A 72089-nucleotide genomic window follows, 5' to 3' on the forward strand; every position below is an offset into this window, starting at 1 on the left:
GAGAAGTACAAGCACATATACCTATAAGAAATGAGAAAAAAGTGACAGAGTTGGAAAGACATGAGCTTTAAAAAGTAATTGTGACAAAGGGAAAGAAAGTAACTGTAAATATAGGAAATGGTTGAAGAAATCTAAACTCAGTTGAGAAAGAGGACAGGATATTGGGATCACGCGTGGGCCAACCAGGTCTCTGTGGGGTCAAGTATCGACAGTGGTATTAAGTTCCTGCTTAGAAGATAAAGCCACACCTGGTATGTGTGCTGGCCCTGGAGAAATGGGGAAAGTTCATGTTCTTAGTACATGGGTCAGGCTAGACCTGGGTCATTTAGTTCAGTGACTGGATGTAATTTAACCAGGAAGAAACATCAGGTTCTTTTTTAAAAAATGTTAAAGCCAGAATTGCACTTGGGAGTCGTGACCACGCATCGAATATGCAAGATGGGAGGAGCCTGGGAAACATGAGAAAGCAGAGTCTCCGGACAGAGTCCTGGAAATGGGAAAGAATTGAATGAAAGGAAAGCCTTCCCACAAGTGGTTTTCTTTATTTGTCTGTTTGTTTGCTTTTTGGTTTGTTTATTTTAAACAATGAGTGTACTAAGGATCACACTAGTGCTATGTGGGCTTATGTAAAGGGGCGAAAAAGGTCAAGAATAGAAGGAAAACTCAACACTCGGAGCAAAGGTAGGACTGGAGAGAAAGACGCTTATAAAGGAAAATAAAACTGCATATTGTGGAGGCTCAAAATTAATTAAATATCTGTGGTTTATATGTGCACCAGAACAAACAAAAGGTCAGCATTCTGTGGCCTGATTGACTTTAGAAGCCTCGGATCTAAAGCGGGCAAACGTTATACACTCTGCATTCAATTAGTGCTTAGAACACTCTCTGACCTTCCGAACAAACAGGGCTTTTTACAGAGGTCCAGAAAATAGAGAGGAACGCCCCTGTGTTCCATTTGACATTACACTAGATGTTCAGCCATATGAGTCCCTCTATCAAACGAAAGAGCCAGCTGCATCTGTGTCATCCAAAACCTGGAGTCCTTTTCAGTTAGAAGCCTCAGGAAAATCACACCCAAAATCAGTTTATTGTCAATGAAAACAGAATTCAGGCTAGAAGAAAAAGCCTCTCGCTTTTCATTTGCTTAGAGACACATGTAGATTAAAAGGGAAACCATTTTCCAGAGGAATTCATACAAGGAACCACCTCAAAGGAATTTATTTCAGGGGTGGGACATGACAATAAATATGGCGGGGCGGGGGGGAGTGAGAAGAAGAGGAAGAAGAGAAGGAACAGGAGGTAGAACAGTGAGCAACGGGAGAGGAGGTGGAAAACAGAGGACAGATTATAAAGAAATTTCCTTCCCATGCCAAGATTTAAAAAAAATATATATTATCAAGTTTTGCCTCACAACTCCTTTGGGAGATAGGTTTGTAATTATATGCATTGCACAGAAGAGGAGCACAAGGCTTCGGAAAGTTATATAAGTTGCCCACAGTCTCATATTTAGCAAAATTACAGCCGGACCTCCCACCCAAGTCAATCTGTCACCAAGCCGCACGCATGCAAGACAAGACCAGGGGGGAATTTTTAAGTGATTTCATCTATGTCCCAACTACCAAAGATAGGTGTGTGGGTGCCAAAAGCTGAGCGTACACAAGTGGACCCAAAGAGGAGGTTTTCTTCCTGAGAGAAAGTTTGGAAGGTAAATTTAAATGAACTATTTCATATACCAAATCTGAATAAAGTAGATTATTATTATTTTTTAAACGCCCCCTTTTCTCCCAATCTCACTCAATTGTCTCCTTAGTTGATGCAGTCATTTGAATTCTAACACAGAGATGAGAACTGTGCATGCCCTTGAGGAAGCAAGAAGAGGAAGGAAGGAATTTCTAGGCAGGGAAATATCACCTACTAGCTTGAAACTGAAAACAGAAAGGACTGGATTTCCAGGGGCTTCCAAGACAGGAGTCTCTGCCTCCCACTGTTTGAGCATGATTAATGAATTGACGTCCTGTGTGCCACTTTGAAAACACACCAAATGTGCTTAGTTTGGCAGACTAGTAAAGGAAGAACTGTTCATACAGAACAAAAAAGCCTGCTGTTCGCCAGCAGCTATTAACTCGTGGCTATATCAACACTTGGGCTGTTAACAATAATCTCATCCAAGAGTCTATTCTTGTAGAACCTCAGGGGTCGAAGAAATATTTTATTGGCAGCATCTCTAAGCCTATAAGCAGCAATATGTCTTGACAGAAGGAAGCCACGCAATTCTCACCTAGTCTTGGGTTTACTTTCTTATGAGATAATGTGACGCTGGAAATGAAAAGCGTTCCCCCTTCCCTTCTCCAAACTAATAGGTTTTACATTGAAACCCTGGGTGTCTTAAATGTTTCAGTACTCACAGACTCTCTCAACTTGTATGTCCTAGGCTTCTGATCCTAACCTCCCACACAGAGGCATTTTGATCCTATGCTCACAAGAGCACTTGACAATATTGAGGTGGTCTCAAGATCAGATCTATTTCATGACCAAATACTGTTGAAATACCTCGTCTTGTTGTGCAATACTGGCTCTTAGTTTTGGGAGAAACTACAAACGTCCACTTAAAGTAAAAGTTTTCTTGTCTTGAAAAGATGCTTAGTGCTAGAAAAGGGAAAATTAGAAGTGGTGGCAAACTAAGTTTCTAATGGAAAGCAGCAAACACAGCTTAGGGCACAGGTAGAAAAGTTCTACAGGAAAGTAATAATTTCTGTCTACTGGGTGCAGAAGGGAGTGTAAAGAGAAGAAGGTAAGTGTATTAAACAGGCAACAGTGGGTCCTTCGCAATAAGGAGCTACCTGCGTCTGGAAATTTGTTGCTTTACCTTATCATTTATCTTTATAGTTCCAACTTCTTGGGACATTTCTGTCTTTTGTCCCACACATTTGTGCAACAAAATTATATTCACTGAGTGTTTATAATTTGCTAACACTTCTTAGGTCCTGAGACCATAAAACATAGTGGGACAGTTCTCTGCCACCAAGGAGCACATGTCTTGTGAGTGGAGATAATAGCAGGAAGTGACGTAAGAAGGGTATGCAGATAGGCTGGTTGTGGAACCAAAGACACGGGCACTAAAAGACAGGGTGCTAGAAGGTCAGATCGTTCAGCTGTGTTTTAAAACATGAATAGAAATCACAGAAAAATGAAAAACAAATCTTCCAGGAATGAAAGAAGAGCATGTAAAATCCGAATTTTAAGAGATGCTTAACAAAACTTAACTGGCTCCGTAGAATTGAAGCAAACCTGTGTTCATTAGTAATGAGAAGCCATCCAATCATGAAGTGTGCTCAGTGGATGCCAAGAAGAAAACTCAGGAGGTGCTACCTTCAAATAGCATTTCTATGTGGCTATTCAACCTTATACATATGACTTGTACTTGATTATTCATTGGGCAATTATTTATTGCATGCATACCGACTCAGATGATGCAATGATAAGGAGGAAAAAGGAAATAATGGGATAATATAAGAAAGATGACTTACCAAGTCCCCCACACCAAAGATGTGCTGGAGACCCCAATAATGTGGCTGTCACCACCATCTTCTCCCTCCCATGTGGTTTGGTGGCAGTGGCTTCACGTGCACAGCATAACAGCCCAGATGATTACCTTCTGGGAGCCCTGCCTTTGTGACAGCACTGTCATTTGAAAGTAGTCACTCCTCACAAATATATGTGTATAAAACAGAAAAGGAAGCACAGGCTCAGAGCCACCACATCGGCAGCCTGGTCCGTGCTCTGGCACATTAATTGTCCTTAGAGAAATTATTTAATTTTCACAATAGTTTGTCTTGTTTACTTTTCCAGCAAGTAGGTTGTGCATGATGCTCTTTAAGATTAATTCAACTCATAATTATTTGGTTCATCAAAGAATTCATTTCCCTTTAAGTCATAATCTTTTTCTAAACATCGAGTATTTGTACAGCACTCAGCTAGATGCTTGATACTCAAAAGATAAAATGAATGATGAGTAAAATGGTTGGTGTAAAATTAACAACTGCTAAAATTTGCTAAACACCATGAAGTGTTTAAAGCTTCATATACGTTAACTCTTTTAAGTCCTCATTAGGATCACATGAGGTAGGCACGATTATCTCCACTTTACAAATGAAAAACCTAAGGCAGGGAGAGAGATTAGGTGATTTGTCCAAAATAACAGAGCTGTCTGGGTCTAGCCTTTACTCTAAATCCCTGGTCCATGCGTGTTCTGGGCTCAGAAAGCAATTTGATATGGCTTAAGCACAAGGCGGCCAATAGAGAAAGATCAAATGAAAAGAGGAGGATGAAGCCAGCTTGAAAGTGTCTGGAATACTGTGCTAAGAGAGACATGGACATTAGCATACAGTGGGGGAAGTAGGTTGAATATAAGAGAACTCAGTAAAACAGTTAAGATAAACAATAGCTGAATGATACTTTCATTGCTCAGGAGACACCGAGACAAAAGGGAGAGGTGGGGATTGTAGTGACATGGATAGACCTTGCATTTTGGCAAAGGGTTACAGTGGGAGCCATGTGGAGACAGCCAATTAGCCCAGCAGGAGAAATGTCAATGCAGTTTTGCCAGTTGCTCTTTTTTTTTTAGGAAAAGCAGTAAATATCAGCTGACAATTCTCCAAATGATGAAATGTTGGCCAATCTATTCTTTTATACATCATGGACCAAACAACACATGCTTGCTGACCAGATGTAACCAGTGGGTGCCAGATTGTAATTGGGTGACATAAGTGCTTTTAAAAATAGTTCATTTGAAATGTTTTCACCTGCAAAGCAATGTAAGTGCATCAGTGTTTTGGAAAGATAAACCCAGTGGTTTTATAAAAGACAGAGTTAAGGGGGAAGGCCAGTTAGAAGATTACTGCAGGAGAAAAGAATATGACAAAGACTGGGGCCAGTGACAGTCAGAAAGGCCAGCCAGGAAAGAGTTTTCAGAGTATGACTGATCCGCTGGATGTGGCTGGTGCTGAGAAAGAAGGCATCAAAGATAATCCGGGACTGTCTAGCTTCAGTGATTAGGAGAACGGTAATGTATTGATGGGGACGAGAACCATAAAAGAAGAGGACACGTCTGAAGCAAAAAAGTGAGTTCAATTTGAGACGTGTTGAAATAGGGTTTAGGAAGCATTCAAATAGTATCAAGCTCTTCTTGGCTTTCTATTGTGAAGAGTAATCATGCCTTAGATTAAGTCACATCCGATCCACTAATCCCAGTGACTTCCTTGAAAACACTGAGAATTTCAAGAATTGCTGAAAGAAACGTTTTATTTGTGAGAGTTTTGAGCACAAAATCAATTATCGACAAGATTTAGTAACAACGGGGTTGTAAAATAGAATTCTTTTAAAAGGTTTCCCTCATCCTTTCTTTCTGGTAAGTTTTTATTTTTGTCTCTTGCATATAGGTGCCATTGTTGCAGGCAGCAAATCCATCAAAGGGAAACAGTGTTCAACGTGGCCGATTTTGTTGAAAAAAAAAAAAACAACTTGGAAATTTTACTTTTAGTTCAGTATTACGTTTCCTATAGGTAGGCAATCCAGTTCCAGGGAAGTTTTCTCCCTTTATTTTTATTGTTGACACTCTTTAGAGGTCCCCATCGCCCCCACTTTGATCCTCCTCTAGGCCCTGCTCCCCTTCCCTCTGTCCATCAGCACGCTGTTTTCCGTGTCCGTGGTTTGTACATGCCTTTGGCTAATCTCTTCGCCTTCTTTCATCCAGTGCCCCCCCTTCCCTCCCCTCTAGTAGCTGTCCATCTGTTCCATGTATCCATGCCTCTGTTCTTATTTTGTTCATCAGTTTATTTTGTTCATTAGATTCCACACATAAGTGAGATCATATAGTATTTTCCTTTCTCTGACTGGATTATTTCACCTGGCACAGGAGTCTCCAGGTCTATATGTGCTGTCACAAAAGGTAAGATTTCCAAGCAGCCCAAGTACCTATCAGGAGAGGAGTAGGTGTACATTGTTACTGTCCATGATGCTTTACTTGTGGCTGTTAATACATTTTAAAGGACCTTATAATCAAATACAACAATAGATTTATGAATAGTAATTAGAGATTGAAATTAAATAAAATTTTAGTTCCTTTGGTCACTGTGAACTTTTATTTGATTAATTCCATGGAGAGAAAGGTGTGAGTCTGAGTGTGTGTTGCTGTGTGTGTGTTAACACCTCCCCTCCATTTGAGCCCTTTTAAACAGGGCTCAATATGTCCTGGCTGGTGTGGCTCAGTGGACTGAGTGCCGGCCTGTGAACCAAAGGGTGGCCCATTCAATTTCCAGTCTAGAGTTGCAGACTGGTCCCCCAACATGTCTGAGTTGCAGGCCAGGTTCCCCAGTAGGGGTGTGTGAGAGGCAACCACCCATTGAGGTTTCTCTCCTTTCTCTCTCCATTCCCTTCCCTAAAAATAAACAAATAAAACCTTTAAATAAATAAATAAGTGAAAAAAAGTCAGGGCTGAATCTATTCTAAGAGAAAAGTGGAATCATATAAACTGAAATATATATTGACATCCATGGCAATTAAGTAGGTAATATCTTGGAGTGAATATAAACATACATATGTATAAGGATACTTTCATTCATTCAGTAAACATTCATTTTTATGTCACAGAAAAAGACCTGTGCTAGCTAGTGCTGAGAAACTCGGGAAGAAACACATAATTTCTGGCAAGAAGCAGCTTGGAATCTGATGACAGATATGTAAATAATTATAATGTGAAGCAAAAATTACCAAAAGAGAAGGTAAAGGCCATTGGAGGACTCTGAAAGTTACGAAGTCGATGAGCGACAAATGAAGGTCGTGTTCACAAAGCGTGGTCTTCGTGCTGCCCTGCTGAGATATTCCCCGTTGACCTGGCTCACCCAAACCCAGAAGATTTCTCTCCTTCTCTAACCTTGTATACTTCAGCACAGTTCCTATCTAAGAAGCAGTTTCAGCTTTTGATCAATAAACCTAGAAGTTATTCTAAGATTAATTTTAAACTGTGTCCTATGCACAATCATGCCGTTGTCTAAGGTATACATATGTTAGAGAAATACTTGTTTTTTCCAGATCTTTAATGTCAAGAGCAAGTTCTGACTCACAAAATTTGCTCTTTAAAGCCTACCGCGTCTCTCCCCGGATTGGTGCGTGGGAGTTCTAATACACCCACAGATGTTAATAAGGGATCTTTTCTCTCTATACTTAAAATAGTACTGCACATTAATTAATACTTGGCCAGGACCACTTTAGTCTCCTTTATAGCCACATCATCGATAGAAGTCGGTGTGCTGGGACCTCTATAGGAGCTCATGTCCTTTGTGACTTCCCATTGCTTTACTTAGACCATAGATACCAACCGTGAAGATGGCCACGGGTGAGAGAGGGTCAGTGGTGGGGCGGGATCCCGTAACTTTGTCTTGCCTTTTGATTGCCTGCAGGGTGGTCACCCTTTTACTGCGCAGAACACCAAGTTCAGGAGTTGACATTGTTCTAATAAAATGAAAATGTGGGTTATTTTGCTTCCTCAAAGACATTTAGGTGACTCTCCCACAGTCTCAGAGTTAGTGGGGAACAAACTTCAATTCAAACATCATGGCATATCAGTGAGAGAGCCCATTATAAATAAAATTTAACTTCTTGCTCCTAGCCAGTCAGTAGCTATTTTATGACGTCTGAAAGGTATTAAACAGTTCTATGTCTCAGTTTTCCCAGATGTAAGTTAGAATTGATAGTAATCTATTTTAAAGTTTTTTTAAAGCAAATTAGCTTTACCTATAACCAAAAGATACATGCTGGGAAAAACACAAAATGTATCAAAAGAGCAATGAGGTTAATTGCCTTTATATGCTTTTCATTTAGGCTGATTAGAAGGGTAGCTCAGGTTTTGCTGGAAACATGGGTCAAGATATCATCTACATATAATGGCCACTTGGGAAAGTTGTTTTACATCTACATAATAGTATCCAGAAGTGCCAATTAAAAGAAACAAAACATCAGAAACACAGGTGACCTCTTTCATATTATGATGGTAAAATAATGAAGTAATCATGGGTTGAATTTTCTGTTTTAAGTATTTTGAAAAGGACATCCCCCCTTAAACTGTTTTGTTGCATAAATAAATAATTGTATAAAATGAAGAGATTGTCTTAGGAAACCAATCCTGGCATGCTGGTTAAAATGTAGATTCTGACTCAGTCGGTCTGGGACAGGACCTACAATTCTGCATTTATAACAAGTACCCAAGTGATAATGCTACTGTTGATCTGCAGACCATTCTCTGAGTAACAAAGTTTTAAGATTCAGCCTTTTCCTTACAAAATTCATAGCTGAGAAAAACTTTTGTACATAGACACCAGGAGACAGTCACCCAAATATTCTTAGCAATATTGTACACATAAAATGTAGAAATAAATCATTAAATAATCATCATTTAATAATTATTAAAACAGTAATAGTTTAAAACAGTTTTTGGCCTATTCACACAGTGGAATAGTATGCAGCAGTGAAAACTAATGTTCTATTGATAACATAAATGTACCTATAGAGTAAAATAAACAATGCAGAGCTCTACATAAAGAATAACAGTTTTTATATGTAAGGCACAAACAGTAATAAAACTAGGCAATAAAAACAGCAATAAAATTAAATATTAGAAACATTTAAAAGTAGCTTTAAATAACTAAGAAATAATATGTAAAAATTCAATATTTGGTATACAGTACATTCAGTGTGTGTTAGGGAAGCATGAATGGGAGCATGCTATACAGGTAGCTTAAATAGTTTTTTGTAAAATTCTACCACTTAAATTAGCACGTGAGTTCACAGTTGTAGCGACTCTGTTTCTAACCTTAGGTATTGCCTATAATCTTTTATTTATATCACATACTAAAAGAAAGTTAACAAAAGTTCTGGAAAAGAATCTAAGCTTGAAGAAAGGGTAGAAGAGGGGAGCAGATGGGAAGAACAGTGATATCTTTTGCTGTGCATGTAGTTAAATAGTTCGATTACTTTCACCAACGTGTACCGTGAACTCACAAGATGGGAGAGCAGTACCGGAACAGGTGCCAGTCTCTCTCTGTTTGCTGGTCAGACTGTGCTCTCCCAGGACGGCACCTCCTCTTCCGTGAGAAGATTCCCATAGAGATCCACACGTTGTATCATGCATATGGATGTCTTGGTTTGCTGGCGCCGCATTTAGTTATTTTTTAAACATTACATGTAACTTTTCTAGTGGGAAATTTGACACTCCAGACCTTCAGATTTCTAGCTCTCTTGGATTATCAGAAACTCTGACAAACACTGAGCCCCTCCCGGTAAACATGCACGGCTCCCAGCTGAGGCAGAGGGGCGGCTGCATGTTGCCAAATTCTCCACCCGAATGCTCCCCACTAGACTCTCATGTCATGCCTTGCCCCACACCATAGTGGTGCCTAACAGAAGTTTATACAGGGGGGAACTTTTGCTCCTGTGGGGTTTTAAAGCCTGGTTAGTTTGAATCCTAGTTCAGTCTGTTACTCATGTATGACCGTCAACAAACTAGATCCTAACTTGCCCAGTTTCACCTGAAAAACTCAGTTTTTTCCTTTATAACTTGAAGGGCTAATAGTATGCGCTTCATGGAATTTTGTCCAGTAAAACACTTTGCAGAAGGACTTGCATAGAAGTAAGCGCTCAATAAATATTAGTCAACAGTAAAATTAGTAAGCATTCAATAAATATTAGCTGCTGCTGCTCTTTTCATACCTTCCAGTCTTTGTGATGAAAGATTATTTTTGCAGATCTAGGCAAATCTCAAAGAAGCACATCATAATAAAAGGGAGGTATATACAGTTATAATAATCTCAGTTTTAGACTTCAACGGACTGACAAATCATTCAGGAATTCTTAGACGGAGAAGAGGCAAGTAACTTCAGGTAAGATGAAGAGAATATTAAAAGACAATAATTGCAAGCTGTAGTGGTGAAAGAAAAAAGAAAAACAAAGCAGAAGAAATATGCAGTGATGAAAAATTGGTATAGAAAAAAAATGAAAAAGAAAAAGCAGAGCTCCTGTCAAGGGAAGCCGAATGTTATGTCATATCAGAGACATAAATGTGGGGGATGTTTACAGAGAAAGAAAAGAAAGAGAATAAGAGAGAGAACAAAGTTATGACTAAATAAATAAAAGAAAGGAAAACCAAAAACATTTTAAGCCCATAATAAATGAAACTCAAGTCCAAACAAGAAAAAGAAATTAGAAAAAGATATTGTGCTTCGTAAATGTGAGGGATCTCTTGGTTTTAAGGAGTCACACGTGGAAAGGGGGTAAGAGGTTTTGTGTAAAATGTTGAAAGAAAAATAGGATGACTGTCAGCATATCAGAGCCAAACAAATAATGAGAGTAAATAATTAAATGCAGAATTCAGAGTTACAGTTTCGGGGCCCAGAGTAAACAAGGTCGTCTTATTGTGAGTGTAGGAATAGGGCAAGAGATGCCCCCGAAGTAACCACATTTGCAGCCATCGCATTCACTGAACAGGGCAAGCAGATGGTCAGATGATTGTGGATGTGAATTGCTGAAAAGGGAAACCCAGCTTGACTTCCTTTGCTGCGGCCACACTCTCGCTCCTGCCAACAGCACTGAGAAACACAACAGATCAATTACTTAAGGGTATGTCTCCTTTCCTTAAAAAGGAAAAATGGTCTCATTGGGGGGGGGGGGGGGTGGATATAAGAGATTTGTTTTTAAAAAATAATTTGATAAGACTAAAAAATAAAACTAAACAAAGAATGCAAATACATAGAGTCAGGCTGAAATGGACACGGAATTTAAAATGTTTACATGTAGCCCTGGCTGGTGTAGCTCAGTGGATTCAGCACGGGCTGTGAACCAAAGGGTCGCCAGTTCGATTCCCAGTCAGGGCACATGCCTGGGTTGCAGGCCAGGTCCCTAGCGGGGGCCATGTGAAAGGCAGCCACACATGATGTTTCTCTTCCTCTCATTCTCCTTCCCTTCCCTTCTTTCTAAAAAAAATTTTTTTTTAAATAAAATGTTTACATGTATACACATGCTTAAAAACTGGAAAAATACCTGTAGAGGGTCGGTCACAGGATGGTTAGGTTTATACGTAAGAAAAAATAAAAGAGTTTGCCTCCTCAAATCATTACTCTAATAATAGCTTCCCTGAGAGCTAGATACATTGGAAATGCCATTTGGAAGATGATGGCATTGTCAGAGAATAGAGAGGTCTAACACCAGGGGAAAAGTCAAGGTGAGAACACATTTCCTCCTTTGTGAGGGTATCAGACTGTAACGGAGAAGCGGGTGCTGGAGGAAGCACTCTGAGGAGAAGGAGTGAAGCTCAAAGAAAGAATAGCAGCCAAGACATTCCCAGTTTCGAATCGATTTAAGGAGAGCAGTGGAGAGAACACAAGGATGGAAGATTGGAGCACAAATCAGAGAGCAAAGTGAGGGCCATTTGTATTGACAGGGTCAAAGAGAAGAAAAAAGAAAAGAAAGTCAAGGCTAAAATAACGACTCCCTGCACAGACATCTCATGTTGTTCATGAAGAGAGGAGAGTGTATTGGATTTAGAGATCAAAGTGGACAGGGGAAAAAAAAAACATGGTAAGAGAAATCGGATAAACTGTTTCAACTTTAAAGAAAGATGTATTTAAAGTATGTGGATTTCCACCAGGAAAGAGATCAAAGGTACAGAACTCAGTGATTCTGTGCGAGACCTCATTCCACAACCTGGACACATGGAAATCAGTGAGCTGATGGAGAGATGTGCCGAGGCTCAGCGGCCTGACCTTAAACTGGATGTCTTGGTTCAGTTTAAAAACCATACGAGTAAAAGTGAAACAGCTAACATAACAAAGGAAAGAGTCCTAAGATGATATTTTCAAATACATTTGAGAAGTTACCATAAGCTGGAAATGGCAAGCGTGGCTGTGATGATGAAAACGGTTTTGTCGGAAAAGAACCGAGTCTAGCAGAAGACGTGATGCAGCCCCTGCATTCCTGGGTCGTAAGGTACTTGGGGGATTGCAGTCTGGTTCATAGCAAAGGACGGCACTGCTGAGGTTATTTCACACCGTTTAGGTTAAGAAAACCTTGCAGGAAGGTGACGTCCGTTAAGTTGAAAATGCATAAGAACATAATATACATCAGGTCTATTACCATTACCCGGGAGGGTGGAAAATAAATTCAATTGATCAGGTGCTGAGGTGGAACTATTTTTTACCCATTTCTATTGTGAAGTCTTCAGAATTTTTCCAAAGGAAAAAAAACATGTTTGATTTGAAAGAAAATAAATGTAAAGATGGAAAAAAAAAGGCAAGGATAAGCTGGATGGGCCCTGTCATATCTTATGCAGCTGAGATTGTTCTGGAAATAATGAAAGCAAAAGAGATGAGTAAATTTAAAATATGTGACAAGTATACAGCAAAACATGGAGAAAAGTACAACGCCATAAAAGAAAAGGCAAGCAAGATATATTGAAACTGCAGAGAGTGACAGATGATCTTTGTATCTGCTATTATTCAAATTTCACGACCAAATTATTTTTAAAAAATCTTCATGTCTATTTTACAAATTAGAACATTGAGAATTAAGAAGGTTAAGTAACTTGTCCAAGGTCACACAGTGAACAAATTTAGAGCTAAAATTTAATTCACTGTCGTTCTTCCTCCTCAGCTTTTATCTACACACCATTGCCTTTCAAAACAAAGACATAAAACTGAGAAATAAAGGGAAATACAATTATATTGAAGCTGTATAGTTGAAGGATGAGTGTATTGTCTGCAGAGCATGAGACAGCAACAAATTTAGAAAAAAAGAAAAAGAAAGAAATGTTGGCACAATTTTCCCCTCACTTGTCAGTTAAAAAAGGATCTTTTACAGTATTGTGCTAAAGTATATCTGGTCACCTGAACATTTGGGAGCTGAGCTGTGGGTTAAGCAGCCATGCTAATGGCACGGAGCTGCAATTTGGAGCTAGAGTTCTAGTTAGGGAAATAATTCTTCCTGAATAATACATAATTAAAGTAGATGAAGTGTTACTTGACTTCTCTTTTGCTGCTCTTCAAATATATCATTGCCACTATGCATAATTAAAGAAGCAGTTATCCTTAACGTACGCCATCAGGCAGCTCCAGGTAACACTTACTCACTGTCCTCACGCAGAGATCACTGGGAGAATGGTGAACGTGGAATCTTTTAATTCCTTGAGAAATCCTGGAAGGTCACATTGGAGGATTTACATTAAGGCCAGTCCTTTTTTCCCCTTGATGAAATGGTGCCTATACTTTGGTTGGAAAGACACATGATCATTTCAAGTTCCAAGGGGCACATAGTTAAGCAGTCAAACGGATGCTATGAAAAGTAACATAAAATTTTTAAATATATTGTATTAGAAATAAATTAACAAATAATATGTAAAGTATGATGCTACTTTTGTTGAGGTCCACTTTCATAAAGTTTTTTATGAAATAAAATGAAATCTTTAATGAAAAAATTAATGAGACACATCATAATATTTATAGGCAATGTTTTCCCTTATTCATTATCTGATATTTCTAGAGTAAAAAATCCATGAAAACATGTAAATATTTATAAATATATATTTACGTATAAGCAGCTTGAATTCAAAAGTAAATACCAATTGCAAGTCATTCTTAGACATAGAAATTAACATGATTATCACACTGACTGTAGCTGACTTTAAGTGATTTGTATGATATAGAGTGTTTTTGTATCAATTAACCCAGAAGTTGTGGAAATTTAAACATCAGTTTCATACCCACAGCAATAACTAATATAAGCAAATTAAGAATGTAAATAATCATGAGCAAAACTCTAAATGTTATCTAAAGTATTATTTATATTAATATTATATTCATTATAACCCTATTAACATTTATAATTATATCACTGTATCAATAATGCTAATCCCTAATGTTTACTGAGGTTACTATAGACAATATACTCTTCTAAAGTGTTTTATATCACTTTTTAATTGTTGGTATAACCCTGTGGCACAGATGCTGTAATTGTTCCGTTTTCATGAGCAGAGAGGCAGAGGCAATGCTGCCGCCACATCCATGTAGCTGAGCAGTAAGCTCATCAACACGGTGCCTCGTGAACACACAGATAATCAGGCAGGACTGATGTTTCCCACACCTTATTGTTCACTAATCGCTAATCCTGAGGGTCTTAAAAATAATTTTTAGTTGTGCATCTACTGAAATGAAATAGAGAATTCCTTGCTCTCTCTCACCATTCTTCAAAGTATGTCCCCTTGATTGGAATCCTCTGGAACTGGGGGAAAAAAGCAAAACAATAAAAAACAGAGCAGGGCAGGAATTTTCCCGGGACTTTTACTACTGCTAAAACATGATCACTTATCTTAGTTCAGGCTGCTATGAGGATGTACCATACGTTATGGCTTATCAATAAAAGAGATTCATGACTCAGCGTTCTGGAGGCTGGACGTCCAAGACCAAAGTGCTCTGGCGAGGGCCCGGTTCCAGGCTGCAGGTGGTCCACTTCTCCTGGTTTCCTCCCGTGGTGGAAAGACAGACAGCCCGCTCGCTGACCTTTGATGAGGGCACTGATTCCATCCATGAGGGCGCATCCTCGTGACCTGGTCATCTCCCAAAGGCTCCACCTCCTGAGACAGTCACTTTGGGGGTTCGGATTCAACGTGAGTACTTTAGGTAAACATAAGCACTCAGTGCATTGTAACTACTGAGTGTGTGTCAAATCATAAAGAGATTCCCCATCTTCGCTTTCCAGTTTAATCCAATTGCATTTTTTATGTGCCATTGAAGGTGGAATTCTCATACCTGATTTTTTTTTCATTCATGTATTCTCAAAACTGTCAGCCCCTAGAATACCAATGTTTCAACATTTCTTTCCCTCCGTTTCCCTTTCCCTTCTTTCATCCTTGCAATTTCTGAAGAAAGTGTGACTGAGGCAAGAAGTACATTTGCCCTTTTGGGCCTAGTATTGAGGTATTTAGGTTTAATTCATACTTTCACGCCTGGGATCCGGTGGCCATCTCCATGGCAGTGGAATCAAACATTTCCACATGGGGGGATTTGTTCTTACCAAAAGATTAGAAAGGATACATGGCAAAAAAAGAGACTACTTCCCATTTTACATGGAGCCAACATTCTACTGGTAGAGGCAAAACATAAAATAAAAGAAAAGAAAATAAGTTTCTTAATAAAAGAAAATAAAATAATGAAAAGTAAATACATATAATGCAATGTCAGGTAAACTATAAGAACTATGTAGAAAAATTTAGAAGGGCAATATTATATAGCATGACAGAATGGGAAGGGGGGTTAAATCAGATTTTAAATGGCCTCCCTTAGGAATCGACATTTCAGCTAAAACAGGAAGTAGGAGAGTGAACCATCCCACTTGGGAAAAGCGTTCCAGACAGTAGAAATGGAAACAGGAAAGAGAGAGTGTCCATGAGGATTAGCATTCGTTTGACAGGTGACATTAGTCGGACTCCTTACCTACTGATGAGTCCTGCATAAGGGGCTCCCAGAACCTCGAACACCCAGGTGTTTCTCATCCTAGGACTTTTCTGCCCGTCTGGTAGAAATCCCCAGATCCCAAGAGATCAGGCTTCCTCTGGGTGATCCAGGCAGCAGTGTTTAGGGCCCAGTGCCACTATCCTCTGAGCTGCCCCTGACACTCAGTGTATCCCAGTTCATCCTCTCCCTGCCCCTCTGTCTGGACCTGCACTTACCTCCTCCCATGCACCTAAAGCCACACGGCATAGCCTGTGGTCTCCATCTGTGCCTTGTTTGCCTTCCTGAGAGACCCCACCCTGCACCCAGTAGACCAAGGTAGGAATGGTCAGGGTGCATAGAGCCATGTGAGCCAGGAGGAGAACGGAAGGAGGTGAGCGCAAGGCATAGACAGCGATTGGCTCACATAGGCATTGTAGCACATGGCGCTTGGGTTTTATTCTGAGTGTGATGACAGCCACTGGGAAGTTCTGAGTAAGAGTGTGAAATCATCTACTTTAAAAATATCATCAAAAATTACTATAGCTGGTATTTGGAGAATTGAGTGTAAGCAGGGAAATCCGCCAGTAGCATATTTCAGTCCAGGTGAAAGGTGTTTGTGGCTGAGTCCAGGTGTTAGCAGAGTAGATGTCGAGACATGGTCAGATTCTGTGTGTACATGTTCGTATTGTGAAGGTAGAGCCCGTCGGAGTTACTAATACATTAGATGAGGAGTATGAGCGAGAAAAAAGAGTCCAGGATTCCCCCAAGGTTTGGAGGAATGTAAGTACTAAATGTTGGGGCTGTGGACTGAGGCACGGTGCGGGGACAGGATTCAAGTGGACTCAGGAGTTTTACTTTGGAGGTGCCAAGTGTGAGCAGCCAGTTAGACACTTAAGGAGAGATGGCAGTGCTGTGGGCCCTGGAATTCAGGGGGCGATCTGGGTGGAGACCCAGACGAGGGAGTGATGGGCGCGCAGATGGGATGTCAGTTCATGACTCTGGGTGAGATCACCCGAGGGAGGAGTGCAGACATCAGGAAGCGTAGAAAACTTGCTCAAGCCTGTTTTTCTACGGCAAAGGGTGTGGTTCTTTAACTGCCTGGAAGTTACGGGCCGCGGTCATTTATCTGGCAGCACGACCGTGATTTACAGAAGATGACATGTGAGCTGCTATAAAGAAACTAGGCTGTTAATTCTACCTGTGATTTTCGTACAACCTCCCCCCAAAGGCGATTATTTATTTTTCAATAGAAATTCAAGTGAGAACACATTAATGCCCTCCAGGATATATGATTAATTTTCAAAAGTGACTTCAGAGAGTCCTGAGAGGCTGGCACATTCACTTATAAAAACTGGTGACAACATTGGGAAGAAAAACTGCTCTTTTGAGTAAGTGCTTTATAAAGGCAATTAAGGCAGAAAGATGTGTTTATGGGATTTCACCCTTCAAAATGGCTATAGATCAAATTTATTAAAAATGTAATTTGGAAGAGAAGCTGGCAATAACAATAATAAAAATAAAAATGAAACTAATTTATCTTAGAAGTCTGTGATTTTTTGCTCCTAACCAACCTAAAGGATTTATTATTCAAGTACAAGTAGGAATTGAAAGCTGCCTCTTAACTCCAAAGCATTTTGAATTCTTGGAATTTTTAATTCCAAGCCAATTTGAATTTCATATTTTTTTTGAAAAGAAGGTAGCTAGTTGTGTGTGCATGGTTATACGATCAGTTATTCTAACTGTTTAGGACAGAAAAATATAATTTGTATACATCTGAAACAACATAGGCAGAATTTAATAAGAAAAAACAAACACAATATTAAAACATATGCATACAAGTGATTCAAAGAAGCAGACTGTTCAGATATATTTAAATCAACATTTTTCACCATTTTGTGAAGTGACTTGCTCTTTTTATAGCGAACTGTTTTTGGAAGAAAATTTTAAAATATACTTTATGCTTATAAGACATTAGAGATACCAATGCTGTGAAAATTCAAAGAATACTGTTTTTTAATATTTCTCCTAAAAATTTACTTTTTGTAACATTTAACCTTATTTTTAGGAAGATAAATATATAACCTGTTTTTACTTCAAAAAAAATAGTGCCCGAGCAAGCAGACTGTTCTATACACCAGTAAGTATCATTTTTGACAGCATTTCAAATATTTTTATATTTTGTGACGAAATGATCGAAAGGGCCTATCTAGCGCTGGACAAAGTATTTCACCAGCGAGGTAGCTTGCAGACAAGAGTCATCCTCACTGTATTCACATAAAAAAGCTCTAAAGAGTTTGTAGGTAAAAAGGAAGAGTAGGGAGAGAAACTGCAAGGCGATGAAATGCAGAGAGAGCCTTAGCCCCCAAATGGGATTAGTTGAAGGGACTGTAGGGGAAGAACATTCTAATTCCTGGTGGCAGGTGTGCTCCAGCTGTGTCCTCTGTCTTTGCTTCCGGTTAATCTTCCCAGGATTGGGCAATATTTTGAAATGCAAATCCTCTCATTTCCTTTCTTGCCTCCTCCTAATATTCCTGAAAGATTACACTTAACTCTCACACCTAGAGAGTAGATTTTTATCTCCAAGTCATTTAACACAGAAAATTATATTTAACATACAAACCTAACTCTATGGCAATCTCAGAAGGAGAAATGGGGGTATTTATTTTAGCAGAATTCTAATCTGTACTTTCTTGTCATTTAAACTCTATACCATCATTGTATTTAAAATTATTACATGATAGTACAATGTCTCTACTAATCAGATATTGTTATTGGCCTGAACTATCTAGTAAGACAATTATTTGTGAAAACCAAGTAGGTTTTCTTATTAATTAATATTGAAAAGTACCATCCGGTCACTTTAAATATTTGTAATTACAGGTCTTTAGTAACATTGATTTAGAAATAACCATCAAAATTTGTATCTTCTCACAGTTTAATGTTAGTTCAAACTACTTATAAATTAAGTGATGAAATGTTTCTACTGGATTGTTCTCCAAAAAGTACTTACTAGGCACACAGAGCAGGAACCCAAAAAATCCATTCTCTGTGACATTCTGAGTTCAGAAAAGTGGCTATGGCCATGCAGCAAATAATAGCGGTTCTCTATGCATAAACATTTGCTATTCTGCTGTTAGAAGCAGTGGAAGGGCATTTTAAAAGTAACAAACACCCAACTCACCAGGTAGCTTTGTATTCTCAACTATAAAAATATAAAATCAGAAGGTGTTTATGTGATCAAATAAATTTCCATCTCTGGGCAAAGAAGAGGAATAACTGATTATCTTTGTGAATCTGTATAGAATGTAACAGTCACCTACTGCACAAATTGTATCATTTTAGAAACATAGCAAATTTCAGGTTTTCTAAGAGGCCGTGTGAGTCTGTGTGGTAGCAGGAAAAAAGGCATGCTGAAAGGAGTTTATTTAAGTGTCAGCGTCCGGCCAGAGGTGCAAACCACATCTTCACCGCGGTCTGTCTAGATGAAGACGGGCTAATGATGGGGTCATGTGATTACAGGATGGAGCCTCCTATCTGCTCATTTGTGCATCATTTTTACATGAAATGTAAGTTAGGACAAGAACATTGATCACTGTATGCTTAGTTCTCCATACTAGTATAAAAAGTATCCCTACACAGTTGAGATTAAATGATAGGTATGATGTTTTTATTGAATGATGCATCTCTCTTCTCTCTCTCTCCTATGGATAAATAGATATGAAGTAGATATAAATATATAGGTCATAGAGGTATATAAGTGTGATACATAGATCATGGATATATAGATATAGATAGATCTTTGATGGGTAGATCATAGGTAGATCTACATAGATCTCTGGTACATACAATGATAGATGTATGCCCTATGTGTTCATGTCAATGTATGTATAGGAAAGAGAGAGAGATCAGAGTTGGCACGCTTTTTCTGTTAAGGGCCAGATGGTTCACACCATAGGCTTAGTAGGCCATACATACAGTCTCTGTTGTAATGACTCAGCTTTTTTCGTGTTATGGCACAACAGTCATTAAACAATATGTAAATAAAGGAGTATAACTATGTTCTCATAAAATGTTATTTATGGACACATCCAATTGAATTTCATGCAATGTTTGTCATGAAATATTCTTTTTTCCATCATCTAAAACATAAAAAACTATTCTTAGCTTGAGGTCCATGAAGAAAGAGTTCTCAGGGCATATTTGGCCTATGCAGTGTATTTCATATGCCTTAAACAATATGTATAATTAGCAATCATTACCTTTATCTCAAAGCACCTTCATAGCCCATTGTACGGCTATCATATTTATCTGACCTGCAACCATCTCTAGAGGAAATATGAAGTCTAAACAAGAAAAGGGAAGGCACTTTCAAAGCAGAGACTTTTTTAACAAAAGTAATCTTATTGCCCAAATTCAAACACAGTTAAGAGAGGAAAACTCACACGTCTACTAAAAAAAAAGTGCAAAGCAAGAATATGTCTCAGCTAAATGTTTTATTATAAGTTGAGATACATAATTAGTCAAAATAGGATCCGAGTATTTTCACAGTATTGCAAACACAGTACAATATTAATCTTAACATCGTATTTTATATGCAAACAAATTGGGTTTGTCTGAAAAAAGTGTTGTTTTCCTCCCAAAAGTTGTCTTTGATAATAAATAAGAATTCCGCTGAAAAATGAAGCTTTCCATCTGTGACAAACATCAGAAATACAAATAGAAGAGAAATGTAACACTCTTTGGAAAATGACTTGGTTTTTACAGATGGAGCTTCTTATATTAATGCTCAAAAATACAAATACCCAACCCTATCACTTCCCGACAAAGAGTGGATGGATAAATAAATAAATGTTTCTTTTGTAAATGCCATTTGCCATGCAGGTTATTGATGCAATGCAGACAAAGGGAGCACGAATCTGTTCAATTCAATTAAAATTCCTAATCAGAGAGCTGGATTCATCAAGTGCCTATTTTGAGAGACTATTGCAAATCTTGCTTCCTGTTCTATTTTGATATTCAAAATGTTGCCAATCTTTGTTTGGTTTTGGGGAGTGGTAGGCGTGCAGGTATTTCTGCCAAAGACTGAAAAGGGTGGAGAACTGAGGGCTGGTGCCTTCATCAAAGGCGTTTCTCTCTTTGCCACCAGGAGTTGGCAGCGGGCCAGTAAATGTCCAAGCGCTTCCTGGAACTTAGTTGTCCTGTTACCGTCAGGCACAGAGCAGACATCTCTCTGTCTTTCATGGACCAAAGTATCAGGAGAGTTTCAGAACAGAAAACAGCAACACAAAAAACTGAAGTCTTGCCGCTTCATCTTTATTCTCCTGCTGCTAAAAGAGACAAGCAAAAACAATACCTTTCTCACTGGATGAAGCAGTGAAAGTTTTGTAACAGATCTGTAAAAGAACAGACAGTAAAAATCTACTCCCAAACTAGTATAAAGCAAAATGTATAGCCTGTGCTTTGAAAATAAACAAACTGTGTGTTTAGAACGATCACCTCAGTTTACATTAACAAGTGTTAGCCCTGGCTGATGTAGCTCAGTGGATTGAGTGTGGGCTGTGAATCAAAGTGTTGCAGGTTCAATTCCCAATCAGGGCACATGCCTGGGTTGCAGGCCACGGCCCCCAGCAACCACACATTGATGTTTCTCTCTCTCTCTCTTTCTCCCTCCCTTTCCTCTCTAAAAATAAATAAATAAAATCTTTTTAAAAAAGTGTTATATCTTTCTTGGAATTCATAGGTTAGTATTAATCTATCTTTAAAAAAGAGAAGAAAATAAAGATCACGAAGACAAGCATTGCTTTCTCCTAACATTTTTGAATCCCTAAGTTTGCTATAATAAACTACTCTCAGATCAAGAAACAATTATTTCTTTTTTAAAAAATGATCTGGTATGGTTTTTGAAAATGCTTAAAAACAATATAAACATGAATGAGAAAAAAAACAAGACAAAGGGAAACTGAAATTGTGTCATTATTGAAGGCATCAAACATAATTTCTTTCTGTGACTGGTTCCATTAAAATTTGCCATTGAGATCAGTTAGTTCCTGGGGAAATTCTTGCCTGTTGTGATGAGCCAGAACTCCTCTCTCCATACTGATTTTCCCAAGATTTCTTGGCTAATGCATTGTCTTATTAGCCCTGTAAAATTCATAGCAGTCTTAAATACCACCTCCCAAGTGACTGAAATTTAACATACAACATGGCCTTAAGAAAAAGCTCTGGCCAGAAAATTTCACCACAGCATCACAGAAATTTAAAGAGTCTATTGTGATGAAAGTGCTGTTTATAACATGCCTATAAATCTCCTGAACTCTGGCAGTGAAGTCAAGATACACATTTCCTAGTAAGTCTGCAGGTAAAGGCAGCTTGGCCCAAAGAGTGCATTCATGCTTTCTAGAAGTAAAGTGGCATGTGTTATTCTTCAAGAAAGGTTACTATTTATTCATTTATTCATTTCACAAATACAGATTGAATGTCTATATTCTATTCATCAGCTTGAATCACAAAACTCTGTAATAATTGCATTGTAATTGATGAATTTCTAAGATGGTTATATGAATACTGCTTCTGCTTTTCAAGCGTTGGCCATGATGACGGTGCCTTCCACGGTACTTCACCGTGAGCTTTTATTGGCACCCTTGAACCATCCTGAACTGTGTGTTAAGAGGTGATGGTGGTGGTGTTGCTGTTGATATTGCTGGGAGCCCTGTTTGGAATACAGTGCGCCCTCTCCACAGGGGCAATTGCACTCATTATCACAGTACAAATCAGGATTTAAGAAACTCAGGTCACTTCTGACAGAATGCTGACTGAATGCACGTTGCCAGCAGGTGGAACCAAGGCTGTCTAAGGCAGACCCGTGTGCCCCTGGGTCTCACCATGCTGGTGCCTGCAGGGCTGATCTCCAGCTGCCAGGGCTCTGTGTCTCTCTGAGCCCATTCGGTTCTGCCTGGAGAAGTACCAGGAGAGGAAAGTTCTTGGGAGCATCCCTCGGTAAGGGACTGACCGGAGTTGGTGTGAAAGAGCCCAGCTGCCTCCTCCCCGGGGCGGGTTGACGCTGAGCCTCACAGGCCACACTGCCCCCACCCCAGAGAACCCCGTCAGAACTACACTGCTCTCCATCTCACTGGAAATCGCTTTGTGAGGCACATTTCCTTTGTTTTTCCTGGCCTTCCCTTGCCTGTCCCACTTTCCCCCTTCACTATTCAGTATTTCCAGGGACTCCATCCCAAATAAACAACTTGCACTTGAAATTTTTTGCCTGGATCTGGTTTGTAACTTGTTGAAACCAGACTAAGACCATAGATTTCCCAAAATATTTTCTGAGAACTAAGAGTATGTGGCATTCTTCATCTCTCTACGAATCACACCTTACTTTTAAATAACCCCTTGAATTATATTTTCTCTCTCTCTAAGATAATGAAATGGAAGAAGAGCCTGAGTATCTAACCAGTTTGCTTACATCAGATATACACACCCTGGGATAATGATGAAAGGTGAGAAACTGGGGACACTGGGGTGGGTTCGGACACAACACTCAGAAAGTACTCCGATCCATTCAAACTCTGCCAGCCAACGTTTGCTGTTTTTAACAGATAAGTGGAATGGCCAATGTTTGTTTTGCCTAAACTTTTGGACAGCCATCTATTAAAGTTTGTTTGATGAAGTGGAGGAACTTGGAAGCAGGACGGCAGTATAAATTGGACTCGGTCTTCCCTAGCCCTGAACCCCTGTCCCCCTTACTTCTGTACTTGGAAGCAATTTACTGGACCTCACATAAAAATTTTGATACTATCTACCACTGCCAAAGGGTTCTAGCTAAAAGAGGCACTTCTTATAAAAATATATAGCCTATAGTAGGGGCTTACATTATTCTAATACTGGGATCACCAAATAATCATCACTTCTCTAGCAACATTCTGAGGATTTCCATGATCTCTGTAATTTTCCAGACTTTAAGGAGGCCTTGATTTCTGAAATTCCACTTGTGATACTAGTCATTTGTGTGCTGGTTCAGGCTTTAATACAAGATGCACTGAGAGAGTCAGAAAGTCCTAAAACATGTAGACAGGCAAAATGCTTGAGTGAGTGAGAAAATCATGAAATATAAAAATACATGAATGCTACCTTGGTTCACAGCATCCACAACTGATCTCAGAAGAGGCTCAGCTCTGCACAGTGCACCCACCCAAGTTTAGGACGCCAGCTTCATGGGGACGTCCCGTTTCAACTGCAGTCAGCTGGAGGCTCGAGATCGACTCAGCCACTCCATCAGTTACTGCACAAAGGAAACAAGAGCAAACAACAGAAACAGAGCATCAAAGTTAGAAGGCGTTTTCTAGAATAGCAAGCAGGGAGTCGTTTTCAAATCTGAAGCCATGAACTTATTCACATACATTGAAAACATTTTAATTGCCACTTTTGCTTTGGTTTAATACATTTAATTTATTCTCACACACAGAATCAGACAGGCAGGGCAGAGAGCTCTGAGAAACATGTTGGTCACACACCAACCAATAAACAATAAGAGAAATTACTGAGCATTGAATTGTTGTTATCACAAGTCACAGCATTCCTAAAACCTTTCTATTTGGGTCTTTTCAAAAAAATAATTTATCATGTATCAATTTCTATTGATTCCAAGCCTCTTTAAGCTTGTGTTTTCTTAGGAAAGGGATACATCTTTACCTAAGAAACGAAGAAATCAGGCATACAGCCCTGAAGTCCTTTTGCCTGCATTCAAATTCCAGGTTCTATATATTTGTTTATTCACCAAATTTCCAAAAAGTGATTGCTGACTTTTCAGTAGGCATGCTTATAGTTACTGGGTCTATTCTGCCACCTGAATCATGACTGGTGATTTTTAAAAAGTACAGCAAAGATACTAAACTTAAAGTATAAATAGAAAGTAAGATGTGGTCAGAAAAGAGAGTAATCAATTCTCCTCGAGGACATGGTAGGCTTCACAGAAGAAGTCTTGCGTGTTTATGGACGGCAAGGAAATGGAGATGTTCGTTAGATGAAGAAGAGCCAAGGGGGCAACCCAGTCAAAGGAAAAAGTAGAAACAAAGGGACGAAAAGAGCCGAGTGCATTCAGGGAGCAGACAGTCACGAGGACTCAAGTGAACTTTGAATGGTAATGTTGGCAAAAAGCAAGAGTGAAGGAGCGGAAGAAACCAAAAGGTGGAAGGAAGCCCATGTGTCTGGGATTTTAACTTGTAGGTCGTGGGGAGCCAATGGAGATATTGGCACAAACAGTGGCATGAAAACATTGCGTCTGCTTTTGAGAAAGGTTTCTTCAAGACCAATGGGAACCTTTTTAAAAATGTAAATGTTGTGATTGGTATGTTGCAGGTACAAGAGGTGGAAAATGAAAAACACAACTACCATATTCATTCCATCCCCCATGTACATGCAAGATATCATCATAAATATCTCTATTATTAAAAGCAAAGGCGGGAGGTGAGTGACGGTGACAGGAGAGAACAGAAGATCCACAGAAGAGAAAAAGAATCATGTTTTGTCATCTATGCACCAGTCTGGCAAACGCTGTCTCGGTGTTCCCTTCCCCTCCCTTTACCCACTACTCACCTCTCCGCAACTTCCCACCTTCATCCCTAACCCAGAAACACATTTCAAAAATTAAAACCTTTTGCCCTGGCTGGTGTAGCTCAGTGGATTGAGCACGGGCTGTGAACCAAAGTGTCGCAGGTTTGATTCCCAGTCAGGGTACATGCCTGGGTTGCAGGCCATGACCCCCAGCAATCGCACATTGATGTTTCTCTCTCTCTCTCTTTCTCCCTCCCTTCCTTCTCTAAAAATAAATAAATAAAATCTTTTTTAAAAGATTTAAAAAATTAAAACCTTTTGATCTGTTCAGGAGCACTCATCCATCGGAAACATGAGAGCTTCTTAAAGCTGAAACCCAACTGACATAAAGAGATAACATTGTTATTTGCACAAAATATTCTCAGCATTAAGAGTTGTGTATGATTTGAATTATTAGATGTCAAACAGTTTAGTAAATTAGCCTGTGTGACCAACCACCGGTGTGCTGTGCCTTCACTATGATTCCACCTGGGATAAAAAGTCTTCAAATTCCTAAGCTCTGCATCTGTCACTAACAATTTTAAACAACATAAATGACATTAGAATCTGTATTATGCTTTCAACCTGGGTTTACACCTGAAATGCTTCTTATATAATCTGCTACATAATCCAGTGATCAGAAATTATAGTAAATCAGATTCAGCACCAAACATACTCAGTTCTCTAACTACCAAAGGGAACGTCTTCCCCACCCTGAACATCAAACGTGCCCACAATGACCTGCCTGAAATAATGCTACAAAAATGTACAGATCCCATGAGGGAAAGCATGAAGTAAATTTTAGCCCATGCGATTGCTTTAGGATACAACTATGAAGGAAATAAAAACAGTTGTTCAGTGGATGAAAGAGAGAATACGGAAGAGATACTTATATCCAGGCTCTGTTTCTCCTTCCTTGGTCATTTCTCTGTCTGCCAGCCTCATAGTCAACCTGGCTCTTGAGTTTCATACCTTCCCCAAATGTGTTTTCCCTTTTGCCTTATCTCTTCAAAGCCATCAGTTGCACAGAAGATTTGTAATGAGCCTGCTCTCTGACAAAGCAAGAAAGAAAGTGACATCGTTTTCAAAAGGAGGGCTATCAGCACTTTAATCTCAGCGAGAGAGAAAATAGAACAAAGGAAACATCTGGCAGAACTAACTGGATGGGGTTGGAGCTCACTCTTTCTTTCCCTTCCCGGGCGTTGTGCACCATGTTTCAGAAATTTGGAATGCATTTGTTTCCCATTCGCATGGCATCCTGGGAGCCGTGTGAGGTCTTGCCTGGACATAATTACTGGAAAAGAGGCACAGCCTTCCCTCGGAGTGCTTTTGTGAGTTTGGTGCAATGGGGTGAGGATGGAGTGTTTAAAGGTTTATTACAAAGTTTGAACATGTATGCGGCACTTTAAAACTGGATATATAAAGTAGCTGGCTTGTGCATCTGGTCAGGCAGGTGTAGCCTAGCTGTATCCAAACGAAAACTAAATCTGAATAAAAAGAGATGGTGTGGAAGAAAAGAGGCACAAGCATGTCTTTTAACCACCGAAGAGCCCATCATACTAAATTATAGACGTGGGAATCTAAAGTAATGCAAGAATCAGTACTGACGGCTCAGAGGCTAAGATATTAAAACACCTGCTTACAAAAACTTGTGATATATAATCAGAATTATTTTATGAAAAATAAAACCCTCAGTAAAACCTAGCTGAAAAGAAATGTGGGTTTTCTCCAGTTACCATGCTTTTAGTAACTTCTGGGACCATGTGCAGGAGATTATCAAATATGCACCGTTTGTCAGAGAAATGTGATGAATCACCCTTGATAAAGCGATAGCAAACACTTTCTTTTTAAAGTGAAGCTCATGTAGAATTGGATGTGTGTGTTGGATACGAACCCCCCCAGGTCACATGCTCAGGTGTGGCAAGAATGTAAGTTTCTTTATTTCACTATGAATTTGCTTGAAATCTTTTTCCTTTTTTAAAAAAGATTTTATTTATTTATTTATAGAGAGGGAAAGGAGGGGGAGAGAGAGAGAGAGAGAGAAACATCAATGTGCGGTTGCTGGGGGTCATAGCCTGCAACCCAGGCATGTACCCTGACTGGGAATCGAACCTGCAACACTTTGGTTCACAGCCCATGCTCAATCCACTGAGCTACACCAGCCAGGGCTAAAATCTTTTTCTTATCAGCTACTTTCATATTCCTCCACATGGTGGAAATCCCCAAGAAACCTCTGAATGTTCTTTGGTTCCACTTTGTGGTAAATGGAAACGTGGGGATGAATATAGAAATGTCTGCCTGGATTGAACAGGCCACAATTTCTACTCTACCGCTGCCCCGTCACTCCGGCATGATAGCAGCTGAGGGAAGTGGAGTCTCATGGGCTTCCATCTTCCACATTTCATCCAGGGAGGTGCGGCCCGGGCTCCTGGGTGATCTGCTGGCTCCGGTCCTCACCAGCTCTCTGAGATGTGGTCCCTAGAGGGAAAAGGGAGCAGGGTTCAGAGCCCTTTCTCCACTACCCCACAACTCTCTTCTGTCCTCACTGACTCCTCTCTTCCCTCCCAACCCAAACAGATTTGGCTGCTCTGTGATCACAAAAACAGAGAGAGCACTCTTACCTCCAACCGAATTACTCAAAACCCAAGTGAGCCATGCCCATGGCTTTTGACGCATTGAAAACCCTGAGACTTGCAAACACAAACCAAGATTCTCTTTCCTATATTGTCTCTAAAAAGAAGTTTTTTCTCTTTGAACATAAAAAAAATGAGTTTTGACTTTTTTCGCTAAACATATATATCCTAAATTAAAGGGTATCAGGAAATTTCAAGGAACTATCCTACGATCATACACTAGTATTTCCAAATTCTCGCCATGTTTCTTCCCCTCTATAAATCTTAGTCTACCAACACTTACGTATGATTCTTGCCTCCTTGTCTTGCTCCCCTTCAAGAAAGAGGGAGCTGGTTCTTATCTTTAATCCTCATCTCCAACACAATAATTGCCACACAGGGAAAAAGAGCGTACCTTGTATATATCTAAAGCAGAGTATTCTATATTGAGCTATTCCAAGGCTCAGTAGATTAACCCACATGATGAAGTAAAAGTATGTAACCAGTAAAGAATCCATCCACAGGCTAAACAGTGTCCTGTGGACAGACACCGATGTAGCAGGGCTGTGTGTGTCCAGATAGAGTCCAAATGAAGCTGTCAGAGCCTCTCAGGAATCGTTGCGTACTGAGAGACCCCCGAGTTAACTGTAGTAGGCAGTAGGCACTTGAGTTAAAAGACCACATAGAATAGGGCCAAGTGGAGGCAAGATGAGTATATAGCAGGACACATAGACACAGCTGGATCTGAGGGGAGGGGATGGGGAGAGAAACGCAACAATGCAGAGGGAGGGAAAACAAACGCCAATGGCCACAGAAATCAAGGGAGGGAAATCAACGTGACAGACTGTAACTGATGACTGCCTATTAATAAATGCATCTCCTGGCCCTCCTACTCACCTCCTTGTCTTCCTTTCTCCGTACAACCCATCAGTAACCTCATGTTATATTATAGATGCTTATTTATTCTGTTACTATCTGTTTACACACACAAGAGATTATAGAATCCATAAGAAAAACGATTTTTGTGTTTTGTTCACTGATGTATTCCCAACACCTGGAGCAGTAACTAGGCTTTCAATACAGATTTATTGAAAGAAAGAAGAAAGGAAGGGAAGCAAGAAAGAAGGAAGGAGAAAACAGAGGAGGGAACAAAGGAAGGAGAGCAGGAGAATGATAAAAATTGCTTGGCTGGCCATTCTCCAGACACAAAGAATGCTCTACTGCCTGCTTCTGGATTCTGTGATGTTTCCCTGTTTTCTTTCCATAACGTTCCCCTTTCTTGACTTGAGCTCATTTGAATTGTTTTTCCCCTTGTAACTGAATGAACCCTGACAAACCAGGTATAGTGAGGGACCCAAGTCACTTTCTAGGCACCTTTTCTTTACTTCAGGCAATTAGAGTAGTCAACTTTCTCGTCTTTAAATTGTCTTTAAGCCTCATATTGCAACTGACCACCTGGTGCCATTATCTTTTTGGAAGAGCGTGGCAAAGGGTTCTGATCCGAATCACAGATAATTTTAGAAAAGAGTGGGAAAGAGGGGAAAAGGAAAAAGATAACATATATCCATTACATCCACAGGGGTAGAATAACTGCGGGCCGAAGAAGCAACAGATCTTTTCGAAGCTGCTACCCTGGCTTTAAGGGCAACGGATACTTCTTTATTGGTCCCTGAATGTTAATGAACATATTAGCAGAGTGCTTGTTAAAAACGGAGAGTCCATCACAGATACAGAAAACAGACGTACGGTTGCCAAAGGTGAATGGATTGAGGAGTGCAGATTAGCAGTTATAAAATGGTCATGGGAATGTAAATCATAGCAGTCAATTATACTGTAATAACTATGATGGTGCCAAGTGAGTACTGGTAATATCAGGAGGACCACTTTGTAAAGTATATGGTTATCTAATAATGATGCTGTATACCTGAAACTAATAAAAACAACATTGAGTATAAACTGTAATTGAAAAACTAAAGCTAAAATAAATAAATTTTAAAAACATGGAGACTCAGCCCTGGCTGGAGTAGCTCAGTGGATTGAGCACGGGCTGGGAACCAAAGTGTCCCAGGTTCGATTCCCAGTCAGGGCACATGCCTGGGGTGCAGGCCACAGCCCCCAGCAACTGCACATTGAAGTTTCTCTGTCTGTCTCTCTCTATCTCCCTCCCTTCCCTCTCTAAAAATAAATAAATAAAATCTTAAAGAAAAAAACATGGAGACTCCAAAGTCTAATCCCTAAAATTCAAATTCTGTCAGAATGTCTTTCAGGCCAGGTATCTAAATTATTAAAACCACAGATGATAACTACTCAAGTTTGAATATTGGTGTCTCTCCAAAATTCACCTTGACATTCTAACCCTAAAGATAATGGCATCAGGAGATGAAGCCTTTGGGAGGTACTGAAGTTGCAGTAGAATTTGACCATGCTAAAGACTTGACTTTGAACTTCCCAGCCTCCAGAACTGTGAGAAATAAGTCTCTGTTGTTTACAAGCCACCTAGTCTGTGGTATTTTGTTATAGCAGCGCAAACGGACTAAGACAGTACCAATGCAAGTGGTCGCCTAAATAGACATGGAGAATAAAACAGCTCTAAAGCACCATGTTTCTAAAACTTTAGCAGGGGACCCCACTTCTGATTTCCATCTTCCTCTGAACCCTGCATACCATTAGAAATCCATAATTAAAAGACAGAGTGTAAAACTGGATGACACGGAAAAGGTTGGATTTTTTTTAAATAGCTAGATTTTTGTTTGAATTTTCTTGTATAAAATGTTCTACCTTTACAGCTGCATGGGTAAAAATGTAATTACTTAATTAACCTCTTACCAATACCTGGGATATCAGATTAGTGTATAATATCCTGAGTGACACCAATTTCAACCCAGTTCCACCAAATTGCATTATTTTACTATCTTAACCTCTACTATAAATTATGGCTTTAATATACCTTCTTACAACTACCTAGGCTGATGTTCTTGGATTGAATACCTTTCAGGAGGTTAAGTTAGACTTCTTGAGAGACCGAAGGGCACTCTGAGAACAGAACAATGCAGTAATAAATTTAATGTAAACATTGGGTCTTGAGGGTCACTTTGCCTCAAGGGCAGCAAAGCAGGTCACAGTGTGTAAGCTGGGGATCCATTAGGACCTTCATAGCCCCATCCAATAAGCTCCCCTGAATCTGGGGTCTGGATCTAGGAATAAGTTTCCCTGAATCTGTGTGGTTATACAGATTGCTGGGTCAGTCACATCCCAGGTCCTATGCTTAGACACATTCAAAGTTTGAGTCTTTTCAGCCCTTTCATTCCTGATTCTCTTTCCTAACATACAACCTGCTGAGCAGAAAGAGTTCAATTTGTCCTAAGAATGTTATGTCTGACTCTGAAGACTCCATCACTCATCCTTCCCTGCCTACTTAATGGAAAGTAGTATATTAGGCTTCTGGATAGAGTTGCATACATATGAAGATCAAATAAAGAAAGAAGCACCTCCCACTTGTAAACTTACAAAATATATGACAATTTGCAAAGTGTACGAAGAAGAACTCTTAGACTTAAGAGAGGTTTGGTGCTCCCAACTACAGAATATCACTTCTAGGAACTTGAGAAGATGAAAGATTCAGTTAAGGTCAAGCCATAAAAACAGAGGGCTAACTGAATTCCTTTTGCATTTTTTATCACCTCAGGATTATAGAACGTGGTTCTACCTGACACACAAAATTTTATTTTGTTTGTTTGCTTTTGCTCCTTCTTTTACTTTTCCATTCTGTTTTAAACTTTCAATGACTTGTGATCTTGGAAAATGCTGAATTAAGACGTGGTGAAGTCAAGTCCTATATATTTGGATGGTCCCTATAGTTCTTATCATCCCACAGCTTGGTGTCTCAACGTGTCTGAGAGACTTAAGACCAAAATAGCAGTGATCCACTCTCACAAACACACTCACTGGCACACGAGCCAACACGCCGAGGCATGGACAAACACACAAAAACTATCACCCTTTTGTGCTTTCATGTGATTTAGCCTGGGAAGGCCTGTTTCCATACCTCAGCATTTTTTCCTTGTATCGTAATGTTCATATATCCTAGCAGAATGCAAATCCAAGGTAGGGTTTTTTTTAAAGAAAAACTAGAAATTATCTATCTTGCTTCAGTAACACCCAATAACAGATTTGTCATAATAGTATCTTACTAGAAAATAATATTTTCATAGATCTTTAGACCTCACATTCAGTAACTACAAGCACCCACTATGTCCAGGCACTGTTCTAGACCCCTGTGGTAGAATGAGGGCAAAGATCTCTGCCTCATGGAGACTATATTCTAGAGAATCACCTCATTCAAGACCCTAAATAATTCTGTTATGTCCTTTCTTTTGTGGGAGACATGACTTCAACCCGTTTTAATCCAAAAGAGCTGTGCTTTTACTGGAACATGTTGTTTCTTTGACAAAAATCTAATCAACTCATAAAAAGAATAGGGTAATTACAGGAATCTCAGTGAATGCCCTTATCTATACTAGGGAACACACAAGTACATTGATAAGTTTAACAAATGGGTAAGTGATTTGGTGGGTATCCCATGAATTGAGTAGTAAACTCAAACATTCCATGAAGGTACTCAAGAAGAAGCCAAGTAATAGTCATTCTTTATAATATCCATAGAAAGTACAGAATGTGACTTTGCAGAGTCTGCCAAGGAGTTGTAATTAATTTTGTTTGGCTCTACTCTGACTTAAAACTGGGATATCACATAAGGAAGAATTTCTGTTTCCCATTACAATTATACTTATTTAGTCCCCACTGGAGTGCAAATGTGCTTTTTTTTTAAACCAAAGTAATTGATATTACAGCTTTTATTTCCCTTGATAAACATTGATATTTTCCACAAGATTTAGTTTTAAATATTTTTCAAATACTTATTGATTAGATTCACATCTCAACTGATTACACTACATGGAAATCCCCAGTCTATCCCTAATTTATTTTTAACCATGACACACGAAGAGCGCATTTCCATCCCATAGTTGGCTCCACTTGAAAGATTTGGGTTTTCTGACTAATTCTGTACATAAGCTATTTAAGTATGAACTAACTAGTGCATACCTAGGGTAGTCTTAAACTCTTGTAATATTAGGTTTTATTTGAATTTTGTGAAAAGAGAATCTCATTTGATTTTAAGATCAGTCATTCTTCATGTGGGTAGCTTTTGGCTCACTTTTTCCTCCATAATGTCTTCCAACATTTGCTATGCTTTTATTTGTAATGCTGAAATCATTACTCTTGCTGTAGTTGCCAGATTAACATTAGGTTTTTAGTTTCTAACAACACAAAGACCCATACCAGGAATATAGTTTTTTAAAAAAGAAAAGAATCTATGACTCTAAATTAAACTGGAGTGAGAAGTGGGGAAGTGAGAGAGACAACAATAAACTCCAAACAATGTGCAAATAAACCTAGGAAAACATTCCAGAAAGGACCCTAAGTCTCCAGCACAATCGTTTAGAAACTATACATTAAGCTTTAGTGAAATCATTATAAGGGAAAAAGAAAACTTTCACCTTCATCTTCTCGACAGATTTTAAGTTAGAATATGGCTTGTTCTTACCCCAAGAGTATTTGGGGGCACTATAAACCTGAGAGAGCTTGCCTTACATTGTAAGGTGCTAAGTGGTAGACAACTTAAAGGACCTTGAGATAAGCATTCACACATTCACAATTGTTAGAAAAACAGATGTAACTTTTAAAGACTCTAACATTCTATAAGCCTATAGGGCACCATTTAGAGTTAGCTTGCACATAATACGGGACTTTATCACCCTATGCAATGCTTGCTATAAGGACATCATGCCCTGGGAGGGACATGAGATGGCTTATCAGTCAGGGTGTTGTCAGGGGAAACTCCACTCTTTATCTTAACAGAGGAATTTTATATAAAGAATTGGCAACCAAGGATTGTGGAAATAAAAGACAAAATATGGATGCTGCATTCATAAAAGTAATTACTGAGGCAAGCCACTATTCCCCCTAGGTTCAGTGAGGAAATAGGAGAGGATGGTATCATTGAAATGCAGGAGTTTAGGGGGATTGCTGCAGAGCTTGGACCCAGAGCTCTGCAGAGGGGATCCTGCTTGGCTGGGTTGGTGTATCAGGAGCTTGGAGGAGAGACAACGTGGATTCAGAACCCAGATTAGCTGGTTCTGATACAGCTGAGGGTGCTCAAAGACTGCTTCAAGGACTGCCACTACTGGACCTACTCTCAATGCCAGTGGAAAGAGCTATTTCAAGGACGACTCTTCTGAGACCAACAGATGAGACCATGTTCTTTCCTCCTCCTCCTGCCTTCCAATCCCCCTCTCGGGCCCCATATTGGCAGAGCACAACAGAAACTTATTGGCAAAGAAGTGTGATTCTCCCCAGAAACACAAAGCAAAATAGAGCTGGATGAGTTTCAACCTAAGAGAGACAATAGCTTGAAACCTGGTACAGAAGGAAAACAACCTGCATTAAGTTGTCCGCCATATATCATTACTCTTTACAAAACTATAATTGTAGCTCTAGAACTGAGAAAAAGTTTAGTAATTGCTAGCATTTAATAGCATTTATTATATGTGAGATTCTATGCTAAATGTTACACATATGTTATCTTTTTTGATCATTAAGACCTCATGTGACATGGGGATCATCATGAACCATGAAAAATTACCTAAACTGATTAAAACCATGCATTTCATGATAAAAGTTTCCTTAAGCTATTTTTTGGGGGGGTCCAGTTCTTTCTTTATAAGAACATTACCTTAAAACTAAACCTATTAAGTCAGCATTTCTCCAGGTCACCTGTAATAAGCAGAAACACCAGGAGGGTTTAAGAATCTCTTCATTAGGACTGTAAGCCACAGCTTTAAATAAACTTCATAGCCTTTTCTTTGAGCCACAATTTGAGAAGAGATGGTAATATTTCAGGGGAAATAGTAGCATGCTACTCCATGACTATACAATTAATAAATTCCCCCAACTGGAAATGAAAGAAAAAACATCATTGAACTCATAGACGGGACATTAAGATCCAGACGAGATTGGAAAGTCATATGAAGCAATGAAGTAGTAATTAACAAGCAAATAGTAACTACTGGTATCTGATATAAAACTATTGCATAGTTATGACTAATGTGAGCATATATTTAATGTAACTATTGTTTCATCTCTGCGCCAAGCAATTTCCTTGATAAACAAACACACAGACACAAAGATATACTACTCCCCTCAATGACACTATGAAGTAGACGTTATTATCAAAATGTTATAAATAAGGAAACCAAGACTTAGCTAGAAGATGGCGGAATGGAATTTAAACTCTGCTTTCTCTGCTTCTAAATATTTCATTTGTCATATCTCCAACATCACCAAATGTTCATGGATGGCATGCCAGGTGCCAAGGAGAAGGACCGACTTGGTTTCTCTTTTTAATTCCTTCTCCTTTAGCCCAAGCTCGCACATGTGCTCGTGAGAGCTTGCGAAGAAGACACCGGAGCAAAGCCTCAGCTGTTTCACGCGGTGCTCCCACCTCTAATTCCTTCCTGCCTCCCATCCCAGTCACGATTGCGGTCCTCTAACTTCTTTCACTGATAAGATACCCCAGATCTTCAAGTTTTAGCAACACTCACTAAAACATACAACGGATCATTAGAGTAACTATCTGTGTGTTGTAGAAGTAACACAGGAATGCTTGGAAGTCGTATAATAGTTATAACTGATGGCAGAGCCTAGAGGTAAAGTCACCCCCTGCCCTCCCAGTCCCACATCCTGGCTAAATTCTACTTAGTAGATCAACGGTGTTAGACCAGTTGTTTCCCGACTTCGTGGAAATAAAGGGGATACTAAGAGTCCTATCTCTCAAGGGTGTGAGGCTCTAATAGGGCAACACATTAAAAAACGTTCAGCACAGTGTTTGGAAACAGTAAGTGCTTAAAAAATTTTAGCTTTCATTAGTAGCAATAGATGGGTTTACAGAGTGCCACATCTTATTTTGCATTCTATGAAGACTCTTTATGGAGCAAACCTAATATTTATGCGTTAATGCTGGTATCCTTGGAAACTGATGTCTACAAACTGCTCTTGATATAGCGAATGCAATGGGATTTAGTCTTGCACTACTTCCATCGTGGGAAATGGAAGCCAAAGTCAGTCATATCACGTAATGCCCTCTGAGGACAGCCTGAGGTATACATTCTCATTGACAGAATCTTCGGTTCGTAACACCTCCACCCTGGACCCTTTGCAACTCTGTTTTCCAATACCCGAACTTGGCACTGTGTTGTGAAGTGAACAGTTTTATAACAAGTCCCCTAGCATTTCTGGTAGTAAATCACATTGTATAAATCCATCACAGCCTCCTCATACCTGGGTCCACCTAGAATACGGTCAGCTTAGGTTTATTTTTTGGAAGGTTTAAAAAAAAACTTGTATTTTATTTCTCCCATCGTTGTACTATTTTTATTTCTTTAGTCTAGCAGTTAGAACGTTTTGCTATAAATAAGGGAATTAATTTAAATAAATAATAAAAGCAATTGATTTAAATAAATAACGAAGATGCAATTATTGCATGGCAGGAAGAGTACTCGGGGTCGGGGGTCCCAGGATTGGTGCATGGCTCGGGGCTGGGATCAAAGACCCAATGCACTTCCATTCCTCTCCCTTGATATTGAAAACATGGGTTATTCTCAATTTCAGCCACTGAAGCTGTATGAACGGTACCTAAAATGTGCAAGGTGAACAAGGTTCTCAAATGCAAGAGAACAGTAGTCAAAGTAGGGAGCAGAGCCTAAGTAAAAATTTAATGGAAAATGTACAGACGCTGAATTAAATTTAGTACTTCTTTAGCATAAAACAGCAGTGTGGCTCACAGAAAGCCTTTTAATCTTCCTTGGCCTTTACTTGCTCATCTGCAAATAAGTATAAACATTCCTAACTCATCATCGAGTGCCTCTTTTGGCACCTGTCACACTGCAGGCATTTAATAAATGAATAAAACAAGCACGGATAAATGTATAAAAATATGTAGCTAAAAGAAGTACATTTTAGTTATTTAGTCGTAAATGCTTTTCCTAGGAAATTTAAATGAATGGCATTTCAAAGGGGAAAAAAGCAGGGTTTGCTTGACACAACTGCAGATATTTGCACTTCCTGTGCAATGTTTGGATTTGGCTGATCCAGGCGTGCCTATGTGTGAATAAGCCTCCGTGTTGATCTGTCTCTAGGTCACCCAATTGTGTCTGAAAGGTAGAGCCAGAGGGCTGAGCCCTTCTCTAACAATTGCCAACTGGGGGTGGCTTTCCCGAACCAGACCATCCCCTGCTTAGTCACCCCTCTTTTTGCTTGCTCTCTTTCAAAGATCATGATAAAGCATACACATAATTTTCCATCTATTGTGTCATAAAACAATGATTCCAAATGCTGGGGAGATTGCAGTGATTTCTTGAAAAAATAACCTGGTTATTTTTTCAGAATAAAGACGCTAGAATAAAGACTCAGTTTGCGGGTAGAGGTGCCCAAAGGCACAGGAGACCAGAAAAAGCACCAACAACAACCAAAGAAGTTTACAGTTACTGCAGGGTCTGTTGTCATTTAAACTCGAGTCACAGAGAACTGACTCCGCAGCAAGAGACCAACTGCACTAGGCCAGAATCACACTGGCATTTGCTTGAATTTTCTCACACTCAATTTCTTCTCCCAATGGCCCTACTCATCTTTTCTTGGAGAGAAATGTAGGTTCAGTTTCCCCGGGTCTCTGCCAGAAAACTCAGCTGCTAGAAATGTGCTGGCTGATGGTCCTTCTGGCACTAGTTCTGTGCTACTTACTTGGGTCTGTCAGATCTGGCAGAGGAGGGAAGCAGAGAGGGCCCGTGTTGGGAAAAGCCAGGCCGTAAGCACTGGTGACAATCAGCAATCAATAGTGATGCTCAGGCACTGCATTAGCATTCATTAGGTTCCTGTGTGGTAGCATTTATCTATTATTACCTAGAGCTCCAACTTGGATATCTTTACCTTATAAAGTTGACCAAAACGTGTTCTTTTAATAGAGCTCTTCAGTATTTATGAAAATGCAGTCAGCCAGGGACTTCCTATAGATAACAAGTAATTAATGCTTTGTCTAATTTACCTGCAGGACTAATGGCTGCGAGATACCATTAAGGCCAGTAGATTACTTTTTTTTATAAAGACATAACAGCACTTAAAATAAAAATAAAACCTCTAATCAGACTGATGGTTGCCAGAAGAGCAGAGGTTTGGGAGGATGGGACAAAAGGTAAAAGAGATTAAGAAGGGCAAGTTGGTAGTCACAAGATAGCAAAGGTAAATTATAGCATAGGAAATATAGTCAATATATTGTAATAATTATGTAAGGTGCCAGGTGGGTACTGGGAATATCCATGGGACCGTTTTGTAAAGTATGTGATTGTACGGGCACTATGCTGTACGCCTGAAACTAATGCAAAATAATATTGAGTATAAACTGTAATTGAAAAATAAAAATAAAATCTCTAGTCATAATAGAGAAAATAAAATGATAGTTTCATTTGAGGCTTAACATAAACACAAGCAGATGATGAAAATTATATTGAATACAGACAGACTTGAGAAGGAAAATAGAAGTTTTCTAAAATAGATTACTATAAGGAGTTAACCATAGTTCAGCATTTACTTGCAGACTTTCAGAAAGTCAACTCACTATTCTTTTTATGTGATGAGTTGTTAATATTACATGAAATAACAAATTGCCATCATAACTAAACAGAGACTCTGGGAAGTTATAAAATGAACAATGAGAATCTAAGCATGAGAGTTAGGGTTTCACTGACAAATGGATAATCCTGCACAATGGAAATTAGTCATTATTGCTTCCTGGTCAAAGACGCTTCAATCTCAGTTTTAAAAGTCATCATCACACAAATCTTTTTTATTATAACTGTGTGCAAGACTCAATTTGTAGCATGAGAGCTTATTATATCACTCTGTTATTTTTAAATGCTTAGGAATTTCACACTTACCCAAACGAAGGGCTGGTGTGTGGCCCTCGAGCCGTTCCTGTGTTGGCAAAGCCATTCCAACAGCATTCTCAACATGCTCGGAGCCCGTGGCATGTTCAGACGAACCTCCTGCTGTTCCCCACTCCCTCCAGTTTCTGAATCCCTTACTTCCTGGTATCAAGTAGAAATCACACTCCCTGGCACCAAGCAAAAATGTAATGAAGTCATAGAAAATACCATGGAAATTTCTGTTGAACTGTGCTGGAGGAAGGAAGACATATTCATGACTGGAATTCTAAACAGGAGCTAAAGTCATTTATTTATTTAAAACAGACATCAGAAGACCACTTAGAAACCTCCAGGTACATAACCCAAGCCTCCCAATTTAGATTTTTATTAGTGTCCCCAAATGATGTTTTATCTTATTATGAATTGAATTGTTTCCCCCAACATTCCTATGTTGAAGCCCTAACTCCAAATGTGATGGTATTTGAAGATACTTCCTTTAACGATGTAAGGAAAGTTAAATGAGGTCATAAAAGTGGGGCCCTAATCCCACGGGATTGGTGTCGTTATAAGAAAAGGACGGGACACCGGGAGCGTGGGCACACAGAGGAAAGGTTATGTGAGGACACGGTAAGAAGGGGCTGTCTGCACGGCAGAAGGGAGGTCTTATCAGAAAACAGCCATCTATCGTCGCGGTCTTAGCCTCGCAGCCTTCAAAACTGTGAGCAAATAACTTGCTGCTCTTTAACTCACCTGAGGGCATTCTGCTATGGCAACCTGAGCAGACTAATATATCCTGTAGTCACAGAAGATAACTTGACACATTAAAAAAGATGTTTGTCATTCTTCAAATGCTTGTCTATTTATGAGATCACCTTGCTGGAAGCCAATAATAACAGTAGCAGCAATTTATTTCTTTCTCTTCATGGGTGCTGTTTTAAACATGCTGCTATAAGGTCATATCATTACCCCTGTTTTACAGATAAGAAAAGGAGTCAAGATGTGAAACTGGTCCAAATTTAAATAACTCACTTTGTAATAGTTATAACTAGTAAAGTGAGCTACAGAGACACATTTATGAATCTCGTTAGCACAGGTGTATCACTGCACATTTGTGTTTAAAACTATTGTGTCTAAGAGTATTTTGTGAACAAATGTGAACATTTTAAACTTTCCACCATTTAGAAATGCTTTTTGGTCATAAATATTACAACATAATATGTTGAAGTCTATAAAAGGAAATAAAAACATTTCTTTAAAAATTTCTATAGAGATGCACTGAGTTGTATCCATTAAATACATTTATCTAAATGCAAAGGAAATTGTTTGGATTAAAGATAATTGTAGGATTACATAGTTAAAGGATTATTTTTGTAAATCTTTAGTAAAGAAGAAAATCACTTTTTTGTTTGTTTGCTGACTTTTATATATCTCTGCTTTAAAGTTGAGTGCAAACAATTTCTTTAGAATCCCAGGATGGGCTCTGGGGCCAACATATTTCCAGGAGGTAGTAAAGCTTCTATAAACTTATTTTTAACTTGTCAGCAAGTAAAATTGTAACTAATGTTGATCTTTCAGTGACAGCAGTTGCTTGGAAGGTTCCATGGCTTTGATTAATATTTAATCACTAGGGATTTCCAAGCAAATTTACAAACTCAAATTACTAAAGCTACTACAAATACAGAAACATGTTACTGCTTTATTTTCCACATGAGTGATAAAAAAAGCTATTAGAAATAAGCAAATACAGAAAAGAGAAATTTTGTTTTCAGTGTGCTCTTTAATTGACCACTAGACATTTATACTGTGAAGGGGAACAGTATGGAGGTTCGATTACTTACTCTTGTGCTGGACTGGATGCGAAGGCTGGCTCCACCTTTTACTGCCTGTGTGACCTTGAGCATGTTGCTATTTCTTTCAGTTCTTCCCTTACCTTGCCTATGAAACGGGGTAATAACAGTATCTATGTCATAGGGATTTTTGTGTCTTAAGTGAGGTGCAACAGGTTTGATGCAAAGAACATTGCCTAGCACACAAGTGTTCTCTGTGTGCTAACAATTCATGTTTCCCATAAATGTTGTATTTAAAGTCATAGTTCAATGGTATTCTCCATTTCATTGAACAAATATTTATTAGGTCCATTCCATGGCCAGGAAATGGCTGTAAACAGTTAAATAATTCAAAGGAACTCTTGTCTAGGTTCTAGACACATAAATTGTTAATAGATGCTGTCTCCTGAGTTATCTATTAGGACATGGAACTGGGAAATTCAAACAAGTTCTGAGAAGGGTGTTCTGGAAGGGGTGTTGCTGAGTTTTGCAACTTTGATGACTCAGAGTGAGTTAGAAGAGGATACGGGACAGCCTTTCCTAGCAGGAGAAACAGCATGGCAAAGACATAATGGCCTGAGAAGCTGGAAGGCTAAATATAGTTGTAAACAGCATATGAGCTTACATAAGGACTCTATGAGGAAACCAAGCTGAGAATTCAAAACGGATTCCATAACATCTCACTATTCCTAGTTTTCCTCATCACCATGGTGGTGCCTTTCTCCTGGAATCAATCATTGAATCTGACTATGAGGAAAAGAAAGCATGATAACACTTCCTCCTTGTCTAAACTGGATCCACATGCCAATGAATTATCAGGTCAATATCATCTCAGTTGAAAGGACATGGTTAATTAGACATAATCCAAAGTACACTAATCCTGGAGTAAACTAATTGCACCTGGATTCAAAAATATTGTAACATGCTTCATAGTGATGGCTAAGGTTAGTCCAGAGACCATTATCACATGTTGAAAATAAAACTCAGTATTAAATGGTGCCATGAAGTGCAATAAATTTCACATCTGGTTGAGGAATACACATTGTCTGAAATACGGGGATGAGAAATTGTAAACTGAGCTTCAATTAGTGACAACGATTTACAGCCCTGCCTGCTCTTTGGATGTAGACAAAATTATTGAGCTTGTGGCACACAAAAGCCTGAATAACTGCAGAAAGATTCGGGGTGGAAGAAATCTTTAATCATGCCATTTTTATGGTAGATCAGCAAGGCCATCTCCTCAGGTGGGCCTAAATCAACAATATTAAAATGAATAATTTACCCCACTCTGACTTGAAGCCAACCGACTGTTTTATGCCAGGGGAAGAATAACATGGGGCTTTGTAACTCTTTACCCTGACTGCTTGCAAAGCTCATCGATTCGACAACAAGCAGTGAGTAAATCTGTTCTTCAGCAACAGAAGCAACGAAGATGTCAATTAAAAATGACTGAGCAGAAATTGGTACATGATTACCGAATACATAGTACCCAACACCATCATTGATTCATATGTAATTACTCCATTGAGAAGAATGAACTAAATGAAATACTCATTCAGAAAAATGAACTGTAAGGGACATTTTGTGAGATATCTGTGTGACCTTTTTTTTTCTGAGACAAAAGGGTGAGTTTCTAACTGTCATCCCAAGAATTCAATCCATGCCCCTTCGAATTTTTTCTTTCTTCCCTTAATGAACAAAGAGCAGAGAGTCAATTTCATTTGTCAGTTCTGTTGACAACTTGGACAGTTAACTTCTAATGCTTCTTTAATGATACAAAAGCTCAATTCAAGAGAGCAAGCTTATGTTCCTAGGGGGAAATAAGATACTCTCGTGTGACTATTTCGGACCAAAGGGTAACATAGCAGCAAATGGTATCTGTGAGATGAGTTCTACGGTCCATGGTTTACCGGACACCACTGGAGAAGAATGAATTCTCTCCTGTTATGGAGGAGGAAGGAGAGGCACTGAGCAGCTAAGCAGCTAAGCCATTTGCACAGAGTAAGATGTATCACTAGTAAGTGTGCAAGCCCTCAAACCCCAGTCCAAAGGGCTCTGTGGGTGTCACTGGTACAGTTCACCAAATATTTATGGCTCTCCACCTTGCAGGCACACAGTAGGGTGCCTACTGTAGGGTTGTGCTTCCTGGCTCCTCTGTGGCTGGGAGGTATCACAGGTCTAGTGTTAGTCCATCAGTTGTAAGCACAGTGACATGTGCCCCTTCCTGAATAAGGCATGCCAGTGCTAGTGTAAGAGCTGTTTTGTCCTCTACCCATGCAACTGGAAAGGTTCCAGCTGACGGCTCCACAGTCAGCCAGAGTCCTCGAGTCCCCAGGCTACCTGCAATGCAGCATTAGAGCAAAACAAACTTTTCTAGTTTATAGACTCTGACATGTGGGGTCTTGTCCTTCCCACAGTCCAACCTCACCTACCCTGATGGACGAAGACCACAAACCTTATTCTGCCCCATAACGGAGCCCACCAGTAAGGACAGTATCATAAAGGCAAGTCACAAGGGGCACAGATAAAGCTTCACGATGGAGCTGGGATGAGATTCGGGCCTTAAATAATGGGAACATTGGTTAGAGAAGAGCAATTTGGACGCCCAGGACAAATCGTGTATAGACACTAATGCACTTGCTTTTTTTATTTTATTTTATTTTGTTTGGAGGACCATAAAGAGACTTCCCCCAAAATCCAAAGTGTCAGGTAGCAATTGGAACTTAAGAAGCAATGAGCTACAGAGCAGAAACAGTAAAACGGGAACTTACTTGTAACATCTCTTCTCAGTATTATAAGGCCCACTTATAAATAACTGCACTTTTATGAACATAAGATCATCGCTGGAAATAATATACAAAGCTAGAACCTCCACAAGCATCAAGATGAGGACATATTGTTACAGTCTCTTTTCTAAGTCTTTGCACGTGTTTCTAAAATAACATTTCTGATAGTAAACCAAACACATGTGCTGTCTTAGGAGCCTTCAGTGGGCTATAAACCCTCTGAAGGAACATTGGAATGGGAAAATGTTAACTTCGATTTTTTTTAGAAAAATCATCTCACTCCAGTATGTGTCCAGCAACGGTTTCAAAGGAAGATTTTGGGAAATGCTGACACGCTTTGCGTTGGCCCTCGCATGCACAGAGGCCTCACTGTCTTTGCACCGGTGCCGGGAACTAGTGGAGAGCCACAGCCCTGGAAAGGCAGCTCCTGGAAGGCACACATGGGCTTCTGCAGTTCCGGACTGACCTTGATCCTGCTTTTAAGTGTTATGGAAATGGATCTGGAGAGGGTGACCAGAGGGAGAAAAAAAATAATGGTTAGAGATGGCCCCATCCACTTGCCTGATTAACGGAATATGTTAGCAGAGGGGAAGGATTAGAGTCTTCCTCCTCTAGTAACCAATTCTATTCAGCTTAAACTAAAGTTTTGCCAGTACTTGTTCTGGCAAAATCTGGAGGCATCCCCATTACTATCATTTTTTCCCTTGAAGTTGTAGGTCAGAATAGGCCCCCTTCATTGGGGTTTCCAGAATTCACTATACATTGCAGAGTCAGAATGTTTGACGTATTGTATTATAATTTCTGTTTATGTCTTTCTGGCTCTTTCATGAGACTGAAAGTCCTCTGAGGAAAGGGACCTTTTACTCTTCATCACTTTGTCCCCAGGACCCAGGGTGGTGATACACAAATTAACCTAAAACAAGTTTACAAAAAAAAAGGATCAATGAAGAAATGAATAAATAAACTTGAGGCTAAATGATACACCTGTTGAGAATAGAGCATATACTCCATTGTTTTACAAGTGAATGTCAGTAGAAGTCCCATCAACTTACATTGTGAGACAGTTGCAATCGCCTTACTTTGTAGATTCTGGTTCATAGATTACATTCTCAGTGATGCACATGTCACTAACCCCAAATCATCTCATTTAACACGATATTATCTGACGCGGACTCCATCCAGCAATGTCTACAGTGTTGTGGATGCAACAAACAAATCCACACAGACTGCAGAAGTCCTGTGGAGAAAAAGGGATGGCATGGCCACTCTCTGAGTGAGACAACACCCCAACCCTTGCCTGGACTAGCTTTTATTGCTTTTCTGGGAGCATTACCTCAAGGAAGGTCTTCATTCATCATTGTCAGGTAGTAATGATCAAACAATAGATAACACTGAGAGAACTGTGAGGGCTTACTCTGAGTCAGGATCAGATAGCTAAAGGGCCTTAAAACTTTGGGAAACAAACTCATTTTATGCTTGGACCCTTATCAGAAAATTGAGGACATTCTTAGAAAAGCAGGTTTCTCAGGATTTTATGCATTCTTTCTGAGGCCCGATAGCCCTAGGGAACCTCCTATTCCTGCCCAGGAGGCTGTACCACCCTCTGTCATTGTTTCAGGCTTAAGTCAGGCAGGGGAAGTAAGGCAGCCAAGAGATTAGGAGACTTCTTACTGGCAGAATGAGGACTCAGGCTATGTCAAAGCCAAGGGGCAAGGGTCCTTTTTTTCTATAGCCCCCAAGCTCTTCCCTGAGGGCCCCTCTGTGACTGTGCCTGTCTTAGGTCATCCTTCCCTTGATTAACCTTACCCGTCATTGGCTAAGCATTCATCCCCCTGGGGCCAAGCAGGGTGAAGTAAAAGGGGGCAGATGTGGTGCCCCTGCTAGGGAGATAAGCTTTGTCTCTTTAGTGGCTTATGGTCCCAAGACCTTTTTACTCAGCCTTAGCCAGGGTGCGTTACAGCTTCTGAAACCAAGCAGGGCAGTTCCCAACAATTATCATCTTTGGTGTGTACCTAGATGAAAAATTCATGCTTAATGTGGTTATGTTCCATGAGAGAGATAATCTTTTTAGGAAACCAGGATACATGGTTCATTATAGAATGGCTTGATTATAGTAATAGTAAGCCTGATGATTCTGAAGCATGAGTAATGTTGCTGCAAATGCAAACTATTCAAAACAACCTAATTCATATGAACTCAAAGAGCCAATCTATTCTAATCACAGAGATGTCTTAAGTGGAATTCTGTATCTTGAATATAGTATTACCTGTAAGAGCAAAGATTTGGAAAGTAGACTGCATAGGCTCAAATTCCAGCTCTATAACCTAGGACAAGATTTCTGTCTTAATTTCCTCATTTGCAGTATGAAGATAATACTTACCTCATATGGTTGTTGAGAGGATTAAATTACTGAATAGCTGTAAGTACTGAAGATAGTAGTTGCCACATAGCTAATAGTTGATAAGTATTAGCTATTATTTTCATTCTCATTGGAATAAGTTGAGTCAACTTTTAGACCATTAGCAGTAATGTTATTGAAAACAGCATAGAAAAAGTCTATTTTTCTACATATTACTACAGGATTGTGGTTTTAGCATAGAAGGTGCTTCATGATGGACAAGTCCGTACATGATGTGGTCCTTCCTTGCCTGGTCTCTGAGCTCTGATCACCTTGAGCCTACTTTTCAGCTGTCCTGAAGTGTCTGCATGCCCTAAAAAGAGGGAGGCCTCTAGCGTCTTCAAGTCTTTGCAAAGCTACTCATTCTGCATGGAATACGGTCTCCTCTCCCCTCGATGTCCCTTTGTCTGGAAAATTCTCTCCACATTTAGGGTTCAACTACAATGGTATCTACTCTGAGAAGACCCCTTATACCCCTTGCAATGAAACCTGGCTAAGGGCTTTTTCTAAGTTCTCCCACATCTCTGTACCTACTTCTGTGAACCGCCTTATCTGACCTGAGTTTGCCGCTGTGTTTGCCTGCCTTCCAAAGTGGATAATAAACTATCCAGGGGCAGGAACTGAGTCTTTTCATCTTGTTGTCACATCTGACACCACATCGGGAACATCAGAACCCTTAACAAGGAGAATAAATAAATGAGTGAGAGACACCTTGCAAGTGGATTAACGTGTGTCTGATGGCTTAGAACCTTGCTTCCCAAGCATTTGCACATCAGAGCATAGAGCGCAGTGAAGACAAGGGTGGGCAGTTTGTGCACCTGGGGCTAAGGCTGCGGCTCTCCACCAACTGGGTAACTGAACGAGCACCCATCCGCCACACCCAAGCATGGAGGGATACCCACCCCCCTGACTTAGAAGCTCTGGTTTAGAGCACAGAGTATGACAGATGAAATGTCCTCCTTTTACTTTGCAGCCACGTTCCCTCTGTTTTCCTCAGGCTACTCTCATGAATTAAAGGTGAGATTCCACTTCGATGAATGTGAAGGTGGCGTGTCTGTTTCATGGGTTGGAGTAGTCAGAAGGCACATGGCCTCTGCCCTCTCTACCACCCAGAGATTGACATCAGTATATCCTTGTCAAGTAAAAATTTCCATACTCATAAAAAGGAGCTGAGAATGCTCATGGGGCTACTGCCAGGGTGATAGCATATGCCTTAGATAAACCCAATCTGAGGTAAACAAAATTCTATATGAATATAGCACTGAATTGTAAATATCTACTCCACCTATGTGAAATACTCATAATGTTATTCATTGTTAGTATGTTGACATAATAAGTTATCTTATAAACCAGGACACAGATGACAGTGGAATGAGATGCTGTTAAATATAACAGGATGATGTTCAATCTTCAGAATTTCTTCAGAAACACCATCTCCCAAATTGTAATGAGTATTCTGCAAGAGGCTAGAATTTGAAATGCTTCTTTTAGCAGCATGTTTTCGACTGTGCTGTACTGGAACCCTTTTAAAAATATATTTGGAGCGTATTTTTAATTTTCGGAGGAAGTGGAACAAGATATCCGTGTTACATTCCCCCTCCCTTGCCTGCAGAAGAAGCACAGTCACGGCACCGTGGCCCAGTCAATGAGGCAGCCCTGGGCCAAACCGGGGACAACAGGAGGCAGAGGCTGTCCAGTATCCTTGGAGACAAGTGTGGTGGCAGCTGTCACAGCCACACGCTTTCCAGGGGCAGCAATGGTCATGCAAGGTGGTAGAATTCATGCTGAGAGACAGCAGAATGTTATCTTCAAAGGGGCAGCACCCCAGCCTGATTGTCAATATTGTTTCTGCTTCTGATTTCCAAGGCCAGCTCTGTGGCCATCCCTACGGATTTGTGAACCACCTGTAATCTGTAACCTCTAATGCATTTCTTTTCCGTTTAAATGACCCAGGGTTGGTTTCTGCTGCTTACAGCTTTGATCTGGGGGCACCTTAATAAAATGAATTAATTTTGCAGATGAAGCAATCAAGAAACTGAAAGGTATTTGATGTGCTTACAGTTAGATAACTAGAAAGAGAATCAGAACTAGAAGCCAGATTTAGCGAGCCCAGTTCAGAGAGCTTTGTACTCAATACACAGCCCAGCACAGGGACAACCCCCAATAAGCATCAATCTAGGTCACTATTGACATGTTGTTGTTATGTCTTTTTAAAGACAGAGTCACAATTTTAATTGATGATTGAGAAAATTGTTCTTACATGATATGGTGTAATTTGTCAAACAAAAAATTTGGTAAACTTTGTAATGATGGTTAAAAAGCTCAGAACCACCACCCCCCCCCAAAAAAAATCTGAGGTATTCGTTCTACAACATTTGTGTTTCAGAAAATATGCATTCTATCATACAAAATAAGGGCTAAAACTAAGCAATGTGCTGAAAAGTAATTATACAGCTGTTAAATGGGAAACAGTCTAACTTTGTTTTTCCTACAGAAGGATTTAGAGGTCTCAGAAAAGCAACAATATTTTATGACGTGTTTTAATTGAAAAACTTAATAAGAACTGGGTACTTACCTTGTTGGAAAGAAATGACACTGAAATGAATATGATTTTCCCTCTGTTCCTGAAAAACACACCTTTGTTATGATGTTTTTAGATCATTCATGACGGGTGGATCCATCTCGCTGAACAAGCCCTCCCAAGCCAGCCCAGCAGGACATTCCAGCAGGACAGCGGTACCGTACATGTGTAGTTGTCTGTACGACCACATCTTCCTTTCCTTTTCCTCTTACTCACTGGGTATCCAATGTGCTGTCCTTTCACACATGGTTGCCAAAATAACCCTGACAGGCCAGGCCAGTAAGCATGTGGAAATTCACTTATTGGTGCTGTTCCCATTGCTTTGCCTGGCTTAGCTTTCCCAAGACCCATTAATGATCTGAATCTCCCAGCTTTTAAAACGAAGAAGTCCACTCTCAGGCCAGAACATCTGCCCCAGCTGCATTTCCCATTTTGGCCCCAGACTCCAGGAAGTACTTGAGTTTGCAAAGCTGCCAGGACATATATTCAGAAAGTTGGAACTCCGGTTCCCGTGGAACAGCTTCCATGGCAGTCTCCTTAGACTTCTAAAATCTTCCAGTATCAGCAAAAAAGAGAACGCATGGCCATTAAACGAATTAGCCTGAAATCTGTTTAGAGACCAAGAAGTGGTTGTCACACATCTGGAAAAAGAGTATAGAGTGGGCTGGGTAGGGAGGGGAAGCCGAGGGAAAGGAAAATATTAATTGAGCAGATCAAGAGAAAAGGGATAGAGGAAAATACCAAGCGAACGTAAACACACAGTCATCCGCGGTTACCGCTTTGTTTACAGAAATGGCGAGCACGGTCCTGGCCAGGGACTGGATCCAAGGCACAAAACGTTTGCGCTGTGTTTGCTGAAGTCCTCCCCATGTGCTGCTTCGCTCTCACACTCACCAAAACCTTGTACTGTAGACCGACACCTCGGCTTGTGTAACCAGCAGTGCAGGCAGGGTGACATAGCCTCAGCAGTGCACAAGGCCCCTTCTTTCCTGGTCTGCTTATTTTGGGTCCCAGAACCTTAATTATGGCCCATCAGCTGGCTCTAACTTCTACAGTGTTTACCACTTACTTAGTCACGTTGTGTAACCCAGGCGACACTGATAAGAAATGTAGAGTAGATAGTGACCATGAGCATTTTAAAGTAAGGCTTCCTGATTTTGAATGCAAGTTTCATCCCTTTCTGCTCTGTTTCTTTTTCTGTGTGGGTCTCAGTGCTTTATCTGAGACACCGGGGTGGTCGCGGTGCTACCTTACTGGGTCAGTGTGCGCACTGTGTAAGTGAGCCTACGTTATGTGGTTAGGACAGCGCCCAGTCTGGCGTTAGCACTGTGCAGAAATGAGCTCTCATTTTTATCCTCTGGGAATCCCATGAAGCTTCAGTCCCTCCTATCTTCTGCATGGTTACTTATTAGGGATTAGAAATAATTTTCCATTTCAGTCCCCGCAGTTGCTCTTGATTCACTGTAAGTTTACTGTCCAAGCATTCGTCCTGTCCATTATACACCCCTCAAAGTGGCACTAACGGACTTACCAGAAACACCTTTTGTTTCCTCGTGGCCTTACACTCCCCGGGAGGTTGTTTAGAAATAGACTCCACAGAATTTTGGAATATGATGGATGTACGCTGAACCTCGATTATGGTGATGGTGGTCACGTACTGTGTACATTTATTTGAAATCATTGAATTGTACTCTTACAACGTGTGAATTTTATGGTATGAAAATTATATTTCAATGAAAATGAAAAAAAAAGATAACGATTGTTTTAAAAAGTTCTCATTATATCCTTTAGGGAAAAAGAGTCCCTGGCTGGCGTAGCTCAGTGGTTTGAGCGCGGGCTGGGAACCAAAGTGTCCCAGGTTGGATTCCCAGCCAGGGTACATGCCTGGGTTGCAGGCCATAACCCCCAGCAACTGCACATTGATGTTTCTCTCTTTTTCTCTCTCTTTCTCCCTCCCTTCCCTCTCTAAAAATAAATAAATAAAGTCTTTTAAAAAAAAGAACATGATCTCATTCTTTAAATCTTAAAAAAAAAGAGTCATAGATCTAGCAAGGGTCACTATGGAAATGGGAAGGAAGGAACTACTACATTGTTCTATGTCTCTCCACATTGTTTTTTATTTGTATTTTTTGGATGGCTCAATTATTTGCTTCAGAAATAATAACACCATTCCTTAGCTACCAAAGATCTAGAGTTTAAGAAATCAGACAGGAATTCTGAATCCATTCCATTTTCCAGTTTAAAGAGCAGGGTGAGAGGAAAGGGTAGTTGGGTATCAATTTGAGACATCTTGAACTTGTCACCATTTAGCTGAGTAAGAGTGCCAAGGAAAAACTTTAGCAACAAATGAACAAATAAGACAAACAGACAAACAAACACTCATAGACACTGGCAGAGGTAAGGTGGTTGCCAGAGGGAAGGGGGGGAAGGGGTAGTAAAAGGTGAAGCGGGTCTTATAGGTGGGGTGATGGAAGGAGACTTGACTTTGGGTGGTGAACACACAGTGCAATACACAGATAACGTATTGTAGAATTTTACACTGGAATCTTATACAATTTTATTAACCAATGCTACCGAAACACATTTAATTTAAAAAAAACCATAGGCATATTTAAAAAGTAGAAGGTCTTTTACCTTTTAATGCTAAGATAGAATAAAATTTTATGTAATCCTTTGACTTCTTTGCATTTCATTTAATGAAAAGAGGCTTAGTAAAAGAAACTTTATTACTAGAAGCAAAGCTGATTTGAGCAAAAGCTTTACTTCTTTGAATAGCAGAATTTACTTTTAGCTGTATCCAGATGATTCATGAACTAAAACAGGGGAACAAAAACAGAAGGAAAGGATAACGAGGAGAAAATGTAAATTGCATCACTAAACAAATGACTAATCAGAGCAATGATATGCTTCTAGTTTCAAGAATTTTATTTCAAACACCACTCTCAAGGAAATATTTTAGCAAATCCCTTTTGTAGTTGGTATTTCTATTTACATTTTGAAAAATTCTTAATACAGTCAAAAGATGGCTAATTCTCTGTACTTAAACTTGTACTAGCAGGGTGGGTAGATGCTTATTACTGTGAATGGTAGATTCTGGCAGAAACTACAAGATTATATTAGAATTAAGACAATAATTATAGTGTATTTGACTGCTTATGCAGTAACTACTAAAAAACCTCTGCAGTTGTCTTTTTTTTTTAAGAAATTCCAGAGAGAGAGAGAGAGAGAGAGAGAGATATTTAGGGTGTGTTTTCAAAAATCAATAAATTCATTCATGTTTTCACTTTCATCTTTGAGGTCTTGTTTTATTGAAAAATGAAACATCAATGCATTTAACTCCATGTAAATTGCCTCACCGGAGACATCTAATAAGAAATAGGCTACTTGGTATTTTCCAGGGTTGGAAATTTGTGCTTTGAAAGAGTTGAAAGTTGACCCTAAGTACCTGGGAATCTCCGAGATCTCAGGGAGCAGACAGAGTCAACCCAGTGGTCTGCTTAGGATGGGAGGGGACCCATGGGGAGTGTGCCAGGCTGCTCAGGTGGCTGTTTTTACTTTAATGAGAGCACTGATGAAAACAGGTGCTGTCTTCCCCGGAACAGGATTGGCCTCCTCAGGCCTGCAGGAGTGAAGGTACCTAGATACTGGTTTACTCCAAGTTAATGTTTACCTGGATTATCGATTGCCACGTGAGATGTCAACACCTGGAGACTCAGTTTGTGATGCTGGGCTGTTTTTTGTTTTGTTTTGGTTTGGGGTTTTTTAGCCACTCAAGCTGATGTATAAATCCCAAACTGAGGGGATTTATTTCATCTTTATAAGTGAAATGTACATCTTCAACAGAGCCCCCCACCGTAGGTCACTGTAAATCAATTACTAACACATCTGTGGCCCTTTTCCTTTCTCTCACAGAAAGAGAATGTGCCATCTGAGGAATTAAGTTTTCTCTGGCTTACCTTTGTCTAAGCTGTTCATCTGTGACTTCCCGTATTCATTTCACAAAACGATTGGACGTTAAATGTTTACTGAATGTCAAGATGCCTTGAGGACCACGGATGTTAAACACCACAACGCGTTAAAATGTTTCAAAAGCTCATGCAGATGTTAACGATCGGCATAAAAACTACTGAATGACAAAATGAGATGTTCGGAACAGAGTGACTGTATCTCATTTCTTTTATTATAACTCTTCTCACTACAAAATTGTTTAGAGAAGATAGGCAGTAAAAGGCATATTTCATAAGACAACTCTCATTAGAATAAAAGCAGCAACTTAAAGTCTTAAATTAAAAAGTGGTGTAAATGCTTCAGCCATTAGGGATGACGGAAATAATATCATCCATTTGAATTTTGAATTGGAAATTCCTGGCATCTGGAGGAAAAGAAAATATACAATAGTTTATACACATTTCCTTCCATAGAAATTAATATAGCATTCATTTCAATGAGATGTTCTCTACTGTCATATTCTAACAGGAAGTATGCATCTTACAATATATAAACAAATTTATGTAAATTCCAAATATACATAAAAAAACCTTATCAACTACTGATCCAACTTGCCAGATACACATTTTCTTTCCTAATTTGTAAAATATTTTATTGTATTTTCCCTTACCATTGATGCCCCTTCTGCCCCTTCCACCTCTGCCCACTTCCCTCCCGCCCCAGCCGTCCCCACACTGTTGTTCTGGTCTTGTTTGCTCAGTCTCTCCACTCCCAACTCCTCCAGAGCTGGCAGTCTGTCCTTTACTTTTATTAATTTTTTCGTTATTGCCAGAAATACATTTTCTTAATACCTTGGTTTAAAAAAATGTTGGAAACTATTTCATGACATGTAATCATACGCAGAAGCCATCATTAGCAAGATAAATCTATCACTGATTCTAGCTCTACGGGAAATATGAAGGTAAGCCTCATCTGGCTGTTTCTGGGATCAGCGGTTGATAAGGCCAGCACCACTGCACTGAAGCACAAATGAGTGAAGAGGGGCCTAAGCTAACCAAGTCAATGTGTATAATTTTCTATTTATTTAATTTTATGCAAAGATATAATGAGAGTATTTAAAAGGCAAAGTAAATGAAATGACCCCCAAGATTATCTATAGTAGATATAACTTCTAATATCAGAGTGTTTTGTAACATGCAATTCAAGGTTATATATTTAAAGCATCTAAAATTTTAAGTACCAGCTGAGCAGAGAGAATGGACCATTTGTTTTAAAATTTGAGAATCAAGACCAAGGTTTTCTGTAAATTGGTGTAGTCACTATAAAAAAAAAAAACAGGTATAAAAGTTCCTTAAAAATGTGAAAATAGAACTTGCCTTGCAATCCAGTAATCCTATTTCCAGGTATATGGCCCAAGGAAGTGAAGCCACTCTCTTTTTTTTTAAAGGTTTTATTTATTTATTTATTTTTAGAGAGGGAAGGGAGGGAGATAGAGAAACATCAATGTGCGGTTGCTGGGGGTCATGGCCTACAACCCAGGCATGTACCCTGGCTGGGAATCGAACCTGGGACACTGTGAAGCCACTCTCTTAAAGGGACACCACTACCCCTACATTCAGTGCAGCATTATACACAACAGCCAAGATACAAAAACCCACCTACATGTCCACTGATGGATGAATGGATAAAGGAAATGCAGTATACAGATGTTTTTTGACTTATGATGGGCTTACATCCCTATAAACCCATCATAAATTAAAAATATTGTAAGTCAAAAATGCACTTAAAACACCTAACTTAGCAAACCTCACCACGTAGCCTAAGCTACCTTAAAATGCTCAGAACATTTCCATTAGCCTATAGTTGGGCAGCATTATCTCATGGCCCAGCAGCATGAAAGAATATTGTACCACATATCACTAGCACAGGAAAAGATCAAAGGTCAAAGTTCGATGTGTAGTTTCTACTGAGTGCATACTGCTCTTGCACCATAGTAAAGTAAAAAAAAAAAAAAGAAAACAAAGGAGGAAATCTGGCCATCCTTGAGGACATTATGCAAAGTGAAACGAGTCAGGGACAAGACAAATACTGCATGATCTCACTGATATGTAGAATCAACACAAACCAAACGCACAGAAATAGAGAACAGATTGGGGATAACCAGGGAAGGAGAGTGGGGAGTGGGAGAAATGGGTGAAGGTGGTCAAAAGATACAAACTTCCAGTGGTGAGATAATAAAGTTCTGGGGATGTAACGGAACTTTGCATGGTAACTATAATCATGGTAACTATAATTGACTATACTGTGTTGTAAACTTGAAAGTTTCTAGGACAGTAGATTTGAAAAGTTTTTACCACACACAGAAACACGTAAGATGTGCTATGTGAAACAGTGGGTATGTTAACTGGCCATATTGTGATAATCATTCTCTAATCATACATGTATAAAATCACTATGTTGTATTGCATCTTAAACTAACACAAGGTTATATATAAATTATATTTTAACAAAGCTGGGGGAGGAAAGAATCCATATTGTCATCTGCATGGAGAATTCTTCATAAAGCTATTTGCTGAATTCAGGTTAACTGCAATTTATTTTAAAAGCAACTTTTAACTCTGCATCCCCAATATCACAGAGTGGCAAAACTCTCTTAGATGGACTTTTTAAAATAAAAGCTCAATTATTTTCCAGTTATAATAGAGTCACTTAGTGCTATGCCCACCAATGCAGTTAAGATGCAAAGTGCACCCTCAGGTAACTGATTAACTTCATCTTCTGAATAGAATTTTAATTTTTTATCCTTTTAAAATATTGTATCTCCAGTGCATATTAATTTTAACTATGACTTGATTGGAACGAAGCTGTTACTTCAGACAGTAGTCAGATGTTCATGGAGCCATTCATGGTTTACAACATCCCACTACTTTCTGAACGTTTTTCTGGATACTAGACCCCATCATCTGATTTAGTGTGTCTCAAAAGAATATCATTTTATAAAAGGAAGTACAATACTATGTCATTGTGTTCAGTGTTAAAAATGTTTGTAGGCCTTAAAATACATCCACGATCCTTAAATAACTGCAAAGCTACCTTAAATTATTACTAGTTGTATTGCTGCATGATGCAATTCCAGAGACCACAAAGGACCAAAGCATCTCAGAGACTAATATCTTCTATCCATGTAGCACTTTATCTCATTTGGCCTTAGCAACAAATCTATAAGATGAGATGGTCTTAATGGCCTCATTTTACAGATAAGAAATCAGAAGCTCAAACCTTTGTTTTGGTCAGCACACCAGTTAGGAGCAGGCTGTGGAAGAGAATGTTGCCGTCTTGCATTGGGATAGGCTAGGTAAGGTTGTAGGTAAAACAAGTTCAAATCCCAGTGGCTTGAACAAACAAGGGTTACTTCTGCTGCCTATGGGTTGACTGGGGCTCTGTCCAACATCATTGCCATGTTCATGCTGGGACCGAAACAGACAGAGCAGCCACGGTCTGGAAAATTGCAGTGTGCAGAGCACTCTAAAGGGTTTCCGGGGGCAGTTACATGCTAGCCCAGAGGAGAAATACATCACTTCCACTAGCAAATACTGGACAATAAGTGGCAAAGAGCTCTCAGAAGAGGATCAGGAAATACATTCCTACCATGTGCCTGGCAGGTAGCACACTGGGGCCCCGTTCCCTCATCCTCTGCTCCTCCAAGTACCTCCTGTCATGCTGACCTTAATTGTTTTTAAGGGACTTCTAGTAACATCTAACTAGGGCAAAGCAGAGGAGCTGTTGGATAAATGTGGCTGTGCCTATTCTTGAGGATACGTATTGTTGGAGTGAGGGTGTGGCATCAGGGGCGTGGCCTGACCTGCACGGGCAGTGGTGTTCAGGCAGGCAAGAGCTCTGATCATGGTTCAGACAACCTACCTCCTTTCACTCTCTAGCTGTGTTCATTTAAACGTGATATTTTAACCTCCCAAGTCTTTTTTTCCCTGCTGTTAATGTTAGCAGAGAAATAATACTTAGTTTGGAATCTTGCTGGGAAAACGAAATGAGATAAGGTAGGGCAGGTAATTTTCATAGTGCTGTGCGTAGCAGGTACTCAACACACTCAGCTTTCATATTATTAAAAACGGTATTATTTCTTTCTTCATTGTTACCCAATAAATAATCATGTGGTCCTTGGTCATTTCCCAAGGATAAGCTGCAAGAGGTGGAATAACAACCAAAGTTAATGAACATTTTGAGGGCTCTTGACTTACATTTGCTTCTGAGGATGGTCATATTGATGTGCCTTCCTACCAATATTGAATGAGGCGGCCCACCTCACTATGTTCCAAACACCATAGTGCTTTCAACCACCCAGGTTCTCTCTGGGATATCCTAAATTCCACCTTAGAGTCTATTTTCTGAGGACAACTGTTTCATTTGAAAGTATAAGATGCTGGCCTTCATGCATTTCCCAGTTCATTGGAATAGAAGGGTTATCCAGTCCTCTAGCAGCTAAGCGTGGTCCGTGACACATGGCCTCACTGCACGTGGAGGTACAAAGAACTGCAGAAATTTCTAGGCAGAGAAAAAAATCACTGGCAAGGAAAGGATTAATTAAGAAGCTTGAAGATTTAGATACAACACCGCAAGGGGCCCAAAAGAAAGCCTACCTCCTCTAGCTATCTTCCTAGGGTCACTTGGGCCCGTAAACCTAGAAAAGAATAAACTTGTAAGCCCCTGCAGGGTCTTAGCAACCTGTGGACACTGAGACCCACAGAAGGTGGGCTGGCTTGCCCACCGTCACGTGGACAGGTAACAACACAGGCAACACTGGAAGCCTCGGCACTGCTGCTGGCTTTCATTTTCATTTGACTGTATTGATTGCCCTATCCATTCTGAAGGTTTTGACACCAACAACTTGGTAGGTAAAGCAAATTATCTGTACAAAAACAAAGATTTAAACTAACTCCAGGGACCCAGAGTAAAGTGCCAACGTTTTCCTTGGAGGTGAAAAACGAAGGGCATCAGTGCTAGTAGGAGAAAGAGAGGTTATTTTCATAGGAATTTGATGAAATATTTTCCACCGTTGCAAGCAGAGCGCCTGCTGGATCAGGTAGGCATATGAGAGGAGAGCTCAGGAGAAGAAATGCGTTAGTACTTTTTGGAAGCCCTTGCTCACAGCTGTGCAACATTATTATTATTTTGTCTCCTCTATTCCCTCTGCTGAGGAAATAGTCCCAATGCCCTTTTCCACCATTTTAAAAGCGAAACTTTTATTTGAACCTTGGAGGAAGCAAGCTCAAGTGCAAATGTTCCTTCAGGTCACTGGCCTAAGCCCACTCTGTTTAAACAGCTGTATATCGAGCGAGAGAAGCACCCAGACTCTGGCCTTGTTAGCAGTGAGGCTTCTGAAGAGTAAGTCTCCAAATGTCATGGCGATTCATCCTTAACCTTCACCAGCAAAACAAAAATCGGGCACTTCTCTGTATGTCAGTCGTATAAAATGTGTCCTTATTGTGTTAAGCAGCCATGATCACTCAGATAAGAATCTAAGCTCCCACACTTTCTACTCTAAATGTTTTATTCTAGAATATTCTATTACTGGTAATACACCCTCCCAACACACCCACGGAAATATTTCAAGGATTAAAATTCTGAAGAGCCTTTCACTGAGTCATGTTTTAAAATTCGATATTTTCCTGGGGAGTAGGTTCTAAAATTAAACCTGCCTCTCCGTTTGGATTCTGAGATGTTGTACACATTTATTAGCCCATCTGCTTCTGAGAATGGCATCCCAGGAGCCCCGAAGCATTAAGTCTACTCTTTGAGTCATGCACAGACGGGGAGTGGAGATGTCAGGCCCAGAGAAATTGTAGCTCATAGTAAGTATGTTGATATTCCATGAAAATTAGTTTACATTGGCCAAGCACTGTTGGGCTTTTTCAGACCTGCTCCGGCTGTTCACAAATCTGGGAAGTCAAGAGATGGAGCGCTAACGCACTGAAGGCAAAAGAGTCAAAGAGGAAAGCCTTCCAAAGGCTTTGCAAATTCAGCTGCAAGCGTCTCTGCGGTTGTAGGAGAAAGCCACCCAGAATGGTGCAGGAAACGCGATGTTCAGTGAGCTTTTAACACTCCCCTGCATCAAAAAGCTTATTAAATATGAAATATTTCTTGCCAAGATCTGCCTAGGATGGCATATTGTAAGCTCCTCACAGGGAGATTGACATCAAGTTAGAAGTTTTACACTAGAGATCCATGTTTAGGCATTTTGTTTCTTCTTATGGAAATGTCTACAAGACTCAAAGCCCTAAACCTTGGATGTCTTTTCTGTTTTCTTCTTCTTCTTCTCCTCCTCCTCCTTCTACTGAGAAGTAGAATAGGCTATTGAAACTAAAGTTTTACTGCTTGGAAACCACCATCTTTATTTCCAGGAAAGTCAACAACAGTAGGCAAATCATTGGGAACTTGATCATGAACTTTCTCCCCACTTACATCATCTATGAGAATTCGCCAAACATGAAACCTATGGCTACTGCGTAATAAAAATACTGAAGATGTGTCTGTATATCCATTGAAAGGTAAACATTTTATACCCCCCAAAACTGAGGCTGTATATGAAATATGGACACACATGACCTCCCACAGGCACACACTCAGTTCCTGGCTGTCATATGGAACAGAACTTCTTTTCCTCAAAGTAGACTTTGCCGCTTTGTTGGAATAAACATAGCTTTAAACATATCTCTTGCTTATTTTCTCTTCACCATGACCATAAGGCTGTCTGACTCTGTTGAAGTACATAGGGGATTTTTTTCTTTTTTTTTCCAATCCCCCAGCAATACATCTATTTCAAGGGTCCAGGAACTCGGTGATTTTTAAAGCAGTAGCTTGCCTTGGCTGCTCAGAAATGACCACATTCGTGTTTTCCTCACTAACTTTTTCATTATAAAGTAGCCACAGCAAGCAAGTCCTTCACCTAATTTCCAGGCAAGGAATGATGGTGTTTGCCCTAAAACACTTGAGCTTCACTGTTTTCTCTATATGAATTGTTTATAATCAGTAACAACAACACAAAACCCAAAGAGTTAAAACTGCCTTTCTGTAAACTGGCATGGTTGAGTGCGTTGACACTATTCCTTAATAAACCTATGAAGGTAAGTGATGAATGTGGCCCTGACTTTGTCTAAACCTAGAAAGCCACGTTTCCGCAGTGTTGAAGGTGGAGGGGCAGGATTCACAAGGCACCGCTGAATGCTGAGCTAAGAATCTAAATGTGGCCTTGAGTTAGCAGCAAGTTGAAACATCAGGACTAGGAAAAGTAGGGATCAAGGTAAGAGGGGTGAACTTTGACACCAACCGTGTTCAAATGGTACTTGAAGGCTCCATCTCTTTTGAAGCATCGGACCCATGACTACCAGATACACAGTCTGCCTGCCTGCCTTTCTTCCTTCTTGCCTTTCTTCTACATCTTTCTTCCTTCTTGCCTTTCTTCTACATCTTTCTTCCTTCTTACCTTTCTTCCACACATATTGTCATGTGTTCTAGGCTACCAGGACTATGAAGACACACAGTCCACAGGCTTCACCCTAGAGCACGGGTGGCAAACACAAGGTGGTGGGCCAAATCCAGCCCTCCACCTTGTTTTATCCAGCCCTGCACCTTGTTTCTACCCAGCGGTAGCGCCGAGCTCTTGCTTAACTGTTAAGAAGTAGTTACATTTATGCAGTCCTAAAATTGCATTCGAAGGTTGCCTTTGAAGGCAACCGTGAGGCTGACGTGGCCCCTGGTGAAAATGAGTTCGACGCTCCTGCCCTAGAAGATTCCTTAATTCACTTAGACTATATTTTTCAAATTTTAATGTGCATAGGCATCATTTGGAGATCTTTTTCAAAGTGCAGAGACAGTAGGCCTAGGGCAGGGTTTAAGAATCTGCATTTCTAAGGAGTTTCCACTCTGCCAGTCCACAGACCACAGCCTTAGACATAAGCCTCTAGCATGGATCTTTCGAACCTGTCTGAAAGGTTGGTGGTGTCTGAAAATTCCATGATACGGGTTCTATCCTCAGCTCCAGTTTGGCACTTTATTCTTAGGTAATCCAAAGGGAAAAGGTGAATAGATTATCCCCATTACCAAGAAAATATCACAGAATACAGATGACCCAGCAATATGAATTTGTATTGTCCTGATAAGCAATGAAGAAATCATTAGTAAAAAGAATACAAGGATTATAAACTCACAGCAAAAGGTTAGGGATTTTTAAATAAACAGAAACACCTTGAACTAGATTGAGGCTTTAGTAAATTTTAACAATGAGCAACATTTTCCCAGATGTCTTGACCATCTTTTTTATGCGCAACATAAAGTGCAGAGGATCATAGGACAATACTATGTGGTGATAAACATGTTTGATTACACTTCCCAGGTGCTGCTGGGCCTAATTATCTTGGTGCTAAAATACCCTCTAATTGGGTGTGAAACACACATCAGAGTTAATTACACTGTACACCACTATTTGGACTTGAAATAATTAGGACTGTTTTCATTTCTCAACTGGCCTAGAAAAAAGTACATGTATTTCAAGTTTCAGTCCTTAGAGATTTCTTTGAAACTCATGAGAGCAGCTAGATACGAATTTATGCAAATTTCTAACCCTAGAATCTTACTGAGACCATTAGTGTCTTATAACCCAGAAACTTTGATCTACAGAAGTATAACTATCTTTGCCTTATGAGGAGCTTGTGCCCTTTGAAATTTGAAATATCAAAATATTTTGGAAAGTTCTGTTATATTGAAATATTCTGGCCTGGCAGGTGTGCCTCAGTGGGTTGAGTACTGGCCTGTGAATCAAAGTGTCACTGGTTTGATTCCCAGTCAGGGCACATGCCTGGGTTGCAGGCCAGGTCCCCAGTTGAGAGTGTGCAAGAGGCAACCACACATCAATGTTTCTCTCACTCTCTTTCTTCCTTCCTTCCCCTCTCTCTAAAAATAAATTAATAAAATCTTTTTAAAAAAGCAATAGTGTATTATATTATATTTGTCACTTAAAAGTATTAGTCACTTAAAAGTACCATCTTGGGGAGTACATCTTCACAACAAATGTTGAATTATCAAGGCCAACTGCCTTACAGGATACAGATTATATAATATATGAACAGCACTGAGAAAGTGATGAGATTAAAACCTAAATGATATCCAAATCTAAAATGAAAGTCTCAGAAATATATTAGAGTTGGAATTTAATCTCTTACAAGGAGATCTAGCAACCCACGCTCAGAGCAAAAAATAAAAGACATGTTCTTGACTACATTTCTCTGTGTTATTTAATCTGAAGTGCAAATATATACACATACGTATGTGTGTATATATATTTAGCAATTAGCCAATTAAAAATTAACATGGTTGTTAATCTTCTTAAAGGCAAATAGATAAAGAAAGATGATAATGAGTTGCAGTGTCAGTAGCTTGCTTCCCAAAGCCTCTTGATCCATTGTCCTAGGAGTGTGTGGACATGCTGACCCTTCCTCTGTTGGATTAACTCCTGACCTTGGTGAACAGACTTATGATATCTGCAAGGTTTTCTCCTGATGCCACTGTTTCTCTGGTCACTAGCTGACTCACCCATCCTGACACTGGTTTCTTCCATTACATTTCACCTGACCAGCCTCATACTGCAGCTGTCTTCCTAGCTTACTCTATCAATAGTTCTTATTCCTTTGAACCTACACTTTCTGCTCTTACTCATCCCATACACGGCAATGCTTAGAAATTAAATGTTAAATCATGATAACTCATCCCAGAACATGGTACACTCTACAGCTGCTATAAAATAAAGATCAAAAGCTATCTTAGAGCCTTCTACCTGTTAAATCATTTCAGAGGTCAGGATTTTTTTATAAGGATTTCTTGAACTTATCTTCTCTCCCCAGAATAATTTGATTCATCCTAAATCTTTGACTTACACATTTTTTTCACCCATCAGCATTGAAGTCTGATTTTCAGCAACTTTTCCACATCATTCCAATGAACCACTGCACTGCCCTGAGCCAAAAATTATCTGAAAGTCACCGAGAGTTACAAATTTTCAAATTTTCATTTGTCTTTTGCACCACTGTCATTTTTGGGACAGAAAGTGTTTACAAAAGACACGTCATGTTTGATAAATAGATCCTTGATTCAATAGTTGTAAAACATAAACCATTAGCAAGAATTAATGTACCTGTTCTTTGCCCAGTTTACAGGTAAAGATTAAAGCATTTGAAATACTTGCTGACTTTTTACTTGTTATTGTTGAAACTTCAGTCTGGATCCAAGTGAAATTTGAATTTATTTTGGCTCTTTTAAGAAAATAAATGAAGACTAAAGGAGAACCTTGTCTGATGCTCTATTTAATCATAAAAGCCAGATAATTATATTTTTATGATGAGAGGAATGACTCCCACAGCTTAAATTTATTTTAACCTTGTTAATTTACCAAAAGTGGAATATAGTTTGTAATCACAAGTGAAGTCACTTTTCCATGGTAAAATTATTTATTTTCATTTCATTTTATACTGTATCAAAACTTGAAAACTTCTAAGATCCGGTTCAATTATGTAACAGTTTATATGCTTTTAAAAGTCAATATAAGTATTTAATGACTTACAATTTCTTCTTCTATTAATTTTACCAGAATGGATATTTCATAATTTATTCAACAAGCATTTAAAGAACATCTCCAACATACCAGGTATTAGTGACACAAAGCCAACGAAACTCAAGACTGAGCCATGAGAACTTCTCTACGGACGAAACAAGAATTAATTGAATACACCTGGTTGGTATTGCTCAGTGGATTGAGCTCCAGCTGGTGAACCAAAGGGTCAACAGTTGGATTCCCAGTCAGGGCACATAGGCCTGGGTTGCTAGCCATGTCCCCGCTAGGGGGCGCACAAAAGGCAACCACACAGGGATATTTTTCACCCCATCTTTCTCCCTCCCTTCCTCTCTCTCTAAAAAATAAATAACTAAAACCTTAAAAATAATTTTTGAATAATCACATTAACATATTAGGAAAGACAGAGGAATACTAGATTTAGTCTGGAGATCAGGAGATTCTTTTTAATGAACTGACATTAGAATGAGAACTGAAAAAGAGAACTATTTAACCCAAGTAAAGGAAAGTCTTCCTTTACAGGCAGAGAGAGTGTATCTAAGACCCCTGGGTAGAAAGAAGCATGCCGCACTGAAGCACTCTAGGAAAGGCAGAGTGGCTGGAGTAAAGAAGGTGAGAGAGGCTGTGCTCACATTGTGTTGATCCCGTCTTACCCAGCCTCTGTTCTACCTGCCGCACTCCTGCCCCACTCCCCAGTGAGGGAGCTGGTTCTAAAAAGACAGGTACCCAGTCTCCTGTTGGTGTAAAGCTTGCATTAATTATGTGGCAGATTCAGACATGAAAACTGCTATTCATCCCCGCAAGTGCCCTGTCCTCAGCTGGCTCTCTTTCTCAGTGTCTCTAGGGCCCTTCACTGACCCAGAACGGAGCTGTCAGCACAGGATTTTATAAGCACTCCTGTTTTGCAAAGAGAACTGAGTGAAAATCTGAGGGCCAAAGTGGATCTGATTGTCCCAAATTCTGTGCTCAAGCAGACTGTGTTGTAGCTGGTCTCTGATGGGTTCTCAGAATCTAAACGTAACTTAAAAATGAGACAAGCATCTATCTAGATAAACTTTTAAATGTTCTCACTCAAGTGCTCTCCACAGGAGCTGTACCAATGTGCATTTCCACCAACAGTGCCTGAAGGTTCCCTTTTCTCCACATCCTTGCCAGCACTTCTTTGTTGATTTATGTTTATAGCCATTCTGACAGGTGTGAGGTGATATCTCATTGTGGTTTTAATTTGCATCTTTCTGATGATTCATAACATTGAGTGATTTTCATGTCTATTGGCCAAATGTATGTATTCTTTGGAGAACTGTCTATTTAGGTCCTTTGTCCAATTTTTAATTGGGTTGTCAGTATGGAGTTTTCCAAAATGAATATTAAAAATGAAACTGTCTTTTGACCCTGTGATCCCACTTCTGGGAATATATCTGAAGAAACCTGAAACACTAATTCAAAAGAATATATGCACCCCTATGTTCATTAAAGAAATATTTACAATAGCCAAGTTCTGGAAACAGTGCAAGTGCCCATCAGTAGATGAGTGGATAAAAAAGGCTGTGGTACATTACGCAATAGAATACTACAGAGCTATTAAAAAATATGCTTACCTTTTGTTAAGTGAAATAAGCCCATCAGAGAAAGACAAACACCGTGTGATCTCACTTCTATTTGGAATCTAATAAACAAAATAAACTGATGAACAAAATAGAATCAGAGGCTGAGATACATGGAACAGAATGACAGCTGTCAGAGGGCAGAGGGATTAGGGGACTAGATGAATGAAGCTGAAGGAATTTAGAGAAAAAAACATATGTGTGTGTGTATATGTGTATATATATACATTTGTGTGTATACTGTGTTAATTAATGAAACTGTATATATACACACACACATATATATGTCACATAGACATACTAGACCCAGACAACAGTGTGGTGATAGGCAGAAGAAAAGGGAGGTGGGGTTAGGTAGAGGTGAGGGTGGGCAAAGGGGGAAAAAGAGGGATGAAAAGAGATTTTTCTTGGAGTGATGGCTACATGATCAGTGTGCAGATGATGTTTTATTGAGTTGTACACTTGAGACCTTTATGGTTTTGCAAACCAAAGACACCCCAATTAATTCAATTAAAAATTGCTCTGCCATGGCAAATTATCCGAGTTGGGATTTAAATGATCTTTTTTCTGCTTTTACTGTAGGGATGAATAGTAGGTTTCAGAAAACACATCCCTCTGTGTTTTGGCAGAAACCTACAAGCCACAGCCCTAGTAAGCGTGCAGTTGCAGAATATGGGTCCGGTAGAAGTGCGCCTCATATGGGAGGTAGAATAATACGTCCTTTACAGAAACATAATCAGCATAACCTCATGGTAAAAACTAGATTATAAACTCCTCACAGGTGTGGGTCATATCTCATTAGCACAATAAACACAACAATTTGGAGAAAAATAAATAGAAATAATCTTTTTTTTAAAGATTTTATTCATCCATTTCTAGAGAGGGAAGAGAGGGGGAGAGAGAGAGAGAGAGAGAGAGAGAGAGAGAGAGAGAGAGAGAGAGAAACATCAATGTGCAGTTGCTGGGGGTTATGGCCTGCAACCCAGGAATGTACCCTGGCTGGGAATCGAACCTGCGACACTTTGGTTCCCAGCCCGTGCTCCATCCACTGAGCTACGCCATCCAGGGAAATAATCTTAAATAATTAAATGAATGACTAGATATTTGGAGTGTACTTTAAACTCTAAACATTTAATCTGGATTCTACTCTAACATAAATAATGGACTTTGGGTGACAATGACGTGTCACTGTTAGTTCATCCATTGCAACGTATATACCACTCCAGGTTGAGATGTGGGTAATGGGAGAGGCTATACATATGTGGGGACAGGAAATACATGGGAGAAATCTGTACTTTCTACTCAATTTGGCTGTGAACCTAAAACTACTCTAAAAATATAGTAAAAATGTTTTAAGTATTCAATCTGGTGAAATAATCTCGTTATGGAAACCATGAGGTTTTTTTTGCATAGTGTAAATTTAAATTTAGAGTAACAGCAGCACGAGGCAGTTCATCTACCTCAAGCTCAATGTATCTCCTGAACAGGTGCTGAGCAAGGGCTGTAGCTGGGCCGCGTAGACCGAGCTGCCTGTGCTTTAAGCATCGTGTGCACTGGCTCTGTAGGCGTTTTCACTGACTTCCCACCAGAAGCACATGACATAGGTCCTACTTTTTTTCTCAAGTGACAGGTGGGGAAAACGTGAGGTTCAGAGAAGTTAGTTAAATTCCCCCAAATCACACAGATAGCTTCTGTTTGAGGGATAAAAATGATTCTTGCACACATCTGGGTAGTTAACTCTTAGGCTTGGGGTGGATAAATGAGAAGATTAGAAGACAGAATTCCTTCCTACCCAAATATGCTTTACTTTCCAGGAAACAAAGGAATGTGAGTATAGCTTATGAAACTGAATTTGAAGATAATCAGAAATTGTAATATGAGATGGAGTCATTAGATGATGAAGTAAGCTTACATTTGGTGAATAAAGATACATACAAATATACCCCTCGATTTTCGTGCTGCTGTTGAAGACGTAGGCACACTCCTCCCCATGCCCAAGCAGGGAGAAATAGAATCATCTGGGCACAGGAAAACACGTGAACAAAGGTGCAGGGGTGTGGCCATGCACATGCAGGGCACAGAAAATTGTTGTTTAAGATAAATCTTCAACAACCATCTTGAAAGCTTCCAATTCTGACTTTTTACTATGATTAAAATTCGTCACAGGTAGCTGCGAAAACTCCTCATAATCTTCTGACTCTTGTGTGACTTGCCAGGATAGTATCAGGACAAACGGAAGGTTGTCTCAGTCTCCCCTAGGAGTCTGCAATAGAAGAACAGAAAAAACTGTTAAATCAGGTCAACCTGGACCAAGAAAAATAAATGTTTGACTGTCTACGTCAGTTTACGGACTAACAAAATGTGGCATTTACAGAAAAACCTTGGAGAAAACTTAAATCCACCAGAACCCAAACTATCTTCCCCACTTCCTAGGGTGTCTGGGCCAAGTTCCACACTGGATCAAATGAAGTTCATTCTGTCATCTCTGCTCTTGGGAGAACAGCCTAAGAAGTAGGTGGAGGGGAAAAAAAGCAAAGAAATTCTTCTTCATCTTCTTTTCAACAGCCAGAAATAAAAATTATTTAATCCCATCTGGGAGCTGTAGTCATTTTTAAAAATCAACATTAAAGACACCCCCTGTCTTCTGTTTACCTTCCAGGTGTCCCCTTTCTCAAGGTAACAAAAAGGTTCTCAAGGGTTCTTATCTCAAACTGATTAACAGATGCAAACAGAGCCAGGACTATCTGGGCTACCACAAGGCCAGTTTGACTAATTGCCCTGAGAGATCGTTCTCCTGCTGCCTGATGTTGTTATTGCACCCAGCATAGCTGAGATAGCACATGTTTAACCCCTGACCTCCCAGCTGCCCGGACCACGTTGCTCTGAAACTAACCGTTCTCCATCATCACTTCCTCCCCATGGCAGCCGGGGAAGGAGATCTGTTTCTAAGCAAATAGCAAAGGCTCTGACCCCATCATGAGTCACCAGTCTGTCTGCCCACTTCCACGATTCCCCTTTCATATATTTATTCAGCTTGTCAGAGTTCCTGGCAGAGAGGAGAATGATATTTGAGGTAAATAGGACTCATGCTTACTCCGGAAACAATAATTTCATAAATCTGAGATATCTTTAATGGCTCCTATAGGCATCTTATAAACCAATGCATTTGGTGCTACCTCCTTTTAAAGTAAATTATTATTTTTCTAAATTTTCTTTTTTCAATTACAGCTGACATTTAATATTATTTTATATTACTTTAAGGTATACATCACCCTCATTAGACAAGTATATAATTTATAAAGTGATCCCCCTGATAATTCTAGTATCCACTGGCATGATGCATAGTAACTTTTTCTTTAACAAAGATGATTAAATAGTGAAAGCCACAGAGGCAAAAAAGACAAATGCTTTGGGGGCATTCTTTCTAATGTAAGGAAATACCTCACTATTCTGTGCCTCTGGGCACTGATTTAAATAACCGGAAGACAGACTAAACACTATTACCAACAGCAGAAGTGAGAAGCAAATGTATTTTATCTCAGACGGTACATCTTTTTTATATTGCATGCATTATACATCTTCATTCACAGGACTTATACACTGATCAAGTTGTAACAGACACCGCCAATGCTTGGTGATCAGCGGCTGACAGTCCTGGCTGAGTAATGCTGTGCAAAAATTTCACATTGCGCAACTCTATAGAAACAGCGCCCGGGAAAAACGCAATGACAAATGGTGGTTTTTATGACTGTGTTAATTCATGAAATTTTGTTGTTTTACAAACAGGCTGAAACTATATGAAGGAAAAGAGAAACAATCATTATGAAGTATATTTGCATTTCTGTTCATTTTCTTTCACTACCTCTATCTTAAATAACACTGAAATATCATAAGCTAAAGCACTGGGAAAAAAGATCCATTTTGGTACATGTTGCATTTCAGTTCTCACTAAATTGTTGGACCATGAATCACAGCATTATGGCTTAATTATAAAATAGGCTTCTATCTTTCCAACGTTCTATTCAGTCAGGTCTGTATACCTTTAATAACTTTCATTCCTGTCCACCAAATCATGTTTGTTTGGTGAAATTAATTCTGGATGCATTATTTTCAAGCATTATTATCCTTCCCTCATAATAAAGTCCTGATATTTTCCTCTGCCCGTTAAGAAAGCAAGATTGCAGTGCTGATGTGCAGAGTGGATTGACAAGATACTGGAAATGTCTGAGGAAAGAAAAAGATAATCAGTGTTATAGGTGTCTGTGGTTTGCTTTGAAGGAGAACATGATACAGAGAAGCCTCATTGTCAGATGATCTGGGTTGAGCCTCATTTAACTAAGTAAGCGTCTAGCTTATTTTTCTGAATGTCAGTTTTCCCTTACATGGGGTTCATGAAGTCTTTCTAACCAACTTCTTCTGCAGATTAAATGATCCACAGCACCCAGCACAGTGGCTGGAATGGAAGGATAGTGAATAATTGATTCGTAGTTCCTTACTGTCCTTTCTTATAAAACTGACCCAAGATTCCACTTGACTCCAATTTACCTTCAAGCTCTTCTAAGAAAAATTTAACTGAACTTATGCAAGTTTTGGCAAGTTTGATCCATAGGGATCAGCTTATCTTCTCAAAAGAAAGAAAACTAATGTTAACCATTAACAGGTATTGTTCAGTTGAAAGATACAAAGACACTTGGGTGAATTTCTAAAAGCCTTAACAAAAGTGGAATTCCTTTTGTTTATTAGAAACTTTGGGGGGAAATGCCAGTTAACAGAATTGTGTGAGGAGGAAGCTCAGGGGCTAAGGATGTCACAAGGCAGGAATTAACAACTTGGGTTCTGACGAGGGACAATTTTGGGCTTCTCCATTCAGCAGTCGGATTCCAAGGAGCAATTTATGGTCATTTAAGACTTAGTTCCCTCATCTGGAAAATGGGATAAGAATATTTGTTTCAGAGAATGATTTACTAGGATTCAATGAGATAATGCCAGTAAAATACTTAGTCTTGCAGAGCATACAGACATACAAATGCTGGTTTGATGTGTGTAGTATCAATATTGATTAAGAGTGTGACATGATTCAGAAGTAACTGAGAGTACCTTGATTCTTTTTTAGAGTGTTAGGTTTCTTTCACCCTCATACGTTTCAGTCTCTTCATAGCCAACGCTTAAATATTAGTTTATGGCAATGAAAATGTCTTTGTCGATTTCTCTTCTCCAGTTTCTTATCTAACTCTCCAACCAGTGGCACCCGTTCAAGTTAGTGTCACTGTAGCATCCCATGTTAGGATGAGATCCAGAATGCAGGATTAACAAGAAAATACTCCTTTCATGTTTTCAAGATTTATGTTCGCGAAGCCTAAAATTAATTACATCTCTGAACATTTGGATCCAATAATGCAGAGCATCACACAAATAATTTACCAGATTTTTAACGAATCTAAATAAAGTTTGATAAATATGGGAAAAACCAGACCAAGAATTTTTCTAAACTTGGTGTGTGTCTGTCTGTCTGTTATCTATTCATCTATCTAGTTTGCTGTAGCATTTTAAAGTAATAGGTTTATAGCCAAAAGTTTGTTATTTGTAGTATCCAGTTCCCTTTGCAATAAAAGAAAGTTAACTATTTAGCTCTGTAATGCATTCACTAAATGATACTTGTTACCTTGCCAATTTCTGTAGAAATACATTGTGGAAAAATAACTGTTATATGTACTAACAACCAACTGACACCACATTGCCCAAGGACAACTTTAGTGTTGGGTTCAAGGATTTAACATCCAGTAATAATATTTTTAAACCGTTGCTCTCTATTTAATAAAGGTAAGTAATTGGATTTTCTTCTGCATGAAAAAATGGGTGTCAGATAAATGCTATAAATCTGAAACAAGAAAAGTAAAAAAGAAATAGTAATTTATACTCCACAATGAAGTGTTTCACAATTTTTGTTTAACAAAACGTATTTTACTCTGCTTACACCTTGATCTATGGGACCCCACTGATTACAACGCTATAAATTATGTGAAGAGCTCTGCAGAAAATCATAAAAGGGCAGCGAGGGGGCCTTATATCATGATCCCTAAGACTCAACTAGGACTTTGATATTTAGTTTAAACACAACCATATATTTTTATTAATAATAAATAGAGCCACTTGTTTCAATTTCATAAGCCCAATGCACCAAACCTGGTGAGATTTCTATTACCCATGACCTGGATATTAATCCTTTGATTAAAAAAAAAAAAAAAGGTCTCCATTTTTCAAATCTTGACTTAGTGCTGAAACAAGGAGAAAGAACTTTCCCAGCTATTTTGGCACATTGAACTGGGAAATAAGGGTGACCATTCTTTGTTCATGAGAAGAGCTATTAAAAATGCTTTTGGTACAGGAAATACTTTTTGACTCCCCAGATATTAGAGGATATCTTCAGGAAACTCAGCAGATTAATTGCATGAGCCCTGGCTCAACTTTATTTAGAAGTAAAACATGTGCTTTAACACTTCTCCAAAAATATAAAATGCCTCTTTCAATATTTCATGATGTTGATATTTCTTTTTTGAGTATTTTTCTGTTGGCACAGGTCCTGATAGAATGGAGATTTTTTTTCTTTAAAAAAAAACTTTATTTTTTAGTCATGAGCCAAAAAGGAGATAAGAGTAGAATGTTGTTTAAATTTGCCTAGATTTTTCACACAAAACAGCAAGATTAAAACAATAATGTGTTATCTAAATTCACAAAGTGATAGATAGACCTCAGCACAGAAGTTTCTAAAATTTCAATTCATGTTGGTTTAATGGCTTTGTACAAGTTGATTTTCCATGTGTCTCTGAACAAGAAAACCCTGCATTCTTTGTTGGGTGGAGAATATTCCGCCTTTTGGTAGAATTTCCACAAAAGTCCAGAATGTCTCCTGTCTTCTCTAAAAGATCTTCCATAACACATATTGCCTTACACTTCCAACGGGAAAGTTACAACTTACATGCATTTTGCCAAAATTCAAGTCCCTTCCCTTTGGTTAAGACTTAAAATGATCACGTGACAAAAGTACATATTTCACAATTGCTACTCTAAGCCCAGGGCTAAACATTAGAGAGCGTGTGGTCAGGGTCAAGGGGAAGGCAATGGAAACTGAAGATCTCAACACTGCTTTTAAGAAGCATATTTTCCAACTGAGAAACTAGAAGTGACGGTAAGTAAATAAAAACCCATTTCTGAAGCCACATTTCAAGTGCAGATTTAGGTTATAGTGAGAAGAAGGAGGATGCAAAGCAGAGAAAGAATTGAGTTTGCACAACAGGGAGGTCCCCTGGAAGAAGTCAGGCTGAGGAAGGAGGCTAAGAGGAGTTGCGGAAGGAGGGGAAGAGCCCCGAGGAGCTGCAGGGGAGGCGCAGGGATGCGGGCAGTAGGTGTGGACACCGAGAACGCTGAGGCCGGCATGTTCTCTGTCTCCCGGGCTCTCTATTTCCCCACCCATTTCCTGTGCTCCCAGTAGCATTCAGGAAATACCTGGAAAAAATGGTGTGACTGTAGATTTGTGCTTATACATG

General features: G+C 39.5%; 1 long non-coding RNA gene across 1 annotated transcript in view; it reads left to right on the top strand.

Annotated features, from left to right (window-relative positions):
* Positions 1-71641: 71641 nt before the first annotated feature.
* LOC123808810 overlaps positions 71642-72089 on the top strand; it is an 8011-nt gene continuing 7563 nt past the window's right edge. The window contains exon 1 of the long non-coding RNA XR_006783834.1: positions 71642-71731. This is a non-coding gene — a long non-coding RNA (uncharacterized LOC123808810). The remainder of the gene's footprint in view (positions 71732-72089) is intronic.

Source organism: Phyllostomus hastatus, unplaced genomic scaffold, assembly GCF_019186645.2.
Source record: "Phyllostomus hastatus isolate PE091 unplaced genomic scaffold, TTU_PhHast_1.1 phas_scaffold_501, whole genome shotgun sequence".
Taxonomy (NCBI): Eukaryota; Metazoa; Chordata; class Mammalia; order Chiroptera; family Phyllostomidae; genus Phyllostomus; species Phyllostomus hastatus.